Source organism: Dermochelys coriacea, chromosome 3 (genome assembly GCF_009764565.3).
Source record: "Dermochelys coriacea isolate rDerCor1 chromosome 3, rDerCor1.pri.v4, whole genome shotgun sequence".
In the NCBI taxonomy this organism is placed as follows: Eukaryota; Metazoa; Chordata; order Testudines; family Dermochelyidae; genus Dermochelys; species Dermochelys coriacea.
The window spans coordinates 171,726,335-171,784,639 of NC_050070.1; the positions used below are offsets into that span (position 1 = coordinate 171,726,335).

The following is a 58,305-nucleotide window of genomic DNA, read 5'->3' on the forward strand; positions in this document are numbered from 1 at the left end:
CCGTGATTGAAGAGATTACGATGTAAAAGTAAACGGAATCTTTTAAACTCTCCCGATTATCTTGACCATATAGGCCTCTTATTAATGTACCTTGTCTCTTGAAAACAGTATTCCTTATGAGTCAGCATGCAATCATAGAGTATCACGTGTAACATATGCAGCAAAAATGGACTTTGATTAATTACAAGCTATACAAAGTATATTGCTTTACTTTCTACTCTCACCGAAAATAAATGCTTTCGAGCATCCGTCACACGCGCCTGGGAGAGTAAACGGAATTTTTGTAGTCCGTGTGTATTACCTAAATGACTCGTGCTTTAAATGATCCCCTTCCTTTATTGGAAATGCTTCTCTCTTTGGTCCCGGTGAACTTTAGCTCGCAGTCCCCCCTAGACTCTTTATGGCTTTTCTTTTGTTGATGTGCTTTTCTTTGTGACGTTTCTTGGGCCGATTGTATTTGTTAATTAGTTGCTAACAGCATCGTAATGTGGGCTTGATGGATAACCATGTCATTAGCACTCACCCCTGCAATTCACATCTCCAGCAGGGCAGGGGCTACCCCATGTTGAGACCATGATTTGTAGATCTAGTCTAGAGTGACACAGCTAACCCATCTCCTCTGTTGCTTTCATTTCTCATCTCGAAATCACAGCTCTCGGTTCTTGAATGTTATCAGTAAATTTACGATAAGTCACCGTTTAATCCTGCCGGAGGACACAAGGCCATTACTCCTTCCTGGGTAATGTACCAGCTTATTGCGTTGAGAGAGAAACTATATACACCACCTCACGCAGACATAATGAATTAGCTGTTATTTATCTCAGTCGGATTGTTTTATTTGTAAGTTAACCAACTGCAAGAAAACATGTGGAACATTCGTCGGCAAAATCTTCCCTTGGTGTGCTTCTCCTCCCTTCTGTCGGCGTGGGCGTGCGGCTTTCTGAGCTCTGGCTTTTCAGTCGTAAAACGCTTTCCAACGGGTGACTGGTGTGATGCCCGTGACACCAGCGCTGTCAAACTGGGAGAATGGGAACGAGGGATCTTGAACACATAACTATGGGTGAGATTTTAAACGACCCGCTCACGCATAAACACACACACGGGGGGGGGGGGGGAGAGCTGAGCCTGCATCACGAGAGGCGGGAGATTTTTACACAGGAATCCCAACATGAAGGCGCCTCCAAGCAGCAGCCGGCAGTTCTGGTTCTAGCTCAGAGGCTCCCTGCGAGGAAAGCGACTTCGCTGATCCTAGCCCTCCCCCGGCCGGGTATGAGCTTGTGTTTAGCGCTGCTGGCCAGCCGGAGCCCGCTCCCCACGCTGCCGAGCACCCCGTTATCATTCCGGTCCCGCCTATTGCCCGGCCGCGCACGGGAGCTGCGGCTGCGCCTGGGAGTTGTAGTCCTGACTTCCCGGCTAGCAAACGGCGGTGGGGAGAGTCCTTAAAGAGACTACGTTTCCCAGGGCCCCCTGCTGCTCCGCCGGTCCACGGGCCGGGCCGGGCCGGGCCGGGCTGTCAATCAGGGGACGTCAGCGAGCGGAGAGAGCTCAGGGTTATTATCCACCCCCCGCCTCCGGGTCTGGCTGATAATCCGCGCTCCAGCAGCTCATGAGCAGGGAGGCAAGTGTCACGCTGATGTGCCTGCGCGGGGCGAGGGCCGGCGGGGCCACGTGAAGAGGCTGCGGTCCCGGGGAGCCCTTTTCCGCCCAAACCTGCGTCCTGGGCGGAGAGGGGAGAGGCTGGGGCGCCGCGATGAGGCGCAGAAAGATCGCGGTGGCCGCCGGCTGCTGCCTCTCCTTCTTCCTGGGCACTTTGCTGAACGTGCTGTTCATCCCGGGCTTTGATCCGCACCAGCAGCGGCCGCCGCCGCGGCGCGGGGTCACCCCGGCGTTTGCGGGCTCGCCTTTGTACTGGCGAGGGGAGGACGGCGAGAGCCAGCGCTGGGAGCTAGCCCGGCAGATCAGGGAGCGCTACGAGGAGGTGCTCCGCTACCAGAAGCACCAGGCGCCCGCGGCTGCTGCCCGGCGGCTGGTGAGACCGCTGGAGCGGCGGCTGATGGACCTCGCCCAGCAGCGGACCTCCTCGGAGCAGACACTTCGGCTGGAGAAGGGGAAAGCGCCGCAGGCTGGCAGCCGAGGGGGCTCCTATCCCGAAGCCAAAGTAGACCTGCCTCTGAACCCCCCTCTGCTGGGGTGCCGAGACATCCACAACGTCACCAGCCTGCATTACTTGGGCTCCGGCTACACCAAAGCTGTCTACAAGGTCGTCCTGAACCGCACGCTGGCCGTGGCGCTGAAATCGGTCGATTTTGGGGGGCACGACATCGAGAACTGCGTGAAGCAATACGCGGCGTTAGAAGAGTGCTACCGGCTAGCCTCCTACAAAATCGTCAAGGAGATGATCCTCCTGCAAAGGCTGCAGCACTCCAACATCCTCCAGGTAAGCCTAGGGGGTGGGGCGCTCTGGCGCTGGTGCCGTGGGGGACGCTTGGGCTCTTTGAAAGGAATCACAGGTAGCTTTTGCAGATCGCGACACGGTGGACAATGGTCATCTTTCGGGTTTCTTTAAAAATGCCGGGGCTTGTACCAGACAGCGAGTGAAAACCAGCCGACGTGTACAGATAGGATGTGGAAAAATGTGTCAAGGGTTTATTTCTCACCACAGGCAACCTGTTGGCGCTCTTCATACCAAGGGAATAAAAGTATGTAGTAACCGCAGAAAGGGGTGTATATACGGTGGAGCTGATTGCATTTGTGATCTGTATGAAAGAACTAGACAGCTTTGATCTTGATATACCTATAACATTGCCGTTCCTGGCCTTATATACCGAGTGATTATAGCACATCGAATAAATAGTATTTGACTATCACTAATGTCAACCCAATGGGTCGAAAAATGCCATCTTGTGATAACAAGCCTCCCTCTAAATACAAATGTAACGTTCTTTGGACAAGTATAGTTCTCACATCCTTTTAGACTAATGTTTATGGAGTCAAATAAGTTACTTCAGTTAATGTTTTCTAAAGATTTGTAGTCATTAGTTCACCATTTATACAGATCTATAGTTTCTGCTCTCTTCTAACAGCTCTTTACTTATAATACGGAGAAGATAGGAAACCTTTATACACAAAACGCTCAATAGACATACATGCACAACTAAAGATATTGACATCCTCTCTGAAGCGATTAATTCTGGCAGATTTACCCTGGCCTGTATACGAGAGCAGTGGGGAAAGATTAGGAATATTATACATTTTCATTCTGCTAATTGGTGCAGAAGTAATGTCTTTATGGGAGAAGGCGTATAGCTATGCCTCGCCTAGCAGCCTTTTCTGGTTGTTCTTTTACCTAAGGAAATAAATAAATAAAAAATAAAATTGTGATGTTGAAAAGCGAAGGAAGCGTAAGAAGATATAAACGCTCTCAAAATACGTAGAATAAAATGTTAACCCTCATCAATACAAACGACAACTCCCCTTCCCCCGAATATTATGGGAATGGAAATGTGATTGTTCCTCACCTGGCACTGTAGTCGTTATTTAGGTTTATTGTGTATTTTGCCGTGTGAATCTTAATTACACAGAATCCTGGCAAATGGAAGATTAGGAGTAACTGTAACAGGGCGCAGTATTAGTCTTACTGTACACTGACATTACTCCACTTGACAGAAATCCACTATTACACCTTCACATTAATTTCAACGTGCCCATTTGGATTGAAATTCCTGTTGCATTTCGCACAGTGTGTGGAATGCTGATGAAAAAGAAAACAATATTAGAACGTGCATTCCCGGTAGCTATTTTTAAAAAAGAAATCAAATAGGCAACTTTTGATTTTTTTTCTGTAGAAAAAGGTACCAATTCCCCCATAAGAACTAAAGGTCGAAATGAACAAAACAGTCAATTTTCATACACTGGAAGTCTAGGAAAGGCCAGATGCAAGTTTAATATCTCCTCTTCCCCACGAGTCCATGCAAAAATTGGTTTTGGGAAGTCAGTTGCTTGCTTGCTTGCTTGCTTGCTTTCTTGGGATAAAACTGGAGAAAACATTTTTTGTAGCTTTAGAATAAAAAATCGACAACTAAATAAAGCGTTTGCTAATTCTTGCCTCTATGCTGCCAGGTATAACTATAAGACATAATGAAAACAACATCTCGCACACTACACTACAACGACTGTTAGAGGTTTTCAGTTATTCCATATGATGTCATACATCCTCATAGGAAGAAATTCTTACTATCACTGTAATGCAGACAAGGATATCGATAATAGCTTGACAGTAGGAAATAAACTCAATTTTTAAACACTGGGTTTCAAGATTTTTCTCTTATTCCGTAGAAAGCAACCCTGTGTCTCTACAAGTTGGCAAAAATGATGATTTAAACATTTTTAGAACTGCAGTTTCTCTGGCTTCCTCGGTGGGTTATAGTGATCGTACTGTATTCCTTTCACATGCTATTCAAATAGATACTTTCATCGTATGCAGAGAATAAATTTGGAAATAGTCATTTTCACAAAATGGAAACCAACATTCTGTCCTGCATTATCTATGCAACGAGCAACAACAACAAACTTCAGTGTTTACACATGTGTAGACACTAGGGTTCCCTTAACCTGGGATGTGCATTATGGAACATCTTATTGAAAAATCTGCTCACGGTCAGTGATTATTTTTTGTACCAAAGACTAGAGGAAGCGCTGTCAGTTAATTCCCCTGTTTGCTGAAGGCTGGTGGACCCTATAATAGGTAAATGAAGTCAATCTTCTTCATGTCACATTTGCCTTGTGAGCAGTCACGTCATGTGGAAACGGAACTAGAACACACACATGGATAGACGCTTCTAAAAACGCCAATTAGAAAATACGCGCCCAGCCCGCTGCGCTGGGAGAATGTTCTAATGAGCAAAAATCCCTTGTGTTAATTAGGTTTTCACAAATTACGTGCCATCTAGTTACAACATAGATTAAACTTAAATCAGAAACATGTTTTCCATGTGGCTCGGATTCTTTCTTTCTTTCTTTCTTTCTTATTATTTTGGCTGCCCACGGTCTCCTCAGCCACTAGCAGAATTTCCTTTCGACTGGGCTGCTCTGATCAGATTGCAAATGCGCTAGTAAAGAGAGCTGCGAAGCCACCTACATCGCTGCCTTTTTGTTCACCACGTTCCCTTCAGCGCCTAGAGCGCGGGGCGAGGTTACCGCCGCGGGTGAACACCAGGGTTTGCTAAGGACCTTCCCTTGCCCGGCGACTATAAAAACCGGACGGGCCTTGGCTAGTCACAGCTGGGCAGAGTTATGGTCCAGGAATAGACCTGTAACGTCACCCTGGGGGGGGGGGGCATCGGGGCGCGTGCAACGGGCAGCGTCTTCCAAAGCAGCCCGCTGTTTCTTGTTGTGTCTCCTCTAAAATCCCCGGCTGGGCCAGGGTCCTGCGTCTGCTGACGTCAGGGACAACAACTAATGGGTATCTGGTTTTAGAAATGATGCATTTCTGCCGGAGACAGAGGAAAGCAACTCAAAAGCCAACATAACTTTCCCCAATCTCGTCTGGTTTTTGACATGAGCATCCATTTTAAGTAGAGCGTAAAGGACCCAAAGCGTGTAACTGATGTCCAATTCACTACAGCACAACTGTGTGTGTGTCCTAATTAGAAAAAGCTTTTCCTTAGCTCATTTCCATGGGGTTTCTTCACCCAGCACTGTAGAAACGCAATTGAGAGCACTCAGTGTGTCCTCAAACGCCTTTCACTGTCTGCCTGCATGCAATGTATCCACCGCCCGCCGAGTTACTTCCCTTGCAAAACGGACAGTCCGTTTCTGCGTTAGAGAGACAAGGGTGGGTGAGGCGATATCTTTTACTGGACCAGCTTCTGTTGGTGAGAGACAGACGCTCTGGCACCCACCTTGTCTCTCTAATATCCCGGGAGCTACGGGGCTAAAACAACATTGCTGCATACAGTTAATGACCGCGTTGCCAGTGCTACTTGAGTGGATCTTAATTTAGCAAAATACAAGATTTCTGGCCTTACGGCTGGCCTTAGTTTTAAAAAGAATTTCCAGCTTCATCATCGCTCTCCCTGAGTCGAAAGAGTTATGGAGACCAGCTGAAATGACTATCCAGCCACCCCCGCCAGCAGCAGTTTACCGTCCCTCTCAGGTAAGGAACTTTTTAGCGATCTCAACCCTGGGGAAAATAAAATGTGCTGGGAAAAAAAAAAAATTCAAACACGCCAAGCCACGGCTTAGCCCGGCGATTCTGTTGGCTACTCCTGACCGCTCAGATTGTCTCTCACAGAGTGGGTTTTCAATAGCAGTGTGTTTACTAGCGAGTTTGACATCACTGTAAACCAGCCATAAAATATTGCACTTTTGTTTCTCAAACTTCCCCTTCCAATTATCCCCCCCCGCTCCCCAACACACAGTGAACACTTAACACCCCTAAGCCAGCTGCGACCAATTATTAGCACGACTAGGGGCTGGAGCTACTCAGTGCTGACTCGGCTCGGCAGCCCTCGAAAAACAGCGCTCCCGAAGAGTCGTACTTGAGTATGCAAACAGGAGCCACCTTCCCGCTACCTGCGGCGGGTGATGGAGGCAAGTGGGGGTTTTTAGAAGAAGGAGGGAGATCTCCCCCTCTCCCATAGAGTCAAACACAGAGAGATAAATAGCCTCCCCCCCCCATACACACACACACACCGATGCACAACGCGGTGTGCGGTGTTACTGTTGCTAAGTGGCTTTCCCCGCACTGTACTTTCAGCGTTCTGGCGCTGCAGCTCCTGTCTTCGCTCAGGCCTGTTATGAGGGGCTATCTAGGGTGAAATACGTTTGAGTCTTGCTCGGGGGAAATCCAGGGTTTCTTTCCTGGAGGTTCAGTCCCAGGAAAGGGGATTTTCCTGTAAATCTCTCGCAGCTGACAGCCTGAAGTGTACTTTGTAAGATAACAAGCTTGTTCTTGACTGTCTCTACAGTTCCCATTCTGGCCTGTCTCTTGTCAAAACCAGCTTTGCTGCGCCCCCCCCCCCCCAAAGCATCCTTTTAGAATACCTGATTAGGGCACAATATACGTTGAAATTAAAAACACACGCACAAAAACAACCCTTCTCAGCTCGTAGCCCTGTCCTCGCGTCTCATATTGACACGTTCGTCATGCATGGAGCCTGTTCGGGCCAGGCGCCAGATGTGGCACATCAGGCTATCACACGAAAGGCTGAGAACCTGGAAAAGGGGAGTGTGGGTTAGTGTTAGATACAGGGGTTAGCTGGTGTTAATGCAAAGAAAACATGAGGTTCCTTTCGCTTTAAAGAGTATTTACCGTCTCTGAGTCAGGCCCGGTTTGTCTGATGGGGCATTGCCTCGGGATCCGGGCAGAGGCGCTGAGTCAAAGGGCAAGGCTGGGAACTTGTCAATCACACACTGCTCTAGATCGCTTCCTCTAAACATTTCTGCCGCACACCAGCCATTGTGATAGGCAAGTGCAGATGAAAATGGAAGCGTGTTTGGTTTGGAGGGAGAGAGAAGGGGCTAGTTCATTAAAGTTGATTTAATAATGAGGGGCATTGGGGAAGAGGGGGATCTGGGTCACTGATTTATTGTAACACAGGATTTAGCAGCCCACTAATTGCTTTGCACTTGCTCTCTATCAAGTGCTGTGGCGGGTCTCCTCTTCCTTTCCCTCTCCGCCGTGGTTTCTTTTCTTAGAAAATTAAAATATTTATTTCTGAATCCAGCTTTTCCGTGCAGTGATTGAGTTTGCTCTAATTCCTCCTTCCAGTCTGTCTGTCTGTCTGTCTATCCAGGGAAGAAAAGAAAATCAACCACCATTTGCTGTTAATTTCAGACAATGAATACTATTGGAAAGACGCTAGCAATGTTTGATTTACTGTAATAATATAATTGCAGACCTGTAGATCTGAATTAAGGGTGCTGCCATTCATGGGTATAAACAATCTTTTGACTGGTTCTCTCATTACATTGCTGAAGACAAATGGAAGGGAATGCAAGTTTGAAACTGACATATGTTTTGTGAAACCGCAAGATTATCTTTGTAGGTTTTTAGATATCTTTATAATCGCTCATAGCGTAATTCAGTGTGTTTTACTGAAAAAGAATCTCTACGTCAACCAAAATTAAATCTTTATTTTATTTAAAAAAAAATAAAAATAAGCGATGAGTTCATTTCATAACAGTAGCGGTGGGGTGGGGAGGAACAGCAGCTGAGGGTAGAACAGAGGCTTATTGACTAAGACTAACTCCCTTTTTTGGTTTGTTAAAGTAAATACACTTTAAAAATCACAGTCCAGATTATGATTTTATCCCATTTTAAATCTGGAGTAATTCTGTTGTCTTTAGGGGAATTATTTTGGATTTACATTTGGCCTTGATTACACTCTGAAAATGTATCATGTTAAAAAACATGGTATTAAAAGATTTTTTGCCTTTGGCGCATACAAATCCAATGGTATTTGAAAACGTTTTAGGTGGTCCTGGCATGGGCTATTACAACCAGCTAACACATTTTGAACATCACTTGTTCCTCTTTTAAATATTATGTAAAGTCATGTTACCATCGTGTTAGTTAACATGTTTTCTAACATGATGCTTTTCCTCAGCATAGCCAAATCCAGTTAGTGAGGTCAAAAGCAGGACCCTTATTTTTAGTTTGAGAATTAAAATGTTGAAGTCTTAATATTAAAATCTGGTAATTTTATATGGAAGAAAATAATTTCTCCAAGGGGTAAATTAATTAAAATGCATTTCTAGCTTAAATGAGTTGACATGAATCATCTATGGAATCTTCAGATCATATTATATCATGTTGCTTCATTCAGAGTCCACACTAATCTTTAAAAGAAAAGGAGTACTTGTGGCACCTTAGAGACTAACAAATTTATTAGAGCATAAGCTTTCGTGAGCTACAGCTCACTTCATCGGATGCATTTGGTGGAAAAAAAAAAGCTTTTTTTTCCACCAAATGCATCCGATGAATTGAGCTGTAGCTCACGAAAGCTTATGCTCTAATAAATTTGTTAGTCTCTAAGGTGCCACATGTACTCCTTTTCTTTTTGCGAATACAGACTAACACGGCTGCTACTCTGAAACTAATCTTTAAGCAACAAAACTTGCATACAACATGGGGATGGGGTGAGCTCTAGTTACGGGGGAAGGGTCAGATGCTCAGGAAATCCTTTGTTGTTTCAAGAAAGTGGGGCCCAGTGAAATCTGGAGCTCAAATCATGAAACACTTTTGTGCTGGTAGTGGTGGAGAATACTCCGTGATGAACCTGAAGAGCTTTTTATTTTCATTGAAAATTTGAGCAATCTTCTGAGTAGACTGTGGTGTAGTGTCATCAATGAAGAGCCCAGGCAAGATGGTAGCTGATCACTTGGGGAAACTGTCATTATGAAATTTGGATTGTGAGAGGAGTGCAGAAATTTCCCTTGGAATTGAACCTTCAAAACAGAGCCCCTAATTAGAGAGAAGTAACCTGCTAGAGTGAGAGCTTGGGATCTTATTATGTGCTTGATCTGCATCCATAGATAAAGGGCACAATATAGCTCGAAGGGCCTATCTACACTGTGAAATTTTCTGTTGTTAATCTGTTTTTATTGGAGCATTTTTAAGACATTTTAAACTGCCTGAAACCAAGTGCACACCAGGACTTCGATGGTTTTAAAATGAGTTTAACAGAACAAGTTTTTAAACTGCTCAGAAATTTTTCCCAGGGTAGGCAGGTACTTGGGGTAACATTTTCAAAAGCATCTAAGTGACTTAGGAGCCTAAATCCCCAAAGTGATGCAGGAACATAGAAGCCTAAGTCCCAGTGACTTTCTGTGTAAGGTTAGCTCCTAAGGATTAGTCTAGAAAGGGACATAGGCATGGCAACACCTAACTTCTAGGTGCCCAGCTGCCTAGTGGAATTCACAGCCCCGAGTTAGGAACCCAGGTTCCCCTATGCAAAGGGTGGGAGGAGTTAGATGCATGGGAAACTTGGCTTCTGGTTTGCTGGCTTCTGTCTATGCTAGTCAGTAGGAAACACTGAGGAGAGGGGTGGGGTCTGAGCCTAGTATCTACTTCTACTCAGGATTCAAAGCAGTGAACCCTCTCCTGGAGTGAGGTTCCTAAGCTACCTCAGCTCTTTCTCAAAGAGAGAGAGACCCATCACATTATAGCCAGGTGGTTAGGGGGTGTTCACCTGGGCTGTGGGAGACCTGTTTCCAAACCCCTACTCTGCCTGATTTGGAGTAGGTGTCCCCTATCACTGCCTTGACCACCAGGCTATTGGGCATGCTGAGGTGGGGCTCTCTCAAGCTGTTCCATTTTGTATAACAAATGAAATATTTATTGGATCAGGGACCTACATCACAGGCAAGTGCCCTAACTACTGGGCCATGAAGTCAGTCTCTCTTGATCCCAGTTAATATTTATTTATCTAATACACAGGGGAACAGCTTCAGCAGGACAGGTTGAGAGCACTCCCACCCTAGAATACCCAGTAGCCTCATGGTTAAGGCATGTATCTGGGAAAGCTGGGCTTAAGTCTCTGCTCCAAATCCGGCAGAGTGGGGATTTGAAAACAGGGTCTCCAATAGCCTGCACGAGAGCTCTACCCACTGAGTTGTCAGATATTCTGAGACAAACATGCCCACATCAAAAAAGTCTAGATCTGGTTGTCTTTTGTGCAGGTAAGACACATGCTCTGACAATACCTACCAGATTTGTCCCTGCAAGCAAAATAGATGGAGGAATGCCAAGTTGGAGAATCCCACCAGGGGTAAAGCATGAACTAGGGCACTGAACAGCTTGGTGGTGTTAGACTTAGGTGGCTTTACACCTGCTCACCACCAGAAATTGAGGTGTCTAGGGAATTTAGGCACTGACAGGTAGAGGTGGCGTCTGAGTGAGGGTTTTGAGGCTCTCATTGGTGCCTATATTTTGTATTTAAGACCCTGAAGTGGGAGTTAGCACTAGATCCACAGGGAGATTTAGTGATGTAAGCACTTTTGAAAATGTTAACCGTAGATGTAATGTGGGGTGGCAGCACTGGATTGCTTTGTAGGGTGAGGAGCAAAAAAGCAAACAGTGCCACCTGTTGATGGAGACAGCTTGCTGCAGCTCCAGTATGCCTCCACAGCCCTGGGGAGCTTGGGGTGGGAATGGAGAAGGCCAGGGAGAGCAGACAGATGTGGCTTGGCGAGGAAAGATGAATTATACAAAGTACTTCTTTATTGCAAGAGTGCTTCCCAACAGGCCCAGATGTTATCCTGCACTTTTAAGAGTGAAGAAAGGATCTGTTAACAGGAACTCCGGTGCTGTTGGAAGCACAGAGCTGATACAATTGCAAACCAGCCATAACTATTCATGTCATTATTAGACAAGCCATATGCCTCAACTCTAAAGTGTCCAAATAATATTTTCTCCCATTGAATTGCATGGGATTGTAGAGGGGATTTAACTTACAGAGCTGTTGGCAGGAAGGGATTTCCACGAGGCAAAAACCATAGAATTAGTTAAAGATCTACACCCTCATTACTCATTTTCAAATAAATCAGTCATAAAACTAATCCCATTAATTTGTTGAATGATTTCTCTGATTGTTCCTCTGTGTTATGTGCCATGTAAATTACCCCAAAAGACTCTGTTTTGAATTTCTGGCTCTTTTATGGGAACTGATGATTTGCAACCCCATCAGCTTTCCTTGCCTAGGATCCTGGCAGTCTCCTCTATGTGCAGCACTGAACAGAGACCAATGGCACCATTTCACCTTTTGCAAAAATCACCTTTGCTACTTGAATTTTCCAGAGACACACTTCACATATAAAGTTGTTCAAGTTGGTGGGTATCCTGCCCAGGACTCTATGTTTCAATAAAATATAACATTTTGTATAATGAGGATTCCAAGGGCAAACCTACTTTATTACTTACCAATTGGACTAATTTTTAAGGTAGGTAAGTACTATTGTCCTACTTCTTTTTATTAGATAGATAGCAAGACTGAGCGAGGTTACATAACTAGTCCAAGGCCACCCATAGAGTCTGCCACTTCTGGGGTTAGACACAGGATTTCCTGGCTTCCAAGGTCCCATGTAGCCATGTTGTCTCTTTAGATCTGCATCCTGCCCTTGATCAATGGGTATGTGTACGTGAAGTTGGGGAAAACTTGTCTTATTCATACTTCCTCTCATGGTTCTGTAAAGGGTTTGGCCCTCCTACACTAGCAATTATTAAAATCCTTCTGCACCAGTTCAGAAGGAACACTTCCTGACAGCTGTTGCAAACAAACAATTCAGTTCCCTAGCTTCAATGGCACTTGACTGCACAAAATGGTTTGTAGCATCACCATCCTTGCAATGGTTTAACCCACCCACAAACGCTATTTTGACAGAATTGTTTTGGTGCGTCCACGCACACCATACACACTGTAGTTGTAACAGCTGTAGTTCTAAGATGCCTGTAGAACCTAGCCCGTAATACCACTGCTGCTGAGAGGAGGGGGTGCCTTTAGAATAATTTCTGAAGTACTACATTGTGGGAGGGCATGGGGATTAGCCAAATCAGTATGCTGCCACCCATGTGGCAACCTTGTCCACAATGGGGAGAAACTATTGTAGGGTGCACTGATTCACTCAGACTTGAGTTACAGACCACATTCTCCAGTCTTGTGACATACATGTGTAAAGCATCTGAGGAGACAAGGTGGTGTTCATACATTGTATATATCAACCAGTGATGGTTTTTAATACCTTTTCACTTAGGTCCAGATTGCTAAATGCATTTTTGTACCTAAAGATGTAAATAGGCCTCTAGCGAAGTGTCTCAGTGCCTAATTCTCACTGGAATTCTCCTCTTCCATGGTGCCTTCAAAAAACAAACAAACAAACAAACAAACTATACAGGGGTTAGGCTGCTGAGACCACAGCCTCCAGCTGTCCATCTGTATCCATCTGTTGTCTCTTTCTTACTTAGATTGTAAGCTTTTGGGGCAAGGACTGTGTACAGTGCCTAGCACAATGGAGTCCTGCTCCATGACTGGCAGTCCTACGCACTATGGCAATACAATTTATCAATAATAATAAAGGAGCAAACTTCCCTCTTCCCCCCCCCCCCCATCTCAGCCTGGCCACTCAAGCTAGGCAAAAAGAACTGCCAGTGGAACATTTGGGGACCTAGGCCTTGATGGCTGTATATTGTTTCTAGCTAAACTCAGAGTGATCTATGATAGGAAGAGCTACTCATTCTGGGACTTTGCAGACCGACTCTGAGTTAAACAAAGCTCACTTGGGGGAAGTAAGCCCAGCAGTGAAGAAGACTGAGACACTTAACTTAATAGAACTATACCAAAGGGATCAGTTTTAATATGGCCGGATCTCATGAACATTTCAACAGCTCTGCTTGCTTGCTGCTTCAGAACAGAAAACAGAGATTAATCATTTAAATAGTTGCATAATTTAGAGCAGGGCCGGATTAACCTTTTGTCGGCCAGGCACCAAACATACTTGTGGGCCCCCATTGGGGCAATGGAGCATGGTGCGGTGCAGGGGCTGTTGGTCCCCAGAGTGAGGGTCCGGCCAGAGGCATGACATGGTCTGCCCAGCCCAGTGTGAGGGCACTATTTACAAACTGGCAGTTGCCAGACACACAATGGTCCATGCTCCACCACACAGTGCCCTGCACAACACCACCCCTGCCCAGCGCCCCCCTGCCCACAGCCCCACCACCAACTGCCAAGCACTCCACACAGAACCCCCACTCCCTAGTGCCCCAACACACAGAGATCTTACTCGCATCCCAGCAGCGCCCCCCCCCCCAAGAGACGCATGCCCTACCTCCCCACTACACTCAGTGGCCCTGCTGGGAAGCCACTTTGTCTGCCGGGCTGAGCCAGCAGGGCTGGTCCCGGGATGGCGAATCGCTCTGGCCCCTCGGGAGTGGCAAGAACAGCCAGGCCAGGGCCTGCCCTAGCTGTGTTCCCTCAGGACCCGCTTGACTGGAGGGGTCCAGCCAAGCCTCCTTCCCCCCCGCCCCCATTCCTCCCTGCAGCTGGCTGAGACTGGCCAGGCTTCTGCACCAGAAGCGGCTCAGCTCTAGGGAGACAGGTGGTGGGAAGCAGAGACTGCCTGGAGCCAGAGGTGCACTGAGGTCCGGCCAGGGGGCAGAGATAAGCTGTTGGCTGGCTGAGAGGAGCAAGTGGTGGCGGGATGGGGGGTAGCCAGTGGGCTGGCTGGTTCTCGAGGCACAGTGCAAGCAGAGCACACCGGGGCCCCTTCTGAGCATGAGCCCGGCTCCATGGTGCCACTGGCGTCATTGTAAACCCGGCTCTGATTTAGAGTCAATCTTCCACACAACCCCACCGAAGGGGATGCAGTCATCACTGGTGGAAGTCAGGGTAGATTTTGATCCCGATTATTTAAGGTCTGGCTTCAAATTCTGCCCTCAGTTATACCTGTCCATTCCCATTGAAATCATGGTTAAATTAGTAGTCCCATTGACTTTAATTGAGCTATTGGCAGGAGCTTGCAGGAATAAGTGTTTTCATGGGCTGGACCCAGGGGTTGTGCAATGCAGTGTAAATTTACAGTGCTATAAAAAAATTTTTATAATAGAATTATTTCATTTTGGAGTTTAATTATAATGAAAATGAGGAGAGAAAAGGGGAGAGAACTTTTGTAAGCCTCAAGTTTACTGCCAAAATATGTGCCTTACAGGTTTTGTGGGGGTATAATATATACATATACACGTGAATTTCATTTTTGTTCTGCTTTCTTTTGAAGCTATTAATATGGATGGCAGCTATGATGACATTTGTGTAACCTTTAGCTCTTCTAGCATGCAGCACTATTAATAATAGCAAAGTTATTAATAAAAAACCTCCTAAAGATAGTTGTGAGCAGTTAGTTTAATATTTAAATTTTGCACGGCTTGCTTACAATTTCCATCTCTAGCCTCGGGCATCAGGAAGACATTTTGCCTCTTGGCTTTGACAGCCAGCTTTGGTCCCAATTCTACAAGATGCTGAATGCATCCTGAATGGTGCTGAGGGACCTCTGCTCCCTGCAACTCCTCTCTACGTTACATTTACCTAGGAAGATTAAAATGAATGAAATAAGCTAATCATTTGCCATGTAAAAGCGCTCCCCAGATGCTTTTACAGTTTACAGATGCTTTTGGATTGAGGAGGGATGGCAAAAATATTTATAATATAGTCTGTAAAGTTAGAACATGTTTAAAATGTGAGGGGAAAAAACAGGTTTTAGGCCAAAGTGAAAATCCTAGAGTATTTATTGCTAAGTAACAGCTATGTATCATGGCTGTTCTTGTATATCCCTCCTTGGAGGGACTGGCCCATTGCCATGGCAACAGAGGGCATGGCCAAGATGTTAGGTGCATGTAAAAGTTTATCCCCAATTTGTCTTCATTTGGTCTGATGCCATAGGAATGTCAAAGCACTCTACAATCGTTTCCTCTAATTTAGCCACTGGGCGCGTGATCCAGTGTTCAGCGATGTCAATGGGTGTCTTTCTACTGAGTGCAATTAGCGTTGATTCAGGCCCTAACTTACTACTAGACTGGCCTTGCCATGTCCAATTCTGGACTAATTTTCAGTTTGGCTAGGTGTGCACATATATCTTTGAAAACAAACACCATCCAGTGCGCGCTGTGCCCACAAGCTCCAGTGCGCGCTGTGCCCACAAGCTCCAGTGCGCGCTGTGCCCACAAGCTCCAGTGCGCGCTGTGCCCACAAGCTCCAGTGCGCACATGAACAAGAAAACTTTTGTCAGTTCAGGGTCAAACTGCTCTTACACTGGACTAAATCTGCAGAAACTCCAGTGAAATCACTGAGGTATAAGTGAGAAGAGAATCAGAACTAATGCTGTTACTTTAGCAGTGTTACCAACTCTCACAATTCTATCAAAGGCGATTATTTCTTTTTTACCTGAAAGCTCGAGTTCTTGGAGTCATGTGATTATATGAACAATCTCAGCTTTCGTTACAAAAACAAGTAAATTTCTAGCCCTCCTCGTTACAGAGGAAAGCTAAATGGGGGAATCCTCAAGGCTCAAAAACTAGAATGCAAATACATTTTATCATTTTTTTTAACATCTCATGATTTTTAGGCCAATATTCTGTTTTTGGCGGCCAGACTCCTGATCTTTGGATGTTTCAGCCTGGCAATCCTGATTTAGACTTATGTCAGTGGTAGAACATAATCTGGCTTTATTTTGTAAGATTTTCAATTTTACCACTCCTGTCTGAGCAAATTGTATAAATGAAAAGTACCACTTTTGCTAAGGCTTTCTCTTGACCTTTTTTTTTTTTTTTTTTTTTTTTTTTTAAATCCAGCTTTGGTGACTACACTAATGCGTGAGGGCCTGTTGTTTGCATATACTTGCCCTCTGATGACAGCTTAATAAGCTCCTTTATTTTGTGTTTTTATTCAGTAAGCTTGTCGGCTTTTGTGTGCAGTCTGACCTCTGCTCCCCACCACCCCCTTTCTTGTCTGAAAGGGGCACCTCTGTCTCTATAATTTGTAATAAAAGGCAATTCTAAAGGGATGTGAACTGACTGGCAGTACAGTCGTGAAATCTTACAAAAGAATATAACTTTCTCAGGGGCTGACCCTGTGTTCTTTAGGCATCTAAAACTCCTGCTGAAGTCAGTGGGAGCTTTAGATGCATAAGGAATACAGTCTTTGATTGAGAAAATCTAAACAGTTAGTGAAGAACTCAGTAAACACACCTGCTTTACAGGAATTATTGTGCACAATACGACAACAGTTCAAAATTTTATATCCATCTAATATTTTCCTAAGGAAAAAGAAAAGCATCCCTAGCTTTTTACAGATTCTATACAAAATTATGTATTTGTAGTATTTCAGTGTAATACTGAATTACAGTATTAATTAATTGAAATACAGTATTATGGTTTGATACCATATTCCTTGGATGATATTTCTTTTGATGCATTTAACTGAAGCCATGCCATACTGGGGCATGAAAAAATAATATATTTGGAAAGTCTAATATGTAACTAGATGATAGAAAAAATGCTGTCCCTACAAATAGAATTTCATTTGTGGAAGTTCCTGATTCACTCTGCTTGTTCTACTTTTATATCTTTCCCATTTGGATAATCTTTTGATTCTAGTTTCATTCAAATTGTCAGTGTGGTTATTTTTCCAATTGCATGTGGTTGATGCAAATATGTATGTATACAAATTAGTTACTTTATTATTGGTAGTGAAAATGACATTGTCCTATTTGGGACCTTTACAAACTAGATTGGACAAAAATCAAGAAAGTATACTTTGGGAAACAACCTTGCATTAACAGGAAGAAGGGCTAGATGATCTAATGAGCTAAATTTTTAAAGGAAAATACACGTACATCTGTATTCTGTGTGGCTGTGCACATATAAATGGCCATTGTGGATACCTAATTATTTGTTTGCATCAGGACGTAGCTACTTTTTAAATTTTCAGTCAGCACAATTGTAATTACAAATGTTGCAGTGTATTGCATTTGCAGTTTTGCTCTAGGCCTCCGGCCTTCATTTAAAATATATTTAAATGGAGCCCAATATCTTCTTTCCATCTATGACTTCCATGCGTCAATGATTCTATATAACAAAACAGCAATTCTTTAGCTAGAAATGTTTTACATAAATAATAGTGATAAAGAAGAGCATAAGTCAGATCTGTTTCTTTAGTTAGAATTACGTGTGATGAAGAAAAATATCAAATAATTTTTAATGTATTTAACTATGGACTTAATTAAATGGACTTATGCAAGAAAATTTCCCATTGCAATTTGAAGAGAGAGTTTCTTGTGGAAGGAAAATTGGATTGCACCCTTTAAGCTTTCACAGCAATTCAAAGCAACAGAACAGCAGAATCTTTACTAAACATAAACATCAGTCAGCAATGATTTTTGCAGGAGTGCAATTGGATTCTAAACCGAGATAATTAAATACAGTGCTACCCAACCCCCAAGAACAAACCTATTATATTATTATGACCACTGGAACCCGTACTTTGAGATTTAACACTTACAAAAGTATTCTGAATTTATTCTTATTAAATATATATTTTAATTAAAATAAATCCATAATCTTTTAATATGCATATACATTTGCTATAAAGATACTTTGTCTTAATTAAAATTACTTTGTTTTTATTGCACTCTTTCAGAGGGTTGAATGGCTCATGAAGACTGATGTCCTTGTCGTTCATTATTGCTCTGAATTGACATTTACTGTAGAATTGACATTTTTTATTAAATTTGCCTTCTAAATCTCACTTCTGTTTTATTAGTTTTTTTCCACCAGACAATACAATTTTATAAATCCCCTCTGATTCTATAGAACTAGACTTCAGAAGGATATAGAACTTCTTATTAGGCTCTGACACCAGAAATTAACGTTTAAATATAATGGGCTCAATCTTACACTGCTAGTCCCCATCCATACAAAGGCTAAACCGTGTGAGGACTGTGGGATCGGGCATATTTTATATACAACATAAAAAAATTCACAGGCAAGTCCAGTAGCATTCTAGCAAAGATGCATATTCTATAAAATATTTTAATTCTCTTTATATTTGTGTTCTTTTTGGTGTGTTCTTCTAAATTAGTTTGTGTCATGCTAAGTTTTTACTACTGTATTTATATCAGAAACATGCTTTCATAAAAAATTGTGTCACAGATATTAAGGGACAATCCCTGTATCTGGTCCAAGAAGTCCTAGGTTAATGTGTATTATTAAAACTATGGTGCATCCCTATTTCAATCCCATGTGTCTCTAGTGTAGAAATACCTGCCGCAAGTACATCTCTCATGCCAAAATCTGTTGTATGTTTTTAAAATAAACTATTCGAGCTTCCATTTTGTTTGATGTACCAGTTGTTTTGAAGTACAACGCTATTCTTTTACTGAAAGGAATAATTGCTTACTTCACTTACATTTTTTGGAAATTTTTTTTTCCTTTAAACATGGACAATGATAGAGCTAAGGGCATGATTCATAACAAATAATCTGCTTACTGAATTTAACCTCTTTTTCTGCTTGTTAAATGTTTGTGAGCATATTGCACAAATTTGCTTGCTATTCAGAGTAGTGAGTGAATTTGTTTGCAATGTTTTTTTTTCATTGTTAGTTGATTGAGAACATTTAATTGCTCTGGCTATTCAAATGTTGCTTAGTTGTGATTGATCACATAACACACAAGGTATTGTTTCTGAATCTACACTGACTGAGCGTAGTTCTTATAGGATCTGATTCAAAGCACACTGATGTCAATACAAAGACTCCCATTGACTTCAATGAGCTTTGGATGATGTCCATAATCAGGAGACAAATGGGTTTGAAGAAGCCAGGATGTTTTTGAGCCTCTTAGGTATGGGGAGGAGATGAGTAGGCTCAGGGGATTTTTAACCTTTTTCATCATGGCAGCTCTTCTACCATAAGACTTATTTGGCTGAGGGTAGAGTGTAAAATTGTCCTTGCTGCAAAGTCTGTAATCAGATCTTTGTTCAGCTCATTTAACTGCCTCTCTGCCAAGGCTTTGGCAAGGAGTTTCTAAAAGCTTGTCTCCTGGCCGTGTAAAATAGTCCCCATCCCATCTGAAATAAGTCACTTCAAGCACAGGCTTCAAATGTTGTTACTGTGAAAGTGTCTGTGCAAGTAAAAATTGATCACTTATGTGACTTTTGGAAAGCAAACATAAAAGGAGCTAGAGCATGGCTGAAGTGCGTTCATTTTAAAATATTTTGCAGTATTCACCCCTCTCTAACATTGTTGCACATGTAACTTCAACAAGTACTATTAGAAGCATTTTCTGTGTTTGAAAGGATATGCCTTTACATTTGCAACGACTTTTTAAAGTTCATAATAAAGATATAGTTGAACCCTCTATGGCATTTAAATACAAATAGACACTCAGTGCACTAGCAAAAAACCTTGATCTTTACATGAGATTTTCTAATGCCTATTTTTAAGTACAGAATTATTATGATTATGCCAGATAGTGCATATGCTAAAATGAATTCCCACTGGTAAGTCTCCATATCTACACATATACATATTTTTCCATATAAGTTTCATGATAAGGGCCTTGATTATAAACGCCTAGCCAGAAGGATATGCAAATACCGCATACCCAGCCACCCATATGTGGCCTGCAGAGCCTGCACTAGGCAACTTAAGAGTTTCAATGATGGGCTTCAGCAGGACTTCTCCTCAGATGGAAGGATACATGGCTGTGACATGGGGCCTTAAGGGCAGCGTCCTAAAACATATAGGATCCAAAGGTCCAAGGAGGATGCAGGAGACTATTTCTCGCATCCATGGAGAAAAGAAGAGCATGCCAAGAAGTATTATATTAATCTCTTTCCCTTTGTGTACTTTTTTCAGCTCTATGGTTACTGTTATCAGGATAGCAATGACATCCCAGACACGCTGACTACTATCACTGAGCTAGGCTCACCACTGGAGATGATTCAGCTTTTACAGACCTCTTGGGAGGACAGATTTCGAGTAAGTGCAACAACCATGCTATCTAAAGGACTTTAAAGTAGGATGTGAACACACAACTCCAAGCATGTGAGGGGGAAAAAAAAGAGAGGTTACATAATTTACAGCTTTGTTCACATTTATTAAACTGCTGCTTTGCTTGGGAATGTTAAGTCTTGGTTTGTCTGTAAGACATAACACTCCCATTTTTCAGTTTTTAAGACACTGCGCTATTATGTCTGTTGATGGTATCTAATTATAGGATGTTCTGTGCTATTCACATTATATCTTCAAAGGTTTCATACTTGTTAAAAACTCAGAGCTTGGCATTTTTGGCTTGAACTTTGTGCTGTGCAACTGGAATTCAAACAATAGAAGGATGTGACATCTCTATTTTGATTATTATCACAAGCTGATTTTATAATTGTTTCCTACTGTTTCCTGTTATGTTGCCTTTTACTGGGGAGAGTAAAGGGTAAAGCAAGGTTTATAAATGTACACAGATCCTAAAACAGAGTTAGCCCAGTGAAGCCCACATTGGCAATTTAACAGAAACATGGAGGTCACATTTAATTTGTATGGAATGGAGCCCAGATTGTAGAGGTACTTTCATCATGTTAAGGTATGCTGAGCTGTAGTCTCGGTGGGATGTACCTTACTATTAAAGATTAGGACAGTTACAGGCTTCTTTTAGAGCTCTGTGAACTGCATTTGGCCCATGAGTTGAACTTCCACTATGTTGTTCTAAAAGAAATAAACTCCTAATGATGACTCAATCTGAGTTTTTAGTTTGCAATGGCCAATGAAGTGTACTGCTGTCTCCCTCACACCTCACCCATGCAACCGCAAATTATGGCACAGTGATGTAAATTGCAAAAGAGGCAGTAGATTATTGGCTTGACCATATCACATAGGATGTAGGTGGAAATTCTCTTTAGAATGGGTATCCCTTACAGGGCAGTTAGAGGGAGATGAAGGAGAAATACCTTGGCAAAGCTGGTCTGAATCATAGAGATGTAATTATAAATAGAATATTCTTGGAACTACTGTAATGAAGCCTTAGGCAATGTCATAACTATTACCTTATCTAGTGTGCAGCTGTCATAGAGGAGAGGAAAAAGGATGCAAGTTCTCAGCTCAATACATGAGAATTGTTTATGTATCTGCCCCAGTCAAGCAAACATTAACATGGTTGTTTAACTTTATACACTCAAGTAGTACCTTTGTGCTTACAGGAAAGGGACCAAATCTCCCCAAACCTATTGAAATCAGTGGAAAGCAATGGTGCAGAACTGAGCCCTAAAATGTGTATTTTAATCTTGTTGTGGGGGATATACACACACAGCCCATATCAACACCGAGGGCAGGTACATAGATAAAGGACTTCAACAGGGCTCAGTACAGGCACAAGGGTCTGTGTCAGTGGATCCATCTGCAGGATCAGGGCCTTGATAGTGTTTGAGGAAGGAGGAATGATTTCAGATTGCAAACAAAAATCCCTCTTTAGTTTTTGGCAAAATTTGTATATTTTTATACAGAGTTTTCTGTAGTAGTTTAAGAAATCTGAGAAAAGTGATCTTTTTTCTATATTTACCTTTGAGCAGTTAGATGTTAATTATAATTTTGTACAAGCTTCTGGTAACGATTTTAGCACAGTGTTCAGCTCCTATAATGAGGTTCTGTGCTGTGCTCCTGACCCAAGGAAAAAATCACATTGATATTCTGAATGTTAAATGCTTCAATTTGGTCTACTTTCATTTCCTCAGCAACACGATACGCCTTTTATATATACCATCCTCTGGGACTCTGTAGAGAAGATTTCTGTAAATTTCAAGAGGAACAAAAGAGCAGTCAGTGCAGACATCCCATAACCATGCTTGTATTCATTTATACCTACAAGTATCTCTACATAAACTTTTGATATTGCTTAATTGGAACAAAAATGTTTCAGGTTGGTAAGGCAGGGGAAATGATTACAGAAGTATTGGATAGTCCTAATATCTCACAGACATAAAGTCTGTGAAGTATAATGTAAGCCACATTGAACCTCTATTTTCGTCTGAAGTATGCATTTAAGTATTTCCCTGAGTAGATCATTTATGTCCTGAGACTGAATTGTGATTTGACTACTTTAATACATATGGCCTTAACAACAGTTTTAACAAAAAAACAAAGCTTACATGTAAACAATAAAAAGCTTTCTAGCCTGCATAAGACGTGTCATTATGAATGAGCATGCAAATATTTAGCTGCATGCTATTAATATTTTTGTATTAGTGTGTTATACAATACATACAAAGAAATATTGTCAAGTCATCACATAAATGAACTGCCAACAGTAATAAAAACTATAGGGTTGGGTCCAAATTTGAAGGTTCCAAATATTATTCTCTTCTATCTATTAGCAAAGCCCAGATAAGTCTTCACTCTATGGCCCCAATCTTATGCACATGTGTGGAGATCCATTAACTTGAATGGGATTCTGTGTGGACATAAGGGTCTGTCTACGTGGATAGGTCCTGTTCCTATAAAGACTTAGCTTTATGCACTGTGAATAGTTCCACTGAAGTCAAACTACTCTCAGTGTGACAAGTTAAGTACGTGTCCATTTTTAGAGGATAAGAGACTTGGATTACAGGATCGGGGTCTACGTATGATGTTTTATTAAAAAAATGCTTTTATTCTTATTAAAATAATAAAAACAAAACAAAAAAGCCTCAGCAGCTCAGAACTCATGAGCAACTCTACAATAATAAAATTGCATAGGGGAAAAATTGGTAAAGAAGCACATTTTAGTTTCAAACTTCTAAAGGTTGTTATAATTTACATTGAAAGAATGTTAAATTTTATGAAGAATACCTTGAATGTACTAACTCTGATTCTGATGATAAATTTAATGCCAATCTTTGTTCATTATTATGTGTGTAACTTAATTAAAGCAGATGCTTTTTTTTTTTTTTACTTGCTCCATACCAGACAAATAACACAGACTGTGCTTTTATATTTCAGATATGTCTCAGCTTAGTTCGGCTCTTGCATTATTTGGCTCACTCTCCTCTTGGCTCCGTGACGCTGTTGGATTTTCGCCCTCGACAATTTGTGATTGTAGATGGAGAACTGAAAGTGACAGATTTGGATGACGCCAGCATAGAAGAAAGCTCTTGCACCAGTAACCGTGACTGTTTTATAGAGTTTCCAGCAAGAAATTTCACTCTTCCCTGCTCTGTGGAGGGCCGATGTCGAAATATGAATGAAAAGAGGAATCTTTATAATGCGTACAGGTAGATGACCAGTTATCTAAGTAGATAAAGTGAATAAAATTTGACAAGAATTCGGTATAGTCATTTATAGCCATTGAGGTCAATGGAAATGTTGGATCGGGCCTTTATAGACTAATAACTAAAACAATGAATAATTTGTGTTGTAAATATTTGTTTAATTAATAATAATACATAACATTAATATCTTGGAAGTACTTTGCAACCATTGGGTCTGATTCACTACTAAAGTCTATTTTGGTATAACTCTACTGAAGTCAGTTACATAGTAAAGATTTATAGCCATGAAGAACTGGGGTAATCTTAGGATGATTTGGGCATATTTACTGCATTATTAATGAAATGATTCACACAACACATCAATGCTGTAGATTAATAAGTGTTATCATCCCCTTTTAAGTATGAGTCAACTGAGGCTGAGAAGTGAAATGACTTCAGAGCTGGGATTTGAATTCAGATGATTCTGTCTTCTAGTTCTGTGCTCTGAACACTAAACCATATGCCTCTCTCACTAGACCTGCCTCTTTTCTGCTGATTATAAAACTTGCTGGTTCAATTGTTTGATTGTCAAAAACCTGTAATGTCATTTTACTTCTTTAATGTAGACCAATGACAATCTGGAGAGTAATTATATATAATGAATATAGTGATATAGTTCTCTCCTGACAATTGACCCCATGCTTCCGCATGCCAACAAACCAATTGCTGTTCTTTGAATAGGCAATGATATGCTTGCTTCTTGCACTACTCCTGTCCATCCTCCAATGCCTCATTGAGGTCTGCACATGGCAGATAGGTAATCAGGTGATATAATGTCTGGCCAGTCAGAACTCTGAAGAAAGTGTCAAGCTCAAATGTGTTTCTTAGAATTTTGTTTCTTAAGGTCTCTTAAGATTTACAACTGAGGAATTTTACATGAGGGTTTTATGTTTGTGGTCTTGGCTCTGATCACTCAACTCACTCTTTGGGCCAAACACTGATCCCATGGAAACTTCACTATTGGGTTTCATAGGATCAAGAATTCATTCTTAATGCACTGCTTCTAATTGTGCTGTGGCTTGATGTGCAAGTGCGCTGGAGAGACAGAGTTCTGTGGACTGATCCAGATAGGATGGTAGAAGGTCTCAAGGCAATGCCATAATGGTGTGCTTCTTTCTTAGGCTTCTCTTTCAAGTATAACACTACTCATTCCCTGCCAGACCACAGCTAGAAGAGTCTTCTCCAGGGAGAGTTTTCTGCTTTTGTCCCAATGCACTTACCAGCATATGTGTAACATTATCTGACCACACTGAAATGCATTCCACTACATGACTGTCATGTGCATTTGCGCAGTGCAATTTTTAGTGTATTCTGCAAAATTTTCCATTTGCTTGGGTTAAAGATCCTTCTTAGTGAATTAGTTTTTCATTAGGGCCATTTTGCTGGACTGGCCAGAAAAAAACGTTTAATATTTAAGTGTGCTTTTCAGCCATACACTATCATAAATGGGGATATGCCCATGACACAGTGATTTCATGGAATGGTTGCTGGTCTCACTGAAGAAAGCTGCCTTTTTCTATCACAGTGGTTAACATTTGTGAGAGTGCTATTGAACAATTCCAGACGTTCTAAAACCCTGTTTTAATGGGGTCGCAAGGGCTAGCATTTGCTTTGCTGGGGCCTAGGACTGAAGCCTGAGCCCCATTGCCCAGGGCCAAAGCCCAAGGGCTTGAGCCCTGAGTGTGTGTGGGCTCAGGTAACAGGCCCTCCCGCCTGGGGCCAAAGCCCTTGGGATTTGGCTTTGCCTTCCCCCCATCCCAAGAGCGGTGCTCCTCACCCAGGGCGGCAGGGCTCGGGCAGGCTCAAACTTCAGTCCCCGCTCCTGGGGTCATGTAGCAATTTTTGTTATCAGAAGGGGATCGTGGTGCAATGAAGGTTGAGAACCCCTGAACTATTCCATCTGGTCATCAGTTTCTAAAGATCTGTTATTACACTTTGAAAATCCTAATACTTTTAGCACCCCCTGTTGCTTATTACTATGCTCACACAATAGGTCTTGGTATGAAAGCAGACCTACACCATGGTAGGCTGCAGCCTCCCTTATGAATGCATCTGCAACAATCTCTATGCTCACTCAGCAAGGACAAAACTACAATTTACTTGGTATAGACTAGGTTTTCCAGTTCCCAGATTCCCATGTACTGGGACACTGTGATGGCAGGTGAATGGCAGTACTACTTTCTGAAGCTTGGAAAAAGGGTTTCTTGTCCATATCTGGTGCTACTTGGTAGTCCCAACCTGCAGCACATTAACCAATGGTATACATTTTCAGTAGTGTCTGAATTTATTAGAGCCACCCATGAGAAACATCACTAGGCCAGTCTCCTGGTTCCTTCTCAAGGCGGACTATTAGAGCTGAGAAAATATTAAAAAAAATTGTTGTGCAAGTATTGGCTTGGATGTTTAAATTGTTTCCTTCAGTCACATATGCATCCTTTTGTGCCCTTAAGGTGCACATATTTAACTGTGAGGATAATGAACCATTGGAACAATTTACCAATAGGTTTGGTGAATTCTTCATAACTGAACATTTTAAAAACAATATGGGATCTTTTTGTAGATGAGATGGTCTAGTTCAAAAAGGAATCATATTCAAAGAAGATATCTGGCCTGTGTAATGAAGTAGGTCAGACTACTAGAAGCTCACAGTGGTCCCTTCTGGCTTTATAATCTACAAATCATGAATGCAGAGACATCACGTAACTATCGGTAGTGGGGAGAGGGAGGGAGGGCACAATGTGAAGGTTCTTCTGGTGGTAGCAGTGGGACTCAGGGTAGGGCATGTAAACCCTGGCAGAAATCTTGGGGGGGGGGGTTGCACGTGACTCTGCATCCCCTCCCCGCCACAAGGTGCCTCTGCATGAATGTTTCAGTTTGAAAAAACAATGAGGAGTCCTTGTGGCACCTTTGGAGACTAACCGATTTATTTGGGCATAAGCTTTTGTGGGATAAAACCCACTTCATCAGATGCATCTGTGCCAGTTTGAGTTTCACTGGCACCGATGTTGTTGCATTTCAAAGTCACATGTGTGAGTGTTCATATCAAAATGTTTGCACGCTCATTCAATTGAGGATCAGAAACAATACTATGTGACTTTTCTGTCCAATTGTAATATCCAACCCAGTCTGAAAAGCAAACTGTGATCTTCGAATACTTTCAGAATGCTTCTGGTGATCAGTCGCAATCAGGTGCAAAAAATTTACCAGATGAATTATTCACTGGTAATAATTTGCTTACCTTTAAAACACTATGTATTTAGAGTGCTGCTTTTTATATAAAACACTAAGAAATCTTTTATAATAAACTTACTTGGGGATTTTGTAAATATCCTTTTTAGAAGGGATGAATTTTACTCTTGTATATAAAAAAAAGTTAACATCTTCAGAAAATATTAATTGTATAAAGTGGAAGCATGTCAGCTGAATAGGCCACAATACTGGCTCCTGTAGCTGACATTTTCCAATCAATAACTTTAACTTTAAAAAAATTATGCTTATGTGAAACCTGCTTTATTCTCTCTAGTGAGTATGATTCACTGCAGTTACTATGGCCGTGTGGGGGACGGGGAAGCTGTACTTTACAGGATAGACAAGGCAACTCTCTCAGTAAAATTTCCTATTTATGTTACCATTCTGCTCATTACCTAATATTTATGTCTGGTACTTTTGTTTATATTACCAGATCCTGAACTGTCCATCTTTATCTAATGTTCCCTCTGAAACAGGGTTTGTAGAGGTTAGTAATACTGGCTTAGCAATAGAAATTTAAAGGGGCACTGTGAAATTACTTCTACATTTAAATAATAATAGAGAAGTGAAATCAGCATACCTTTAATTCCAAGAAATTATTTCTGTGCCTGCATTTCCAAACCCTAGATGTGTTTTTGTGAAGCCATCACCATTTAACTTGCATTACCAGTTAAATGTTGGCATTTCGGTATCACCAGGCACTGAGCACAGGGCAAGAGCCTTCACAACCAGATGCTTGTTTCAAGCTTCTGAGAAATTAGGCCATAAATTGCAGAACCTGCTTTACTTTTTGTTTCCTAGGAAAAGCAACACAAACTACCTGAATCCCTAGCAGGTTTTTTTTAGTTTTAGTTTTTGTTTTTTCCAGCAGAGAATGTGCATTCAAACATGGAGTCCATTCGGGAACATCATGAATGCATGTTAATAATGACCGCACCAATATTCATGGGAATATTGAAGATGTCCTGAATTTCAGTGGTGTAGAATGATCCCCCCCCACAGCCCCCCATTAATCTTAAAGCCTAAAAATAATGCAGAACTGAAAAGGAAATAATTGGTGAAATGAAATAAGCATAAATCTGACCTGTATTTTTAAGGATTTTTTGGGAAAAAACAAGACTTCAGAGTTTGACAGCGTCCCGTTAATAAAGTTTGTCCAAGCACAGACAGCTTCGCAAATAGTCACAATCCATAGGGCTTCACAGCAAATTTCTGTGTTAATGGATCATTTACAGGTAGTTACAAGGCAGCCTTGTGTATAGCAGCTTAGGCTGGGTATGCCAGACAGCTTTGTGACTAGTCTCAGCTGTATATTTATTTGATTATAGAATATGATTATATTTCCTGAATAGGTCAAGGACTTAAGAAATAAAATTCTAATAGTTTATGTTGTTCAGTGGTTACTAGACCCATGCCAACTTTATTTTAAAATATGGGTTACTTTTCCATTACAGGTTTTTTTTTACATATCTTCTGCCACACAGTGCTCCATCCTCCTTAAGACCATTATTGGATATGATAGTCAATGCTACAGGTAATCCCACTGTAAATATGTGATACTGGCAAATGTCTCTCTTTTTCATATTACTGTAAACTTGAGTGTTTGTTTGGGGGTGGAAGGTGGGAAGGGCGCTACATTTACATGTATTGCTTTAGGGCCAGATTCTGCTCTCACTTAGGGTACGTCTACACTGCAGCCGGAAGTGTAAGTTCCAGCCTGGGGAGATTGAGCGAGCATGCCGAAAATTGCAGTGTAACTGTGGGGGATGGGCTAGTCACCGGAGTATCTACCTAGTATCTCCGATGGAATTGTACTTGGGTGGCTAGCCTGGGTTGCTGCTCATGCCACTTTGGCTACACTGCTATTTTTAGGTGCGAGTTTGGGCAGAGCTAGCACATGACTATCTATCTGAGCTGGGAATTACACCTCCAGATGCAATGTAGATGTGCCTTTAGAATTAAATTCACTCCTGTTCAGAGGAGCCAAGATGAGGCCTATATACCATTTAACTCTCTATTTTGAGGTCTTAAGTAGTATTTAAGTGGTATGTGCCTTGTCCTGGGCCCCAGCACAGGGATGAATTTCACCCTTACATAGGTGCAGTTCCCACTGCAAGTCAATGGCAGTTTGACCAGAGTAGTATTTGACTCTGAATTTGGTCTTCTCTGTATTCAGCTCTCAGGAGGAACAGGCTAGGCCACAGAATGAAATTCATCCTGACCAAAGGGCCCATGCACAGCCCTCTGCAAAATGTTAGTCCCATGTTAAGGGATTCATTGGTGTGGAGGACCTTGAATGGACCATCTCTACGGAGAGGAATTTGAACCATGGAGACAATTTATTGGATACATTGCCTGGATGACATTAGAGATGACTTTATGCTTCAGAATCCAGAGTAGACCATAACATTATCTTTAACATAAAATGACATTCAGACAAGAGTAGCTTGAGTACGTCTTAACTGTACTTTTGATTTCGTGCCAGAGGTTTTTTTTCCCTGCCTTGTATTCAATACATTTTATGGGGAGATATAATGTGCCAGGCTCTAAATAATTTCAAAGGGAATTCACTGGAAAGGAGTTTCCATCTCTTGTGGGTAACCCCTCCTATCCTATTCAGACAGGAAGCTGGCTGTCTCAGTACACTAGCTGCTTGACATATGAAAATCAATTTGGCAGTCACTTTGTAATGCCTAATGGACTTTAAGTCCACATCACAAAAACATCACGCAGTTTGGCACAGCTGAATCTTGATCCTTTGGACCCTTACTCAGGTATAATCCCTTTTAATTTCAAGTTCTTTGTCTAAATCACTGTTTTTCTGTACTATTAAAGGAGAACTCCACTGGGGAATAGATGAAACAATGGCTCAGCTAGAAAGAGTTTTGCATTTATACAAGAGTGGCACATACCTACAGAACACTACACGGATGCCGAAAGCTGGTAAAGTATTCCTTTGACAAATGTAAAGCTATTGGCTCAATCTAGACTGTGAGGTGTAGAGGGGAGCAGAAATAAGAAGAGACCAAAAAGGTCCCTGAAGTCATGGAAATTGAAGTCCACAGCAGGGCTTCCAGATAGTCAGACTTCCACGGGTACCAAGGAAGGTACTAAGGTGGGTTGTTGATGCCATGGAGAGCAGCTATCAACCATGTCAAACGTGTGGGAAATCTTCAGTATAAACTCCTGCTGAAAGGTGCATCATGTCCATACACTTATCTCTCAACCTGCATTTTGGAACCTCCCTGAGGTGGGAGTTTGGGGCACGCCAGAGCAGGGAGCCCATGAAGAGAGAGCCAATTTATTTCCATGATAATACCCTAGCTCTGCATGGATATCCTAAGATTCATGGGATTTCCTTGCAGATATTGCAGCTGCTGCAGGTTAGAAGCATTAAGCCTCCTACCTACTCTGCAGGGGAAAATCCCTGCAGCCTTCAGCTTGCAGCGGTGATAGGGTAACAACTGCATAAATTGACAAAGAAATTAGCATGTAAACTTTATGCAAGGTTTTTCTTTTACATCTTAACAAAAATCTCCTGTATAGCACCATAAATGAAAACAGTGCTTTTCAAACATAAGAATAGACCAATAGATCAATAGACCTTGAAGAACACATTACAGAATGTAACATTTGAAAGAAGGGAATAGGTAAATGTTCTTGTTTAGACAAACCACTTAAAAAAAGATGCTGTGCAGAATTTATCTTTTTGTAGGTGCAATATCCATGTCATACTTTGAGCTGCTGGAGGGTGATAGGAAAATATGGTTTTGCTGCATATGCATAGCAGAGAGAAAGAGATGGGTGATAAATGAAGATGGATTTAGGGTAAAGGTCTAGAAAAGTTCAGTAAAGCATTTCCCTTGTGACAGACTCATGAGTCAAATTTATTCCTGGTGTAACTCTGCTGACTTTAGTAGACTCTGACCCCAGGGATGAATTTGGCTCACTAATCACAAATAATTCAATATTTATTTAGTTGTAATATTGGCAAGAAAATTGTTACAGGTGTTCATTTAACTTTCTAATGTTCAGATTTTCATCACAGTCTTTGCTGAGTGATACCTGTCAACACAGTCAAATCATTCTCAGCAGCACAATCAACGGTACAAACATATCCTTTGTTGAGGAAGTGCCAGGAAGGTTGAGGTTTTTCTGTGATGCTGGCTGATTCCAGATTTAGCTGCCATGTCAGGACAATATGAGGTTTTGAATTTTAAAGGCTGTCCTGCTTATAAAGAATTGCCAGGAGAAAACCCAAGACAGCAATGATAGATGTAACAGTGCAAGGCTTCACTGATATGGAGCAGACCTGCACTCAGATTAGGCTTCTGTATGTCATATGTGGTTTAGTTATGTATAATCCTGAATAACTGTGGCTTAGATTCTGCTACCCTTACTCATGTTGGCTAGTGCCTCTGTTTGCAAGTAGTCCCATTAACTTTTACGAAACTGCTCAGGGAGCAAAGTGCTACTCAACATGAGTAAAGGGTATAGAAATTGCCCTGTGTAACAGCACATAGAGCATGTGAGCAGAGTTTTATGCAATTCTAATAACATTCTAATTTAACACAACGTTTAGGTTCTTTAAATTATTTTATGTGAGGATTCAGCCAATGGTAAAAAAGAGAAATCAAATATCCTCACAGAAATTACACTGAAACAAGTCCTTGTTGATTTATGGGTAAATTTTCATACTTGGATACCGTGTCTTCAGAATGCATGGGCCTATTTCTCATTTACACTAAGGCCATTTTACACCACTATAGTCATGTAAAAGGACCTTAAAGTGGGTATGTGTATATAATGTATTCATATTTTAAGGCCCCTTTATCCTATGTTGACCAAATAGCAAGCATGAAAAATAGGAACACTTTTTTGGGGGTAGGGGGAGTATAATTGCTATACAAGACAAAGCCCCTAATATTGGGACGTTGGTCACCCTACTTTATCCTCCCAGAGGAGTCTAAAAAGGCCTCAGTGCAAATAAGTGTAATCAGGCCCCATGTGTCCACTCATATCCTTCCTTCTCACACAGGCTCCTCTCTTGCAAGATTTCACTTTTAGCACGACGACTCACTTTCTCAATCCAAAGATGATTTTCCAATGGTGAAATTCTCCTGATGGTGCAATGGAGCTGCAAGGCAGGGTATGATGGTAGGGGAGGATTGGGTGCTCAGGAGAACAGCCGAATGCTGGTCCAGCACACAAGGCAACACTACTCCCAAGCCATGCTGGGACCACAGAATAAGTAGTTTGGGCCACTGGGCCATGTAACAACTTCAAGTGGTGGGGAGGGGTCATGGATACTGTTCCAACCCATCAGTTCAGCAGCCACCGAGGCAATAGCAGCCACAAAGGCAGGTTCTGGCCCTGCCTGGGCAGGGGAGAGGGGGATTTCAACTCCCTAAGCCCTTGCACTTTATGTGGGTGAGACAAATTTCACCTTAAAACACCACTCAAAATGTTGTCTGTGGAAAGACAGCGAAACCAGTAGCACTTCACAGGACGCTGTATAACTCTCTCCCAAGGCAAGGGAAAAATACTTTTTTAAGTGGTGGCTTGTTTGTTCTTTTTCTGTCTTGTTCTATAATATAGTGAGAGGGGGAGGAGCTGTTTGTCAGATGCTGAGCTGATTTTAGTGTTGGGCTAGGGATTGTGGTTTGGGTTCGAGGCTGAATTGGATCCAGGCTTTGGTTTCAGGTTAAAATGAGGCAAAATCTTACAAGGTTGTTCTCATTAGATTTTGGTTTAAATGGTGGAAATCTCATCAGGTGACTGGATCTCACAAGATTTCCACCATCTTGAATAATGGAAATCTCAAGAAATTAACTGCTGTGAGGTTAATGTGAGGTTGCCTCCATTTTGGGCTGAAATCTCACCAAATAACTGTTACCAACAGATTCCTGCTGCATCTGAAAGAGACCTAGAAAATAAGCTCATTCTGGTATAGAATCTATACTGAAAGCAAAGCCACAATAGTGGGTTCAGATCCAGGAACTGCAAGTGATATCTCTTTTTAAAAAAGGAACATTAGAAGGTTCAACTCATGGTGATTCATAATTTGATTTAGATCTAGAAACTCAGAGTTATCCATTGTCTTTAATAGAGAGTTGTAAATCCTTACAAGAAGTGATGGTGATCTCTGAAAAGGGACTTGAGGAAAAAGCTGAAATCTGACCTTTCATGAAACAGATTTCTCTATATGAGCCTATGTTTTTGCAAGGAAACCCTTTTCAAGTAAGAAAGGTGATATTGACCATCAGTAGGAAAGCGACACTAGGAAAGTTTTTGTCAGTCTGAGCCTGTCCATAAATTAAATTTAACAACATGAACCATGGTCATGTCACAGAAGGACTTGAGTCTTAAGCTTTCACTGTGTTTCAGCTGTAAAACATTTTACAGTGTGGTAAATTATATTATACTCTAGACTTTGCTTCTAAATTACTGAAGCTAAGTAGAGAAGGGGTTGGGGAAAAAGTCCTTCAAAAGCCATGTACGTTTTCTGTAATTGTAAATAACACAAAATTGTTATGCAGGTGCTATGCTGTTTGGAATAACACTGTGTTCAAATGCTTTTATATGTAATGGGGTATTAGTCTCTTCTTCTGAAAACATTGAACAATGTGGATCATATATTTATTTCCTTGTAAAAAAATTTCTAAAACGATAGTAGTATTGCTATAACTGCAAGAATACTATATTATACAAACCCATTGGATTTTATGGGTGAAATTCCTTCTTCGCTGAAGTCTACAGCAAAACTCCCATTGACTTCAAGAGTGATGCTGATTTAAACCAACTGAGGGTCTGGCTCTGGAGTTTTAGTCTAACCTCCCCAACCCAACTTTTCATTGAATTCAGGAGTTACACAAAAATGTATGAGATGCACTACAGCTAGTAAATCCTGTAGCTTTGTTATTCATTAAAGAAAATAGGTGACCCATTATTAATTCTTGAGGGGTGGGTTAGCCAAAAGAAAGGCATAATTAGCAGAAATAAAAGCAGTTGTTGAACTAAGTACATTTACAGGACTCTAGACACAGAATGCCAAGAAATAAGGTAAAAGACATTCCCTGTTTTCCTTTGTCCTTTGACATTTTGGCAGGGTTACACTGTACGTAAATATTTACGGTGCAATAATATTTCTTAAAAAATACTATAGCAACTTGCTTGAGAAATTTTAATGGGGGGTGTGTGTGTGTGTGTGTGTGTGTGTGTGTGTGTGTGTGTGTGAGAGAGAGAGAGAGAGAGAGAGAGAGAGAGAGAGAGAGAGAGAGAGAGAGAGAAACATTGGAGGGTGGCAACAGATTATATTCAGGCAGTTTTTATACCCCATATTAGATTGAGCTACAAAAGACAATACGCACTTTCTTGAAGATACTTAAAGACACGTGCTACAGCTGGGACTACATTACAAACAATTCCCTACAAATAGTCTCACAGATTCTAAAATGAATTAGTTTTGGCCAGGATTGTGCCCCTGTGGTGTCCTTTTCCACAACCATATAGGTCCAGATTGTATGAGGCCTCTTACTGAGTGACGTAGGGATAGAGGAGCATGGAGGAAGCCTCCCATTCGTCATGCAAGGGCCTCCCCTGCTAGCAGTCTGTGTGCTCTCTCCACTTTAGGGAGCACAAGGATTAGTTTTGCAGCCATATGTGGGGCAGGAGCCTGAACATGAGAAAGGGAGAGGCATGATCCACTGGAAGTGTGTAGTTATGGAACAGAGTGCTTACCTCTACCATCAGCATGCAGCAGCCCCAGAGAGACAGTAGCTGTCTTCCATAGGGTGTAGGTCTGACTCACTTTCACAGGGCTGTAGCATAAATATAATGACATAGCTCTGAGAAAATAAGGAGTGACTGTATACCTTTTCCCCATGTGTAGACAGTAGGATATACATCTCTACCCTTGTGCAGCCAAGGTACTCCTTTCCTTTCTGCTCTGAAAAGTAATTCTAAAAATGGCATCATGGAGTTTCATATTTATTATCTTTCCATTGCTCAAGATCAAATTTGATCACACACATTTAGTAGTAAAAATGTTTTTTCTAACTTCTGGGCTGGACCTTCAGACGTGTTAGGGGCCAGATTTTATTTGCACGGCTAAAGATGCAGATAGGCACCTAGTGGAATTTTCAAAAGTGCTGAGGTGCCTAACTCCAATGGCAGTTAAGTCCTGTTGAAAATCTCACTACGAGGTGCTGAACTCCAATTGGGAGCTATGCACCTAGGAGCTTCTGAAAATTCCATTAGGTGTCTAGCTGCATCTTTAGCAGCTTAAATATATTTAAAAATCTGACCCTATACATTTTCTGGCTTGTGTGGTATCACAACCATTTGGTACGTTTTCAGCATAGGAACAGAGAAGTTAGATAAAACAATACAATGCAACCTTCCAGCAAAAGTATTGTAACAATATTTGATTTTTTTTAGAATTTTTAGAATAATACAGAAGAACCCAAAAACAGAGAGACAAAGCAGGCTGCTCCCTAAGACAGAGAGGCACAGGTCATCTCACTTTATTTTAGACTGCCTGTCTGCTGCCAGAGTATTGCTCACACACTTCCCTACAAAGCCCACTGCCTGCAAGCAGAACCTGAGAATCCCCTGAGCATTTAATGTGATAGCTCTACAATTTTAATAGTTTTTCATACACCAATAAAGATTTTGCTGGCCAAATTCTGCCTCAGTCACATCTGTGCAACCCCAGTCTCTGATACAGCTACCTTCAATGAGGTTGCACTGTAGAAGCATAACTGCAGGTAGAAGCTGCCCCTGTAGTTGGAACCTGGTTAACAGTTCTATTGTCAATGCATGAGCCAGGAAAAAAAAATCCAACTTTTTCTCCTCTCCTGGTGCAATGTTGACAGGAGTACAAAATGTAAATATTTGTATGCAGCAGCACTGACAGGCTCCAATCAAGACAAGGGCTTCATTGTGCTTAGGCACTGTACAGATACATAGTAAGAGACAGTCCCTGCTCCAAAGAGCTGACAGTCTAAATAGACAGGACAGACAAAAGATGGAGTGGAAACAGAGAAGAGAAGTGTCTTACTCAAGATCATGCAGCAGGTCAGTGTCCTATCCAGATGCTTTTTTCACTTGACTACAGCACCTTTCCAAATGGCTTCAGTGATTTAGTGGAGGAAGACAGGTGTGCTTGGAAGTGGAGATAAATGGAATAAACTTGATGAGTAATTTTCCCTGCTATACTACTGTTTTGTTGCTGGCATGGGCATGTAGCACCCCCGCCCCCTCCCAAAAAAGCTTTTGTATAATGCAGATTCACATTAACTTTTGCCTAAGAGCCATATTTATGAGGCATTCTTTTGGAATGAATTTAATACAGTATATGAAAACATGGACAAATGTAAAATGAGATCTGCTGAAAGTCAAGCAAACAAATACAATATCAAGAGGGCAAACATTTGTAATATCAAAATTTTCACTTTGTTTCTTAATCTGAACATATGATGTGAAGCAATAAGTATATTTTTTTGTTATTTAGAGTCTGATTCTGCTGTCTGTACTCATTGGGAAATCAGTTGGACTATTTGTATAGCAAGGTATTACTGAGATTGGTAGAATCAGGCCCTTTATGTTTAACTACAAGCAAGGGTGGTTGGGGGGAAAGAAATCCAGAAACAGGTTTCATTATTTTATCATTACAATGGAAGTGCAGGTGAAATAGGGAGTAACAGGATTACTTTGTCAAGGATGCAGCTGTGTCATTGACCCATGGTGTATTGGCAGGTGATAACTGGAAAAGACGACTGGGCAATTTTCCAACTGGTAGCTGTAGCTGGTAGTAAAAATGCCATCTAGCTGCTGTGGCTGAAATAAATGGTCATTAGGATTGATTAAAGTCAGATTTAGGGTGATTTAAGTAACTTAAAAAGGGGAAACCACAGCCTGTTTATAATGTAATCCTGGAGTTATTTATATGATTGAGTCTGGTACTGTGAAAATGGGCATGTTTATATATTAGAGTCAGTACTGGGACAACAGAGGTGATTTTTTTTTGCTAAGGTAATGTTGGGATGTTAGAACCTTTTAAGCTTTGCTATTTTGTTTTTAATTATAGTATTTGGTCAGTGATTTGTTAGTTTGCCGTGAACTGATTTCAGTTTTTAAATGTATCACTTTATCCTGTGAAATGGTACATTGTCAAGATGTTTTTTCTGCAATATAGGGGTGGGCCAGAGCCTTTAGGACATTTTGAGCCTGATCTAAGTTACACTGCCGTAAATTGACAAGTAACATAAATGAATGGGCTTGAGTCTGATCTTGGTTTACATTGACTTTTTCCCAGTGTAACTGCCCCAGTTTTGCTGGAGCTACTTACCTTACATCTAGAGCTGCTTGGGAATTTTTCAGCTAAACATTTTTTGTTGGAAAATGCCAGTTAAACAAAGCAAACTTCATGGGAATGGGTCAGTTTCAACTAATTTCCCATTTAGAAAGAAAGAAAAGGAAATTTTTTTTTATTTAAAATGACGTTTTACTTCAGAATTCAGGTTAATTTATAGATAATTAAAAAAACCTAAATGAAATATGAGTGATTTAAGAAAACATCTTGGAGTTTTAGTTCATGAACAATTTTTAGATTTCAACTTAATCATGATTTGGACTGGGAAAATGTTTTGAAATCTCAAATTTTTGCAGGATGGGAAAATTGTTTCCTGCCTGGCTCTGCTTAGATTAGTGTGAATGGAGAATCCGGTCCCAGAGATTAAACTGGTATGAAAAATGGCATAAGTGATTACAGAATCAGGCCTAGTGTAGTAAAAGTTTATTTGCTTCAACCTTTACAAAAATATATACAAGTGAAAAGGAATATTTTTGGTTAGGGCATTGGTAAGGAGTTATTTATGAACACAGTGTAATTCTTGGATCTATTCCTTGACTTTACAGTGATAGACTTTAAATATACTATGTCAAATTGTGTATATGTATGTGAAAGTGTAAATTTATTGCTGCATTTATAGTATTAGGCAAGTATTTATTGGCTTTAAACACCATTAGTCTGGAAATCGACCAGAACTTTGACCTCTTTTATGATGTGATTTACTGCTGTGAGCCTTCAAATTCCACGAACTCCATTTAAGTAAGTTTCAGGTTTGGGAAGACAAAAACCTGAGCTAAAGCTGTCTTTAAATCAGTAGGCTTTTTCTAAATAGAACAAGTATATTGAACCGTTGTGACCAGGATGAACATTTAAATTTGTTGTGTGAGAAATGCAACTTAGATTTTTTTTAAGCCATTTCACACAGCAGGTAAAAAGTCCTGATGTGGCTTTTACAAATCTCATTCAAACCTCTGTTTGATACATACAACAAAGTACAAGTGAGCTATGTAACATTTTTATCTTGCTATATCCTACATAGTGAGCCACAAAGAGGTAGGTGAGTGACATGAACATAAAAACAAATGGATAGAAAGTAAGTAACTGGAAAGTTATCACTTAGTGGGTTTATTTTTCATCTTGATGGTTTATCTCAGATTGAGCAAGTTTTGAATAGGAGAGAAATGCTCTCTGAACCATTGCATTAGTACCACGTTTATCAGTATTTTGATTCATTATGTATTTGAATGTTTACATTTGGGCATATCTAAAATACATAGCTTTTCTTTTAATTGGGCATACCAATTAGTGTTGTCAGAACGCCTGTTAATTAAGTAACTGTCCAGTTGCCTTCAAGTAAGGGCTCCTTATCCTGATATCCCTGCTTAAGTGAGTAAAGTGTCTTCATTTCAAATACTCACAGCACAATGGGATTACTCACACAAGTAAAGGCTATGGATTAGACCCTTGCTTTGAAGTGATATACACGTGAGATTCACATGATATTTTTCTTCTTTGTGCAAAGTACAAAGATACTAGATCATCATGTTCTGAGACAAGGTGAATCCTGGAAAAGGATTCACTTTTCAGACCAATGTTCAGTGGTGGTTGTCATGAGTTAGAGTTTTTTCTAGGTTTAGGTACAAGCAATTTGAAGATATTTTCTATAACCCAAAAAAACACATGGGCCTGACTGCCCTTGGGGGTGCGGGGTGGGGGGGGAAGGATGCCTCCTGGAGCTCCCTAATTGAGAGGGAGGAATAATTTGTGGCACCGGTTTAAAGGGGTACAGCAGACTTGTTCCCCTGCAAGGCTGGAAAGCTCTGCTGGCTGGAGAGAGAGAGAGAGAGAGAGGAAGGAGCTACATTTCAGCCTACTTTTCATCCTTGCTGCCCTCTTTCAGGTGAGATGCTGCCAGGGGACCAAAGCCTCTTGACAGCAGCCCCTACACTCAGGGCTATGATTTAGGCTTTCCTGTTGTTGGCCACACAAGTAGAGGCAAAGGCTCCTTTCCTGTTCCTCCCCTGCAGGGCCACTTATGGCAGAGGCACAGCCGGCCTTTAGGGAGCAGCTCACCCCCTCACATCTATTTTAAAAATAGACATAAAAAATGATTAAAGGGAAAACGTAGTAAGGGTTATTACGTTAGCGGTAAGGGGAAAGTGATGTATGGAGAAGGAAGCTGAAGAGTGTCTTGATGTGGCTGTCAGGGTTGCCATATGGTCTCACTTTGACAGTAACGCCAATTGGCAGTTACTCATATGTTAGGGACCTGAGCGTGCTGTCCCTGAAGCCAATGGGAGATTTTCTATTGACTTCAGTGGAAGCAGGAGAGGATCCATAATGATCTACGTTTCATACAAAGTCCAGTTGTAGATATTTGTTGTAGACTACACCTGAGTAGGGGGCAGGGCTTTTCTGACCAGAGGTCCTATAAAGTTAGCCAGCCAGTTAGGCAGCGGCACAGACAGCTGCAGCAGCACAGGAGCTAGCAAGCAGAGCTGTAAACAGGGGAGTTTGAGTGGGAGTTTGTAAGGGGAGTTTGTATTGTGATGCTTGTTTGGGGTTTGCTTTTGCTGGGGGGGAGGGTGGTCTTTTTGGTGTGGCTTGTGTTTCCCAGATTAACAGGATTTAGGTGGGAAGGTGATGACAGATACAGAGGCAGCTGTGGGAGTGACTCCTGTAGTGGAAGACACATTGAGGATGACTGGATGTGGAAGCTGTGGTATGTACATGATCCTGGAGGGGGGAACCGGTAAGAGTTTTTTCTGCATGAAATGCCGTCTGATAGAGCTGATGGAGGAAAAGATCCGAGGTTTGGAGATGCAGGTGGAAAGTCTGGTTGAGTTTAGGAAGGGGTTTGAGCAGATGATGGAGCAAAGATATGAGGTATCTGAAGGGAAAAGCTCAGACTCACAGATGGAAGCAGGGCTGGGGAATTTTGAGGGGAGACTGGGTGAGGAAAGTGGTCAGTGGAAGCATGTGACTAAAAGAACCAGGTAGAGGAAAAGACAGGCTAGTGAAGGAGAAATAGAGCTTAGGAACAGGTTTGCAGAGTTGGAAAATGAAGAAGGGGCTCAGTAGGTACTTGTTGAAGGTGGAAGGGTAAGGAAGAAGAGAAGAGAGGCTAGTCCTATAGGAAAAGGGGAAGAGTCAAGGGAGACTAGACCAAATATGAGCCCCAGGAGGATACAGGATAGGTTGAAGAGGATTATAAGGGAAAATAGGAATGGAAAGAACTTGCAGCCAGAGGGAACAGGGGAGAGACTGGAGAATAGCACTGTCACCAGGAAAAGGCAGGTCTATGTGATAGGGGACTCTTTATTGAGAAGTATAGACAGGCCTGTAACTAGAGCTGATTCAGAGAATAGAAGGGTGTGCTGTCTTCCGGGTGCTAAGATAAGGGATGTAGACATGAGGTTGAAAAGGATCCTAAAGGGAGTGGGAAAGAATCCCCTAGTTATCCTTCATGTGGGAACAAATGATACGGCTAGATTGTCGCTGGAAAGTATTAAGGGAAACTATGCTAGGCTGGGGAAGACGCTTAAGGAAATTGAGGCTCAGGTGATCTTTAGTGGGATCCTTCCTGTTCCTAGAGAAGGGCAACAAAGGTGTGACAAGATTATGACTGTCAACAGATGGCTTAGGCAGTGGTGCTATAAGGAGGGCTTTGGGATGTATGGCCACTGGGAGGCATTCACGGACAGAGGACAGTTCTCTCAGGATGGACTTCATCTCAGTAGGGAAGGCAATAGACTTCTAGGATCAAGGCTGGCACAACTGATAAAGAGAGCTTTAAACTAGGAATTTGGGGGAGATGGTTGGGAGATGTCCAGGTAATCTCCACGCCGGATTTTAGCATTGAGAGGGAAGAAGACGAAGTAAGAAAGGATACAGCCATGGGTAGGAGAATGTATATAAGGAGCGAGGGCGGTGTGGATACTAGACTAATAGGTTATACTGGTTGTAGAATGACTGTGCCTAATAGGGTACAAAATGTGAGTGAGGCCAAACAGCAAAAATTGAGATGTTTGTACACCAATGCGAGGAGCCTAGGTAACAAAATGGAGGAACTAGAGCTACTGGTGCAGGAAGTGAAACCAGATATTATAGGGATAACAGAAACATGGTGGAATAGTAGTCATGACTGGACTACAGGTATTGAAGGGTATGTGCTGTTTAGGAAAGACAGAAATAAAGGTAAAGGTGGTGGAGTAGCATTGTATATCTATGATGAGGTAGAATGTAAAGAAATAAGAAGCGATGCAATGGATAAGACAGAGTCCGTCTGGGCAAAAATTACATTGGGGAAGATAACTAGTAAAGCCTCTCCTGCGATAGTGCTTGGGCTGTAGACCCCCGGGATCTAATTTGGATATGGATAGAGCCCTTTTTAATGTTTTTAATAAAGTAAATACTAATGGAAACTGTGTGATCATGGGAGACTTTAACTTCCCAGATATAGACTGGAGGACCAGTGCTAGTAATAATAATAGGGCTCAGATTTTCCTAGATGCGATAGCTAGATAGATGGATTCCTTCATCAAGTAGTTGCTGAACCGACCAGAGGGGATGCCATTTTAGATTTAATTTTGGTGAGTAGCGAGGACCTCATAGAAGAAATGGTTGTAGGGGATAATCTTTGCTCAAGTGATCATGAGCTAATTCAGTTCAAACTGAACGGAAGGATTAACAAAAATAAATCTGCAACTAGAGTTTTTGATTTCAAAAGGGCTGACTTTCAAAAATTAAGGAAATTAGTTAGGGAAGTGGATTGGACTGAAGAACTTATGGATCTAAAGGTAGAGGAGGCCTGGGATTACTTTAAGTCAAAGCTGCAGAAGCTATCGGAAGCCTGTATCCCAAGAAAGGGGAAAAAATTCATAGAAAGGAGTTGTAGACCAAGCTGGATGAGCAAGCATCTTAGAGAGGTGATTAAGAAGAAGCAGGTTTCAGAGTAGCAGCCGTGTTAGTCTGTATTCGCAAAAAGAAAAGGAGTACTTGTGGCACCTTAGAGACTAACAAATTTATTAGAGCATAAGCTTTCGTGAGCTACAGCTCACTTCATCGGATGCATTTAAGAAGAAGCAGAAAGCATACAGGGAGTGGAAGATGGGAGGGATCAGCAAGGAAAGCTACCTAATTGAGGTCAGAACATGTAGGGATAAAGTGAGACAGGCTAAAAGTTGAGTAGAGTTGGATCTCGCAAAGGGAACTAAAACCAATAGTAAAAGGTTCTATAGCCATATAAATAAGAAGAAAACTAAGAAAGAAGAAGTGGAGCCGCTAAACACTGAGGATGGAGTGGAGGTTAAAGATAATCTAGGCATGGCCCAATATCTAAACAAATACTTTGCCTCAGTCTTTAATAAGGCTAAAGTGGATCTTGGGGATAATGGTAGCATGACAAATGGGAATGAGGATTTGGAGGCAGATATTTCCATATCTGAGGTAGAAGCGAAACTCAAACAGCTTAATGGGACTAAGTCCGGGGGCCCAGATAATCTTCATCCAAGAATATTAAAGGAATTAGCACCTGAAATTGCAAGCCCATTAGCAAGAATTTTTAATGAATTTGTAAACTCAGCAGTAGTACCGAATGATTGGAGAATTGCTAATATAGTTCCTATTTTTAAGAAAGGGAAAAAAAGTGATCCAGGTAACTACAGGCCAGTTAGTTTGACATCTGTAGTATGTAAGGTCCTGGAAAAAATTTTGAAGGAGAAATTAGTTAAGGCCATTGAAGTCAATGGTAAATGGGACAAAATACAACATGGTTTTACAAAAGGTAGATCGTGCCAAACCAACCTAATCTCCTTTTTTGAAAAAGTAACAGATTTTTTTAGATAAAGGAAATGCAGTGGATCTAATTTACCTAGATTTCAGTAAGGCATTTGATACCTTGCCACATGGGGAATTATTAGTTAAATTGGAGAAGATGGGGATCAATATGAACATCAAAAGGTGGATAAGGAATTGGTTAAAGGGGAGACTGCAACGGGTCCTACTGAAAGGCGAACTGTCAGGTTGGAGGGAGGTTACCAGTGGAGTTCCTCAGGGATCGGTTTTGGGACCAATCTTATTTAATCTTTTTATTACTGACCTTGGCACAAAAAGTGGGAGTGTGCTAATAAAGTTTGCAGATGATACAAAGCTGGGAGGTATTGCCAATTTGGAGAAGGATCGGGATATTATACAGGAGGATCTGGATGACTTTGTAAACTGGAGTAATAGTAATAGGATGAAATTTAATAGTGAGAAGTGTAAGGTTATGCATTTAGGGATTAATAACAAGAATTTTAGTTATAAGTTGGGGACGCATCAATTAGAAGTAATGGAAGAGGAGAAGGAACTTGAGTATTGGTTGATCATAGGATGACTATGAGCTGCCAATGTGATGTGACTGTGAAAAAAACTAATGCGGTTTTGGGATGCATCAGGAGAGGCATTTCCAGTAGGGATAAGGAGGTTTTAGTACCGTTATACAAGGCACTGGTGAGACCTCACCTAGAATACTGTGTGCAGTTCTGGTCTCCCATGTTTAAAAAGGGTGAATTCAAACTGGAGCAGGTTCAGAGAAGGGCTACTAGGATGATCCGAGGAATGGAAAACTTGTCTTATGAAAGGAGACTTAAGGATCTTGGCTTGTTTAGCCTAACTAAAAGAAGGTTGAGGGGAGATATGATTGCTCTCTATAAATATATCAGAGGGATAAATACAGGAGAGGGAGACGAATTATTTAAGCTCAGCATCAATGTGGACACAAGAACAAATGGGTATAAACTGGCCACCAGGAAGTTTAGACTTGAAATTAGACGAAGGTTTCTAACCATCAGAGGAGTGAAGTTTTGGAATAGCCTTCCAAGGGAAGCAGTGGGGGCAAAATATCTATCTGGTTTTAAGATTCTACTTGATAAGCTTATGGAGGAGATGGTATGATGGGATAATGTGATTTTGGTAAGTAATTGATCTTTAAATATTCAGGGTAAGTAGGCCAAATCCCCTGAGATGGGATATTAGATGGATGGGATCTGAGTTACCCAGGAAAGAATTTTCTGTAGTATCTGGCTGGTGAATCTTGCCCATATGCTCAGGGTTTAGCTGATTGCCATATTTGGGGTCGGGAAGGAATTTTCCTCCAGGGCAGATTGGAGAAGCCCTGGAGGTTTTTCGTCTTCCTCTTTAGCATGGGGCATGGTTGACTTGAGAGAGGGTTCTCTGCTCCTTGAAGTCTTTAAACCATGATTTAAGGACTTCAATAGCTCAGACATAGGTGAGGTTTTTCATAGGAGTGGGTGGGTGAGATTCTGTGGCCTGCGCTGTGCAGGAGGTCGGACTAGATGATCAGAATGGTCCCTTCTGACCTTAGTATCTATGAATCTATATTGGATCAGGTTTTTTGTGGGAAAACTTTAATGCTTTTAAAAAGTAAACTGTGCATCTCTTCACATTGTGCTTGCTGAAATGCATCATGCTCAGGACATCAGCCTTTCCACAGGAAAACCCACACAATGGAAAGGGAACCCCATGACAATCCCCTCACATTTACCCTCCCCCCTACACTCTCCCCATACTGGAAAACATAGGTGCTGGAACTGGGGGTGCTGCTGCACCCCCCGGCTTGAAGTGGTTTCCATTATGTACAGGGTTTACAGTTTTGTTCAATGGCTCTCGGCACCCCCACTTTACAAATTGTTCCAGCACCCCTGCTGGAAAACCCCAGAATCTGTGAGTATTCTGAGAACTGTGCCACTCTTGGGATTCTGCCAGAGCTATCCACATGGAGGTCCTGTTCCTCCACACTCCCCATTGGCCTTCTATGTCTCTACTCTGCCAGGACTCTGCCAGGACTGTGCAAGGAAGCTTAGTAACTTCGCAGCCAGGGAATGAATTAGTCTTCCTCTGTGTACATTTTTGTGGTTTGTATTATCATTTACTAAATACAGTGCGACATTATTTACATTAGCACAGAGCTCAGAGACTTTTGCAGACCATTGTGGCTTCCCTGCTCTAGGAACTGGACAAAGAGGTCACTGCTGCACACCTCAGAGCTACTCCAAGTAGAAAGACTAACTTCACTCTAATGTTTACATGAACACGAACGAGGTACCTTTTTGAATTTGTGCCAACAGGGTCTATATGGGACAGTTAGATCACAATACATTAGCACACTCTATAATTCACACCCCTCAATCAAAGCAAGCCATCAGTCTTTGAAAGTTATTGAAAACTGCTTTTCTTTATAGATGTATGAATAAAGGAAATAGAGCTTCAGCTGCTCAGATTGTACCACCTGAGGCTCTGGCCCATGGGTGGTTAAAGAATTGTAATGGTAGGTAGGGTTGGGAGTTGGGGAAAACCTTGAGAGAAACATTGAATATATAGTAACACATTAGAAATGAAACAATGTAATATGTAGTAGAGAGACTTTTAAAACATATTTGCCTGTAAAAGAGTTTTTTAAAAAGTAAATTGTAGTTTGATAGGTGGGTTACTTGGAGACAGATTTCTGTTTGTATAGTGAAGACCTATCACATGATGTTGGGGTTGCTATGCTAACTACTCAGACTTCCTGCCGAGCCTGCTAGAGCTTGACCTTAGACACTGTTATCAGGAGCTTGGCAAGCTCTGAGGAGAATTCCCTGTTAGGGCCCAGGGCTTGATCCCTACCGGCATTCCAACACTATAGTAGATGTTAATTTTCCTCTGTTACTTAAAAAGTATGTCCAGCTTGCAGGTGTCTGTTTAGGTGTACTGATTCACCTTTGCCTTGCGCCTTTTGTAGTCACACCATTGCAAGGTGAGCATTTCACCTCCACTTTGCATTCAGTTGGCACTGATATAATTAACTACATAAGAAGCAGGGTAACTGTAGACTGGACCCGTTGTTTGTCTTACTTGGATAGTTTCATTGACCTTAGCGTGAAGGCACAAATCAACACAAATCAGTCTCTCTGCTGTAGCTCTGGCCAAGTAATTCCATTACATGTAATACTGAATGACATATGTCTGACTGGTGACTGTTCTTATTCATGCAACAGCTTTTTAAGGAGACATTTTTTGGTAATTTTTTCCCCATTCTTTAAAATCCATTTTGGGGTCTGATCCTGCATCTACTGTAGTTAATGGGAGTTTTGCCATTGACTTAAATGGGACATAACTGGACTCTTATTGTGTTGGTGTATGTCTTATTTTTGTTTTGACCAGGCTTATAAGAGCCTATTGAATATTTCACACACTTTCCATATAAATAGTATGGAATGTACCGTAAATGGTGAATAATTGTTTTATGAATCAAACTGTTGGCTGTTAAGTCTATAGTAAACACTATCTGTTGGACTGGGAGCATCCTTACAAAGCTTTCTCTGAAATATTAGCAGGCTGGAACTTTGCAGCTGCAAGCAAAAGATCCTTGAACTAAAGTGACTAAAGAAGTAGGGCACACAGCTACAATTTCCTTAATGGATGCAATTAGAATAACTATAGAATTATTTTTTATTTCTGTGTCCTGGGAGCTAAGTAGAAATATTTATAAATGATTAGTTTAATTTTGCTGATGCATTCATCAGAGAAGCCCAAAAGCAGCTGGGAGACTGAGAGGAGCTGTGAACTGAGAACAAGAGGGAGCTCATAAAGGCAAGAGAGACTGAATGGCAGCCAACGGAGCCAAGTAATCCACAGGGCGATGCAGAGGAGCTGGGCAAGAACCAAGCTGACATGCTTCATGGGCTCTTTTTGTCCCTCCTCTTCCCCCCTACCCCTGAGGCCCATCAAGTAACTCCCCTTTTGTGTTAATCTGAGCAAGGAAAAAAGTTAGCTTAATTAAAAGCCTGTCTTGTCTTCATGTTCTAAAGAAGCTAGAGTAAAATAACATGCTCTCCTGACTGAGAGGGAGGGGCAGGAGTGCCTGATCAGGTCTCACCCTGACAGTCCCATTCAGTGTTAAGAACGAGGACAGGGAATCAGTTCATTCAAGTGGATGCTGTTTATTGAATGGGACATTCTCTCCGTAAAACCCCACATAAAATCTATCACGCCTGTTCAGGAAGGAGGCAAAAACATCTTGTGTATGAACAGACCCTTTTCTATAAATAAATAAATGAGAGCACCAAAGAGGTTTTAGCGAATGGAGGTGATGAAAATCTTATGTGATAGATTATGAGACATGTCCCTTCATATGCCTCCCTCTTCCCTCATGGCACTTTAACAAACTCTTTTGGAAGAGATTCCAACTGATTGCTTAGCTCTGTTTTTTGCAGAGTACCAACAGATACCTGAAGCTGCTATTCCTGATGAGAACTACAGGTGCTGGCCTTCTTACCATCACAAGGGCTGCCTCCTCTCTGTGTTCAATGTCAGCGAAGCCATCGAGGTCTGCGAGAATCACTCCCAGTGCAAAGCTTTTGTCCTCACCAACCAGACAACGTGGACAGGTAACGGGTGCCATTGAACAAATGCAGCAGCTGGTGCTAATAATCCAAAACAAGCTACTGGCCCATATAAATATGTAGGGTTTTGAAACCATCTGGTGAATGAATTACACTGAAGTAGGCTCATGGGAGCATAGTTGCTAGAGATGGGAGGATGTCTCTTAACCCTCAGTTGGAGCTGAGCAGAGGAGATGGGCTAGGCTGTACTTTATTTGTGCTCCATAGAGGGGGTCTGTGCACTGACTAAGAATAGCCTGGCATGAGGGGATCAATTGGAGGCAGCTGGACAGGGATCACAGGGACTTGACCTTCCTGGGAGTTTTCAGATGAGTAAGATAGGCAAGATTTGGTCCAACATTTGAATTTGAAAGAAACATTCAAGTGCATGTGATCTGGTTTGAAATTAGGCCAAACAAGTTCTCTCATCCCTCCTTCTATCACTCAGCTGTGACCCTCTGGCAGACAGAAGAGGGTCCTGATCTTGACAGGAATGCTGTGCTGTTGTCAGCTGTAATAAATAAACAGCTGGTGTTCTGGTTTAGATGCAGTTTGTTGGTAAGGAAAGTTGGCACAACCTTCTAGACAAAGGATGGTTCAGTTGCTAGGGCACCGTCCTAGGATTTGGGAGAGCTGGGGTTAAATCTCTGCTCTGCCACAGACTTCCTGGGTGAGCTTGGGTAAGTCATTTCACGTCCAGAGAAATGTCTACACTGTGTGTGAAAACCTGTTGCAGTGAATTTAATTTGTGCTACAGCACTAAAAACAGCTGTGGAGATGTCTGGGCTTGGGCAGGAGCTTGGGCTCTGAAGCTTGGTGTGGGGTGAGGTTTGGAGCCTGAGCTGCACTGGATACCCAGCTGTTTTTGGTGTGAGCCTGTCGGTAGCCCTGGTAACTGAAATTTGCTGCTGCATGTTTAAAAATTAGTCTAGATAGACCATCCCTGTCTCCGTTCCCATCTGAGGGGACGATAGCCCTTCCCTACCTCAGAGGGGTGTTGTGATTGTGAGGGGCTCAGATACTGTGGTAATAGGAGCCATACAAATACTTGAGACTGTAAACCCCTAGTTTAAAGAAACGATATTACTGCATAATAAAAATCTCCTTCAGGTTCTCCGCACAGTAGTGTTCTGCACTGGGAAAGTCCGTTCTAATCTTAAAAGTCATTGTGTACTAAGATCTATATGTAAATGATGCTACAATAGTGACACAAAAAGGGAGTAAAATGGTTAAGGCAGAAATGTAAAAATGACAACACTACCTGGGCATAACATTGGGCTTCTTTACCTGCTCGTGCATTGTGCCCCATTGTGGGTAGATGGCAAAGATGCAGGCCTACATATTTAGAAGTGGCCACTTAGTTTGGTACCTTGGTTTCTGGTGTCCAGCTAGAGATACCCTAAAGCTGATTCTCAGTTAGTGTAAATCAATGGAGCTTTGACTTCAGTGGAGCTATGTTAATTTAGACCAGGCCAGAATCTGGCTCTTTATCTCACTCAGATACCCCAAAACTGGAGGCACCCACACTAGACACTTTATTAAAAAAAAAAAGTTGTCTATAGGATGATATTCACTGAAAGGTGTGGTATGCAGCTGTGGGTCGTCACATCTATTGTGCACCCCAAAGACATGAATAGAAGCTTACCTGGAACCAAGAATATATCACAGGTTTATGCAAGTCTTATCCTGAGGAGCCAATGCTTTCTAGCTGATCATACCATACTGTCCATTTCATGACAATCAGATTTATCAAATATGTCACTAAAAACACCTTCTTGAGCTCTGGTGAGATTTGTAGGAAGAAAGGAACAACTCCCTTAATTGAATATCGCCATCAAAATAAATCTTTAAAATAATACTTAATTGCTGCTACATTATCACTTTATTCTCAGGCATTCTGATGAGTTATTGATTATTTAAAACCATAGTTGTTGGCATACAGATCAGATTTTTAGGGAAATGATGTTATCCATTTTAAGAGGCAGGATTTGTGGGAATAACATTTGGCTGTATTACCTTGAGACAGAAGGTAGGGGAAGGTTGAATAACTGCATAAGGACATAGTAGTGTACATTCCAGTGACTCTCCTTTATCAATTACAGTGGGTGCGTTAGGGATTTCAATAAGCAGGGACCACATCCAGATAGAGGGGATGTAAGAAAGATCCTAGTTTGACAAGCATGATGAGAGCAGAAAGGGCTAGCGAGGCAGCAGCAAATACCAACAACCAACACTTTACTGAAGGACAGCCTTAAATGAACTCTGGCTTATGAAAGGATTGATTTATGTAATGGAAACGGTACAGGCTGCCCATCACTCAGTGTTTTTGTTGTACTAGTTTGTTGGTAAGAGTGGAAAATCTGCTACAGTTGACTTAAAAATCTGAGCTGCAGAACAACAGGAGATGACTTATTTAGTATCTGTGTTTCAGACTAGGCCAAATTTGGTGCATATACATTTTTTGTGTAGGTTCAAGCAGTCCAAAAAGATGATATTGCATGATCTAGTGAATGCTCTTCATTTAAGCTGTTATCCAGAGCCCATTAAAGTCAATGGGATGACTTATAGAAGCTCCTTCAACTCTATAAATAAATCAGATTAATACAATTTTAATCTTGAAATGCTTCCCTTAGTTACACCTGGGCAACCCCACAGAGCCAAATCTTGACCACACATATCTTGGCATCTACCTGGAGTAGGCCAAATTCTGCTCTGAGTGATACTGGTTTGAATCCATAATAAACCTGTGGAAATCAATGTAGTGTTGGTGTAACAGAGAAGCACTTTGGCCCTTGTGACTTCAGCAGAAAGACTAGATTTATACCAGTTTAAGAGAGAGAGGAATTTGGCCTCCTGTGTAGTTTAAAGAATGCAGAAACAGAATCAGGATATGAGATTTCAATGTTTGGAATAGACCAAAATGTTGGTAATCACTTCTAATTATTTTCTTCTTTCATGTTCTGTTTAGGTCGGCAGCTTGTCTTCTTCAAGATGGGCTCAAATCATATCGTGCCTGATCCTGACAAGATAACATATGTGAAAGTGACAGGCTGACAGCTTAAGTGGCTTAGTCTGACTTGTAAATGACAGGAGCTGTTTGTGTATAAATATAGACAGCTGTTATGTACAAGATGTCTGCGGGAGGGAGAGATAATTGCACTATTACTCATTCTAATCTAGAGTGCTAAGCAAAACTTTAAAGAAATAACCTGCATGATCAGGATGAATGTGCAATACAACAATGTTTTCAAAATGTGATTTTTTTAAAACAAAACAAAATACAAAATGTGATACACTGTTGGAATATAAGTTGGGATATAAAGCAGTAGGTAACCCAATCCTTTCTAACCAAGATTAATTAGGTCTGTACATATTTGCACAGACCTGGAAGTTCATAATTTCCACAGGAAGTCTGGGTCCTCCGCCATGATATTTATTTAGACAAGTACAATCACTACAGAGTTAATGAAGCTTATCAGTTACAAAGCTTTAAATATCAAATGTTATAGAAGACAATCAACATTTATGTCAATGTTATCAGATATGCAAGACCAAAAACATTTGTAGAAATACTATGGGCCTGTCATCAATGGATCTCAGCCATATTTATAATTTCAAAAATGTAGCCAATTTTCATTTTGTTTTAAAAGTTTATGAAAACATGTATTTTTAATTTAATAAAGCCATATTTCAGTTGTTTAGGCCCTGATCCAGCAAAGCACTTAAGCATATGCCAACTTTAAGCATGAGTAGTCCCACTGAAGCCATGGGGACGTAAGCCCATGCTTAAGTGCTTTGCTGAATAGGGATAGCTTTAAGTATATATTTAAGTGTTTTGCTGAATCAAGGCCTTAATCACTGTCCAAAATATTCCCTAAGGTATTTCACTGACAGATCAGCAAAGCAATCTAGCAGTTTGAACAACACAATTTTTGATGAAAATCTTGCCCTAGAAGACTTTCCATTTGTATTATCCTCAAATCCTTGGTTTTCTAAGGTGCTTCTTACTAATTCTTAGAACAAATGAAATGAAAAATGAAAACTAGCCTGAAATTCTATATAAATAGATGCATTTTATAGGCATAGTGTGTCTAGAGGATTTGCTTTCAGTGAAAGCAATAAATTAAATGCTAAAAGTGACCAATGTCATACTGTTTTGTAGTTTGTACATTCAGAAATTTTTGTACTTTTGTTTCTTAAATTGTTTATTTTTGTAAAAAAAAATAAAACTTTAAATTTGTCATTTTTTTTCTGTGCTGCAGACTAAAGCCTGAACTCTGTGAAGATGTATGTAAGTTCTTAACATAGAATAGTGTGAGTCATGTGCACAAATCTTTGCAGAATTGGGATCTAAGAGAACCCAATTCTGCCTTAGGATATACACGACTCCCTACTGACTTCAGTGGGAATCTGGTGTGCATATCCAGGAGCGAAGTTTGGCCCTGTATGTGTGTTTGTCTATACTGAAATAAGTGACCTTTAGGTCAAGAGACCATGTTTCAGTATTCAGAGTAGCAGCCGTGTTAGTCTGTTTTCGGAAAAAGAAAAGGAGTACTTGTGGCACCTTAGAGACTAACAAATTTATTAGAGCATAAGCTTTCGTGAGCTACAGCTCACTTCATCGGATGCATGTTTCAGTAGCTTCTCTTTCTCTGTGACTTCAGTCATGTGAATATAGGTCACTGGTGTTCAAACATTTTTAATTAACAGTGGATTAGAATAGAATCTGAAGTAATTAATCATAGGACTAAATTTTGTTTGTCTTCTCTGGGCTCTGCTCAGGGCAGTGGGGGACAGGGAGGAAGGGAGCTGCAGCTGTGAAGCAGAAGTTCTCTCAGCTTTCTGCCTATGTGGGAGAGGATGTTCTTGGGGCAGCACATTCAGCAAAAATCCTTACCTCACTGCACATAAGAACATAAGAATGGCCATACTGGGTCAGACCAAAGGTCCATCCAGCCCAGTATCCTGTCTGCCAACAGTGGCCAATGCCAGGTGTCCCAGAGGGAGTGAACCTAACAGGTAATGATCTAGTGATCTCTCTCCTGCCATCCAGCTCCACCCTTTGACAAACAGAGGCTAGGGACACCATTCCTTACCCATCCTGGCTAATAGCCATTAATGGACTTAACCTCCATGAATTTATCCATTTTTCTTTTAAACACTGTTATAGTCCTAGCCTTAGCAACCTCCTCAGGCAAGGAGTTCCACAGGTTGACTGTGCGCTGAGTGAAGAAGAATTTCCTTTTATTTGTTTTCTTTATTTTGATAGCCTCTCTAATCTCTCTTAGCATTTCATTGTCACTATCCCTGTCCTGGTCAGGTGGTTGATAATAGATCCTTGCTGTTATATGCTTATTAGAAAATGGAATTACTATCCATAGAGATTCTGTGTCAGGTTTCAGAGTAGCAGCTGTGTTAGTCTGTATATGCAAAAAGAAAAGGAGTACTTGTGGCACCTTAGAGACTAACACATTTATTTGAGCATAAGCTTTCGTGAGCTACAGCTCACGTCATCGGATTCTATGGAACATGTGGAGTCATTTAAGATTTTTATTTCATTTGATTCTACATTTTCTTTCACATAGTGCCACTCCTCCCCCACGACCTGTTCTGTTCTTCCGATATATTTTGTACCCCAGAATGATTGTGTCCCATTGATTGTCCTCACTCCACCAGGTTTCTGTGATGCCTATTATATCAATATCCTCCTTTAACACGAGGCACTTTAGTTCACCCATCTTATTATTTAGACTTCTAGCATTTGTGTACAAGCACTTTAAATACTTGTCACTATTTATTTGTCTGCCCTTTTCTGATGTGTCAGATTCTTTTTGTGAATGTTTCTCATCTGATCTGGCCCATACTTCATCCTCTTCCATCCCCTCCTCCTGACTACAATCCCGAGAATCTCTATCAATAGACTCTCCTCTAAGAGAAGTCTCTGTCCGATCCACTGTGCCTCTGCAGCAATCTGTTTTCCCCCATCTCTCAGTTTAAAAACTGCTCTGAGAATGGCACCCTTGAGGTCCTGGATTTCAGTCTCTTTCCTAGCAGCCTAAATTTGGCCTCCAGGACGTCTCCTACTCTTCCCTATGTCATTGGTACCTACATGTACCATGACCACTGGCTCCTCTCCAGCACTACACATAAATCTATCTAGATGCCTCGGGAGATCCGCAACCTTCGCACCAAAGAGGCAAGTCACTATACAGTTCTCCTGGTTATCACAAACCCAGGTATCTATGTTTCTAATGATCGAATCTCCCATTACTAACACCTGCCTTTTCCTAATGACTGGAGTTCCCTCCCCCAGAGAGGTAACCTCAGTTCGAGCGGATATCCCAACATCATCTGGAAGGAGGGTCCCAACTATGGGAAGGTTTCCCTCTGATCCCGTTGACTGCTCTCCTACTCTGGGCCTTTCATCCTCTTTAACAGCGCAGGGGCTGTCTGACCAGAGGTGGGACAGTCTACTGTGTCCTGGAAAGCCTCATCAATATACCTCTCTGCCTCCCTTAGCTCCTTCAGTTCTGCCACCCTGGCCTCCAAAGCCCGTACACTGTCTCTGAGGGCCAGGAGCTCCTTGCACCGAATGCACACAAATGCCACCCGCCCACAGGGCAGGTAATCTTACGTGCTACACCAAGTGCAATAAACAGGATAGCCCCCACTCTGCTGCTGGGCTTCTGACTGCATTCTCTTCTACAGCTACCTAGGTTAGTGATAGGGTTTTTGTTTAAATCAAGAAGTTTTGATTACAATTTAGTTTAAAGGTTTTAAAGAATGGCAAGTGTACCTCGCCCGCTTTCCAAACCCCCTCTTGAAACTCTCCCTGCTAGCGGTCCCTGGTTGCTTGCTCACTGCTTTATAAAGCCCTGGCCTTCTTGATAGCTCCGCCCCCTGACTAAGGCTCAGCCAATGAACAGAGGCTTCTAGATTTCAAACCTTCTTTAGAAGCTCACAGCTTCCAACTGCCGGCCACAGCACACAGTCTTTCAAACAGACAGACAAACAAGCTCAGCACACAGCAAGTAATCCACAAACACACACTACAGACAGCCACTTACCCCAAGGGTCCTGTATTTGCTCCTCCACCTGGAGAACTCCCTCTCGAAACTCCCTGTTAGTGACTGCAGTTTCTCAGAGATCACTTATACTGTAATAATGTCTCACAAATCACTAAAATGACATGCTATAATTCACAGATTAGCATTTTAGCTGCTGCAATAACTGATTGTATAATTAGGAGTCCATCATTCATTTAATGGTGATAAACACACAGTAAGGAGTCTTTTAAAATTCATTACACATCACACAAACACATACTGTACTTAGATGTACAGACCATTGAAGTGATCTACCTTATTGGTATTGAGGTGTCAGTACATACTTTGAAAGCCTTTAACCCTGGTTGTGTGCCTTCATATTAAACATTACGTAAAATACATTAATTTTTTTAAAAATGCAAAGTATTTTATAAATGGTTGTCTAATTAGTCATTTTACTAAATAAAAAGTATCCAACAGTTTTTTAAATTTCAAGGAAAAAAAGAAATCCAAAGGCTAATGATCAGGATAATTTCATTCTACCCTTTCAAGTTTTCCTAAAAATATCTGAAACCAAAAAAACATCCTGCCCTGTGGAAACTGAAAAACTGTCAAAACAATTCTCACCAAAATTTGCAAAAAGAAAGAAATGTAGCTTTGAGCCAAAAGACTGGATGACAAATTTCAGTGGTGATCAATTTTATATGGATCGTTTGATAAACCTTTGAAAAGAGGGGTTTCCTATAGAAATGCTGATAGAATCTTAACAAGAGAAGCACTTTAGTACAGTAAGTAGTTCTAAGCTGAATAACCACTGGTAACAGAAATATTTACTATCTAGGGCAGTGTGTCTTTGGCAGCTTAAGATCTGATTCAGCAAATGCTCGGATTGGTTCTTGTGGCATTTATTTATTTGGTGTATGCAATATAGTCAAGCCACGATGTTCAAGGCACGAAGACCTCCAGGAAGTGGAGTCATTTTGCAGTCCCCAACCCTGTGTCATGTTTTGTGGCTGCCCACATTGACACTGACTGTCTCTAAAATGCCACCAAAATTCTGCTGCAATACAAATTCATGTCCAGTACAAAACTGGTTCAGAAGACTGCTTTGCCATAAATCAAACCCAGCTAGACGTTGGGTAGGGTCTGAGACAAGATAATTGTGTTACTTTCTCTGTGGACCATGAAGCTTACCAAGCATCCCCTACCTTAAATCCCTCACCTGTTAAACTTATCCACAATGGGCAACGTGAGGGCAGACTACCATGTAGTGGATACTTGTGGCATGGAAAACCCTGAGATGATAACCCACAGTATAAGAAGACTCACAAAAGCAATTTGGCAGGTTTGATCCAGTCAGACCCTTCTAGACTTGGAGCAGCAATCATATATAACTTCTTTCTGGAAAAAGGTATTTTTATCTTTTCTTGAAGGCTTGGACTGTTTCTTACATTTCCTTGGCATCTTCAAACAGCTTCCTGCAGCTCCGAAGTGGGAAAAGGAAAGACGACACCAACTAGGCTCTACATGGTTGATTCTTGGTATTAAAAAAAAGAAATAAATCCTGAGAGCTGAATAGAGATTTACTCAGTGCAAAACCAACAGACTGCATATGAAATGAACTGCCAACAATGTACTGAATGAGCCTGGGGGAAGTGAGAGCTATAAAATAGTGAGCATTGTTCACAAAAGGCTCTATCTGATCATTTGTATAAATCTGACAGGGCGTAAGGAAGGCCTGATGACTCTTGGAAAGGCTTGAAAGTTTAGGGGTCTGTTAAGATCTGCAGTCCCTTTGCTACAGGAGTTAATACAGGAAACTACAGGCTAGGAGTGATTACTTAACAGCTAGTCCTACCCCTGCCAGACACTGATTGATCAGCAGACAGCCATCAGAAGGGATGGAGTAGAAGCCTATTTGAATGAACCTGAATAAGCAGTTGGTGAAATGTGGTAGAATACTGCTACTATCCAGGGAGGAAAAGCAAAGGGGATACACTAGCGGAATCCAGTGACAAAAAGACTAGAAGGAGCCATGAGACAGAGATTGGTATTGCCAACCTTAAGCATTTGAAAATCGCTAGTCAATCCTACAAAAATCATGAGATTAAAAAAATTCTAATTTTTCTTTGCTGTCTGGTTTTTGAGGGACCCCGTGGGTCATATTTCCAAGTGTTTCTCCACTACCAGAAGGGATAGAAACTTAGCTTTTCTAAATATGAACACTGAAAGTTCTCACATAAAATCCACGGCTCTTTGAGTCAGCTGACTAAGAAAAAACACCAAATATAATTAAAATTGCAGTACAAAGCACAAGAACCAGAAATAGATACAGAAGTACTCAAACTTTAGTCCAGAGAACTCTTCCTTGTGTCTTGTACAATAAAGAAATAAGTAAAGCCAGTCAAAAATTGGGAAAAATCTTCATGAATATTTTCTTAGAAAATGGTCCTAATTTTTTTTGGTCAAAATTTGAAATTCTAATGAAAAAACTGAGGATTTTTTAAAATAAAAGTTTGATAAATACTTTATCCAGTGTCAAACATCTGTGGAAACAAGCAGAGGGGGATTGGGAAGGGGAGAGGGATCCATGAAAGGGTCTCTCTCTTACAAAGTGTCCCACAGAATGGAAAAGCCAGAGAACCCTGGATTAATAAAAAAAACCAGAAAATTATGAAATACCGTTAAAACCAATGTCTACTCAAATTTAGTGGACTTTTTTGGTAATTGGAATTTATCAAGAATGTAATTATTTTTTGATTTCCACATCTTCTAAGCTACAACAATAGTGATTAGGTAGGCATGAGCCAATTTCCTTTTTTGTAATTGCAGCATAAGGTCCAGTGCCACTTACAGCTCTCACTGTATGGTCACGTGCTCTGCCCTCCATCAGACAGACCGAGAACTTGAAATCTCTACGTTTTCAGGTCTACCTTTTGTAGACTTTCAAGTCCTGTATTTTTATTTTCAATCTTTTAGGAGATGCATATGAAAGTTTTGGGAAAAACCCAAAACCCCATTGTCCCTTCATTGTGTTAGCAGTTGCCCTGGGTCAGTAGCTGCACCTTTACCAAAGGGGAAAGTAACTACATTAAAAAGCAGTCGCCCTCATTTTGAAATTGCCCTTGATTTAAAGCCACAGGGAAAATAACTTATTTAATGGAAGCTCCTTCCTGTAAACAAATAGACTTGTTCAGCAAGTGACTGTGAGGCTACCAGGGAAGAAGAAAATTTCAATTCACCACTTGACATATTAGAGCCTGAATCTGATTTTATCTATTTGGGTTTACTGGAATAACTCCATTGATTCCTGATTTACACCTGTGTAACAGATCAGAATCATGCTCTTAGAGTTCAAAGAGGCTATATTTTAAGATCTAAATAAAATCTTTTTCTTGGCTGCAAATGATTTG

At 41.3% G+C, this 58,305-nt stretch overlaps 1 protein-coding gene across 1 annotated transcript; it reads left to right on the forward strand.

The window, feature by feature from the left end:
- The first annotated feature begins 1,502 nt into the window (after positions 1–1,502).
- Positions 1,503–51,875, forward strand: PKDCC (protein kinase domain containing, cytoplasmic). The gene is made up of 7 exons (XM_038397708.2): positions 1,503–2,437; positions 20,404–20,526; positions 23,512–23,783; positions 28,523–28,602; positions 29,904–30,011; positions 47,679–47,852; positions 50,815–51,875. The coding sequence occupies exons 1-7, from the start codon at positions 1,751–1,753 to the stop codon at positions 50,898–50,900; spliced, it is 1,530 nt and encodes a 509-aa protein (XP_038253636.1). The 5' UTR covers positions 1,503–1,750; the 3' UTR covers positions 50,901–51,875.
- Positions 51,876–58,305: the final 6,430 nt, after the last annotated feature.

Bases quoted from the DNA above. Each gene is read 5' to 3' on its own strand.
- PKDCC (XM_038397708.2), top strand. From the start codon at position 1,751: ATGAGGCGCAGAAAGATCGCGGTGGCCGCCGGCTGCTGCCTCTCCTTC. The intron at 23,784-28,522 runs GTAGATGACCAG...TTTCCATTACAG, and splicing joins AATCTTTATAATGCGTACAG to GTTTTTTTTTACATATCTTC. The intron at 47,853-50,814 runs GTAACGGGTGCC...TGTTCTGTTTAG, and splicing joins CAACCAGACAACGTGGACAG to GTCGGCAGCTTGTCTTCTTC.